Below are 72,089 nucleotides of genomic sequence, written 5' to 3' on the forward strand. Positions count from 1 at the left end.
AGAAAAGCTGCTGCTCTCAAGTGGATTCTTCTCTTGCTCACTGTGCAAAGCAGCCACCCCAGAGTTGGAGCTGTCTCCCAGCCAAAGAAACAAGAAGCAGCTGAGCCTTTCAAGAGTGACCAAAGGAAAAAAGAATAGAGAAGATAAGACAGCACAGAGAGTTGGTTTTAAAAAGATAAAAAGCTTTATAGAACCAGAGAAGATAATCTGCAGGCCCTGAACGCCAGTGAAGTCCAAGAAAGCACTGAGGTTTTCGGGGCCAAGAGTTCCAGTCCCCAGGCTGGGGGCTCTCACAGCGGCCTCTGTATGGGATTGCTGATAGGGTTAAGAGTGCTGCACCTGAGGCTTGTAACACAGGCGGAGGCGGAAGAGCCTATGGCTGCTTCCTGCTGCTCCTCGATGCAGCCAAACGCTGGGGAAAATTAGAAGTGAGGTGCTAGCTAGCATCCCTTGCCGAGCTCCCCTTGTGTAGCCACAAGCTCTCCACAGACAGAGACGAGCTCTCAGCCTCTAGAGACAAAGGAAGCGAAGGGAGGTGAGTTGCACGGCAGAGATCAGGAGGCAGTCCCCAGTGAGGGACCATAGGAAGGCTCACAAGTGCGGCCAGAGGATCACTGCATATCCACACTCACACGCAGGCAAGCACTCAAACATCCAAAAAAAAAAAAAAAAAAGTAAAATATTAGAAAGAAAAAAAAGAAATAGCTAAGGAACCTTTACAAATCCACGGAACGTGTGATTACTATCTTAATATCGTAGAAATGGTTACATGTCTTCAGTAAAACTTACGTAGAAAAAATAGATACCACAGGAAAATCAAAACTGATCTTAGAGAACTTGTAATTGTGTTAAAGACACGGAATTAGGGTTTCATTGCTGTGGAGAGACCCCGTGACCGCAGCAATTCTTATATATAAAGGAAACCGTTTAATTGGAGCTGGCTTACCGTTCAGCGGGTTAGTCCATTCTTGACATGGTGGGAAGCATGGCGGCATGCAGGTAGACATGGTGTTTAAGAGGGAGCTGAGAGTTCTACATTTTTGATCTGCAGGCAGCAGGGAGAGACTGTGTGTCACCCTGGGCATAGCTTGAGCATAGGAGACCTGAAGGCCTGCTCCCACAGGGACATACTTCCTCCAACAAGGCCACGCCCACTCCAACAAGGCCACACCTCCTAATAGTAGCACTTCCTTTGGACCAAGCATCCAAACACATGAGTCTATGGGGCCTTTCCTAGTCAACCCCCTCACTTTTGCCTTGTTCTATGGAAATAAAGAGTGACTCTAGGTTTCCATCTTTGTAATGTTTCTCCTATTCTTGTAGTCTGCATTTAAAAACAAAATCACATTGCATATTTTTAAAAGGTTCTAAATATGTGTTAGTGAATTAAACGAATAAAGAAAATGGATGTGCTTAATGGTTTTAACATGGAAATGCAATGTAATAAATGTAACCTAGCCTTCAACCCGAACCTCTTGTGCCTTAACTCGTAATGAAAAAAGGCTAAATGTAAGGTTTTTGAGAGCTTAATAACACACTGGAATGTTCTCTTTCAGACTCTCTCTCCACAGTCCTTATTTCATGTTTCAGACATAATAACAAATATAATGAAAATTATGTGGCAATGAAAAAAAAAACCTGATGTGGGTCTTTGGATGAAAAGATGAACAGGAGGAAACTGACAAATGTCATAAATAATGACCATGGCAATGTGTATCTCCTGGGACACAAGATACCAGAAGGTACACTTGGGGTCTCAAATCTCAGCGGGACCAGTTGGGATGCAGATGGGTTGGGTCTGTCAGGCCCACCAGTTCATCACAAGATCTCTGAAGCGATCTTGATGCCCAAGAAAGGTCTGGGCATCATCAAGACATCCATAACGGTCTTAAGGGGCTGAAGCTTGTCTCTGACATCAACCCATAAAAGGCAGAACTATCGTGAGGTGTCCGTGGAGTTCTGTGGCAAAGAGTCTCAGAAGAGCAGCTGTAGAACCCCAAATTCCAAATCACTGTGGTAGACCACACAGGGCTCTATGGAGCTCTTAAGACATCACTCATGGGGGCTGGAGCGATGGCTCGGCGGTCAAGAGCACTGGTCGCTCTTCCATGAAGATACAGGTTTGAAACCCAGGGCCCACATGGAGCTCACAACTCTCTGTAACCCCAGTTCTAGGGGCTCCAACACCCTCCTCTTGGCCTCCACAATACTGCACACAAGCGACACACAGACATACATGCAGGCAAAACACTCTCATACATAAAATAAATAACAAAAAAAAGAACTCCTGTATTAGGAGGTGAGAATACTTCCTGCTCTTTGGATCCAGGTTTGGTTCCCAGCACCCACATCAGATGGCTCACAAGCACCTAAAACTCTAGTTTCGGGGAATCCTATACGACTGTGATTTTTTTCTTCTCCCTTCTATAATTGAAATAATTCTAAAATAGATATTTTTGGTAGGGATTTTTAAAAAACATGCCAAGACTTCTGGAGCATTTCCACGCCTTCACAGAAGCACGCGAAGGCACAGCAGACCACACAATTCAGCAGTTATACCAACACCATTAGTCACGTTTCACTTCTGGTGTTTTTTTTTTTTTTCCTTCAAAATTTTGCCAAGCACAGGTTTTTGTTAAGAGGAAGAGAGGGCCATATGGGAACGTGGCGTCTACGGAGTAGGACAAGAAACTAGGATTCAGTATTTTACATTCTCTTTTGCATTTAAGGTCCTCTCTGGATTTTGAACTTCAGGATCGTTCCATTGTAAATGTCTCTGAGGTTGGCTACAATCCCTGTTGAACAAACGCACAGCTGTGCATGATGGGAATGATGGGGGAAAGGTGCACTCCACGAGCTTGTGCCAGAGACGTGAATTACTGAGGTATCTTTGTAACCACTCATTGACTCTTGTTTCTTGTGCCAATAGGAACAGCACGTGGAGTCAGGAATGGAAAAGCTGCACTCTGGGTTTGCCGCTATCCTTCCCATTAAATACAGTTTGGGAGAAATCCCTGTCCAGAAACTCACCCCAAGGATACTGCTGTACCAGCTTCTGCATTTTAACTTTGAGATGCAGCCCACCGCTGGCCTAAGGAGGGCGCTGTAGTAGGTACCAATGTCCAAATGGTATGTGTTCCTCGGAGGGTTCTGATTGGCTGCCTTGCATTTGCTTACAGACTGCAAGAGGATGTACCAAGGCTTGACTTAAGAAACAACCCAAAACGTGAAGACAGCAGTCACTATCAAAGGACGAATCCCACACAATTGGCTTCATCAAGGGAAAGGACCAGACACTCAGCCGTGTAGTCTATCTTTGAAGGTTTTCCCTTTGAGTACAAGTCAATAGCGAGTCCTGTTGGAGTTGCATAAAAATCTTCCGCTGTGTACTCTCAGCACATTTCGTCCCTTCCAGTAGTCATCAATTCCTCTTTTCGGATCCTGCTCCCACCCTTCACTCGCTCTTACCTTCCGGTTTCTGTGTCTTTATGAGCTGGGTGTTCCCAATACAATTACTCAACATGCTGTCTTCTGCGAGTGGCTTCTTCCACACAGTGTTTTCAAGGCTAACTATAGCATGCACCAAAATGTCATTCTTTTAAGGCTGAAAAATTCCATTAGATGGACATACGTATACTTTATTACTGACTAACATTTGGGTTATTCTTTGTCTAGTCTGAGTAACTGTACCACCAACGTTAATCGGTAATGTGAACAAATTTTCGATCCTACTGGGTTTATCCTTGGAAGAAATAATGGCAGGGGCATGTGCTAACTCTATTTAAACTTTCTGAGGAACTGCCCAACTCTTTTTCCCAACATGCTTTTGCATTGTTACATTCCACTGGCAACATAGTAAGGGTTTCAATTACTCCACATGCAGGTCAACACGTGTTAATGTCCTTAAACTGATGGGTTTGGGGGCAGTTTTTGTAAACCCAGAGTGAAGGAAGTAACGTGTGCTTCAAGGACCAGCTCAGATACCCCGCAAGTTCACCCTCCAGTCAGCCACGGGGTACAGAAGGTGAGACAATGCCAACACTACCTATTTCTGTTGTCTGTTGTACCTCCACCTCAAGGAGGCAATTTATCTCAGAGGGTGGTCCCCAGAGGAGGAGGAAGAGGAGGAGGAAGAAGAGGGGGGAGGGAGAAGGAAGAGGAGAGGAAGGAAGAGGAGGAAGGGAAGGAGAAGAGGGAGAGAAGGAGGAAGAGGAGGCAGAGGAAGAGGAGGAGGGGGACGAGAGGGAGGAGGAAGAACAGCAGCAGCACAGGAAACCAGTTACAAATTCTTGAACTTCATTCTAGATCCGTGAAGCTAGAGACTCTGAGGTGGGCCCCAATCTGTGATTCAAGAAGACAAGAGGCATCTTATGAGTGACCATTAACACATGTCAAATTTCTCATATCTTCCAAATAAGGATGCCAGCACCACAGGAGACCTTTTTGTTTTTTTGTTTTTTATTGGGGAGTTGGGGGTAGACAGGGTCACAGTATATAGCCCAGGATAACCCTGAACTCCTGTCTCCCAGGTACTGGAATAACAGGTGGGCACCATCAGTCCTGGCTCCACAATGTTTTAAAGTGTTCAGTCATGCAAGGCCTGAGCAGGCTTAGAACTTTCTAGTACAAAGGGACACTGGATAGAAATATTCACACAGAAACTCCAGGTCAGCAGGAATTTTTTTTTTTTTTTGGTTTTTCAAGACAGGGTTTCTCTGTGTAGCCCTGGCTGTCCTGGAACTCACTCGGTAGACCAGGCTGGCCTTGAACTCAGAAATCCGCCTGCCTGGCTCTGCCTCCCGAGTGCTGGGATTAAAGGCATGCGCCACCACCACCCGGCTTTTTTTTTTTTTTTTTTCAGCAGGAATTTCAAAGCACCATCCAAGGCAGGTAAGAAAGTTCCTTCAACTTGCTGTTACAAACATTTCTAGACATTCACAATCTCAAGAGCATGCTATCTCACGGTGCACTGGTTTTGTTTTTTTAAACACACACACACACAGATGTTTTTGTTTTAATCCTAGGTGTGGGATGCTTCAGGTTATTCACAGCAGCTGATTATGATTTGTCTCATGCTCTACATGGGTGTAGTTTTGCCAGCTGCAGATAATTTCTGTGATTGTGTGGTTTGGCATTCTGGGGACTTTTCATAAGTATATAAATGCTAGGGCTCCCGAGAGATGGAGTGGGTTGTTTGTTGTTTGTCTCTGTTTGTGAAGCAGGCATGCGCAAAGAAGAAACAAGAAGAAATTAGATATCCTGACAGCAAGGATCACTGCTCCAAGAAACTTGACGGCCCCTAATCAGTAGGAAGTAGTCTTAACAATAACGTCGCCCACTTTCCTTTCTCTCTTTTCTCTCCTATCAAGTATTAGGGGGTGGAAAGGGAAGAAAGTAGAACCCACAGAGCAGCTAAAGACCGTCACACTTGGCTCAGTGACAGGAGTCACCATAAACGCTTCATAGAAAATCATCCCCAACACTGACAATGACCTCATTGACAAGAAAGGGGGCACACTTTTGGCATCCAGGATTTTCTTCGTTTGAGCATGAGTATGTATGTACATGCTATGGGTCAGACCCAAGGCTTTGTACAGAACCAGGCAAGTGCCCTGACACTGAGTTAAAAACATCCCCAGCTTCAAACAGGACTCTTTGAATTAGGATAAATTGTCTGAGGAAATAGTGGGTTGGTTTTTTTGTTTTGTTTTTTTCCCACAAACGGTCACTGAAAGACGTCTGTTTCTTACTAGTCTGTAAAAACGGTTACCAGGGCAGGCAACATGTCTTCAAGGTTACCATTTGCTCACACCCCTTAACTCTGTGCCGACCCACAAATCCCTTGCGTCTACACCAGAAAGCACAGTAAAGCAAGGCGTTCTCGTCCGGCAGCTTCTATCCAGGTTGCCAGGAGAGCAGAACACTCAAATGGGTAGGCAGATGTAGAGAAGGGGCTACGTGGCTGAAGAGCCAGAGTCAACATCCATCCACCCACCCAAAGCTCCTCCATCACCAAGAACAGCTGGGATGCCACTCAGCCGTAAAGCACATCACTCAACAGCTCATTTTTACAGCAGCCGTAAAGCACATCACTCACGGCTCATTTTTACAGCATTTCTTTTGTCTGCGACATCACCGTGTCTCGGAGTAAATGGAAAACCTTCTGGTAAGCGTCTAGAACATTCTGAGCAGTGGGTCTCTCTGCAGGGATCTGGCTCTTACACGCCTTATGGATATCAAACAAATGGAATCTAACCATATCACTCCCTTCCACGTGCCCCAAAAGGAAACTGGAGACATCCGGAATCTTCCAGATGTCAATCTTCTCATCGTAGGAGGGCATGAGATCATCTTGGAAGGCTGTGTCTTCTCCATAGGGCCACAGCTGCTCCGGAGCCACGAATTCCCCGTGGAGCTCCCTGTGGCCACACTTTACAAGTACCCTAGAGTCGTGGTCCACCAGGGGCAGCGCGTCCAGGTCATTTGCCACAATGCTGAAGTTACTCGTTAGCAGATACTGGGATAATGTTTTGGGCAGGTCGTTAGAGTCACACATGACCCTCGTGCCCACGGGGCTGTGGTGCAGGTAGTTAATGATGCTGATGTACTCCATGGCCAGCTGCAGCCTATGCTGCCAAGTGTTCACGTCTTGGTACTTTGAAAGGTTTAGTGTTTCTTCCAGGTTGCTCAAGGAACCTAAGGGGTGATACTCGGTGAGAATAGTCCCGTCTTCCTCACAGTAGCCCACCAGCGTGACCACGTGCTCACTCTGTAGAGACTTCAGCATTTGCAGTCCATGCAAGAAGTCATCCTTCATCTCCAGCCTGGCGAGCCGGGAGAGAGCCACTTTGTGTTCCTTCCATTCTGACAGAAAGACCTGAAACAGGGCCACAGAGAACATCATTCCTGGACTCTCTTCAAGGCAAGCTGAGAAACAAACACTTCCTAGGAGGCAGGCGTGGTGCCGAGGATATGGGAATGACCCAGACCAGGCCGGTCCTTGCCATCCCAGAGCTATAGACAAACACAGCACCAGGCAAGGTGAACAGCTAACAGATGGGAGAGGAAGGGAAAGCTGAGTCAAGGGGGGGGGGGGATATCAGACTCTTCTAAAGGCTGGAAGAACCCGAGAGCTGTCGTGTACCATGGTGTAAAGGAGCACAGCCTGCTCTGGGGTGACAGGAGAAGAGGACTCAGGACAATCCCCAGGTGTATGGCTGGAGAGTGACGTCATACACTAAGAGGGAGAAGCAGGCCTCACAGAGGAGATTACCAAGAGTTCCAAACCGAGTCAGCTGTAGTGACACATACTTGTAATCCCCAAACTCAAGAAGCAGAGGCAGGAGGATGATGAATTGGAACAGTCTGGGTTATATAGTGAAACTCGACTTCGAAAGGACAACAAAAAGGGTTCCACACAGGACACACGGACATGTTCAGAGAACTCCAAATAGAGACGTCAAACAGTTGACTGTGTGGATCTTGGACTCAGGGACAGAGGCTAGAGGGAGTTTGCTGAATAAATAAAAGCAATGGAGGCAGGTGATGGTGGTGGCCGCACACACTTTTAATCCCAACAGTCGGGAGGGAGAAGCAGGTGGATCTTTGAATCCAAGGCCAGCCTGGTCTCCAGAGCAAGTTTCAGGACAGCCAGGGGTACACAGAGAAACCCTGTCCTGAAAAAAACCCAAAAAAACAAATAAACAGACTCAGTAAAATTCAACTAGGTCTAGATGCTAGATTATATCTGGAGACACAGAAAGATGCTTCCTCAACCTCAGCATGGCTGTGTTCAGTCCAGACAGCTATGTATTGAGGGACAGGCTTGTCCTGTGTGGTACAGGGTGTCTGGTAACACCCGCAGCCTCCACCCGCAAAATGCCAGTAACAGCTCCTCCATCCAGAAGTGACAACCACAAGTGTCTGCACACATTGCTAGCTCCCTCCAAACTGCTGCTGGTTGAGAAGCAGTTGTCTATGGTTGGGACGAGGGAAGAGAAGACAGTAAAGGACTGCCAACAGGGGTGAGGGCTGAAGATGAAGAGCCAGTGGACACTCCCAGAAAACCAGAGTCCAGGGGCAAGAAGCAACTGAGTCCAAGCTTGCTGCAAGGACTATGGAAGAGGAAGGCAGTCTTCAACTCGCACTTAGCTGGTGACATCAATAGAAGCAGCTTCCTGACTTCTAGCAGAAATCGGCTATCATCTTTGCAGCCATCTCAGGCCATATACCCTGACAAGAGACTTGTTTTTCTCATGTATCTTGTTTTGCTGTTTAGCGCCCCCAGCTGCAAGGCGCATGTGGTATCCACGCTGCAAGGCACGTGGCAAAGCGCCTTCAGCTGTGTTCCCCTGCTTGTCCATGAGGGCAAGGCACGTGGAAAAGCATATAAATACCCAGGATTTCCTTTCAATAAAGGAGAGACTTGATCAGACCCTCTGTCTTGTCGCCATTCTTCGTGTCTCTCGCCCCTCCATCCCCACTCTCTCTCTTGCTAGACCCTGACTCTCAGACTGGAGCAGCAGCTCAGGCCGGCATGTAGTAGCCCCCAAATGTGGGGCAGAACGGGCTGTTACAGTGGAGGGGGTTAGCAGAGTTTTCCAGGGACAGAGACAGAGAGTGGCAGCTTTGGTGGACTGGACAGTCAAGACAATGGATTTCTATGATGTGTGCTTCTTTGTGCCCCGACAGGAATGAAGGGTGAGGTGAGAGCCACTCTATAAGCCAAGATGTGGGAGTTGTCAGGACGATGTGTGCAGGGAGGTGTACAGACCGACCGCGCAGGGAGAGGATGAAGATGCTTTCTGCAGAGCCTGCTGTCCTCTTAACTCATAACCTATGACCATTAGCTAAGGGAAAACGGGAGTGCCTGAAAAGGTGTCTGTCTTGGAGCAGGAGTACATCACTGAGGCCTGTTGTACTGCACCGAAGGAGCCCTCAATTCTACAGACGCTGTCTACCCTGCTTGCGTTTTCTCCCAGAAGTGGGTAACTTTGCAACGGAAGACAGTGTACTCTACCACCAGGTACATTTTCTTTCTTTCTTTCTTTCTTTCTTTCTTTCTTTCTTTCTTTCTTTCTTTCTTTCTTTCTTTCTTTCTTTTTTAAGCTTACTACCCTAGGACTTTCTTCCTGAAATCATAGGGAGTTGGTCTACACCTAATGACCACACAAAAAGACCCGTGCTTCTGAAAATATGTATTTTTAGACAAGATCTCATATAGGCCAGGCTAGCCTTAAACTCCCTACATAGCCACAAATGGCTTTGAAGCAAGCGATCTTCTAACTGAACTACATTCCCGGCCCCTCTCCTAAAAGTACCATTTCTAGTCTCTCATATGATAGTGCACTTTTACACACCTGCCACCCTTCCTCCAGAGTTCCAGATCTGAGCACTGGGCTCGACAACAGACACACAGGGCCTTTCCCTCTCTTTCCTGTATGCTTTGAAGCCAGTGTTTCTCTGCTGCCCAGGTTGGCCTCAGAGTCCTGACACCAGCCATCTTGCCTGACACGCCCAGGTACAGCAACAGGTGGCACATGGCTCTTCCAGCACACAGCAATACTCACTCTCTTGACGGCTCCCTCCCCGACGCGCCTCAGCTGCCTGACTTCAGTCCTCAGCTCCTCACAGGACAACCAGCGCGAGCAGTTTCTCATCCGTCCCATTCTGAAGTAACCTGGAGGACAGTGCCCAGAGTCCTCGGAGGATCGTCCAGGGGAGATGAAAAGGTGATCGAGGCACAGGTAGAGGAGCACGTTCATAAGGGCCATGGCGAGCAGCAGCCCCACGCCCCGGGGGACTTCTCTGTGGGTGAGACCATTCCTGGTTCCATGTTGCTGTCCCATGTCAGTCCCTACAACAGAACGGGAGAACGAGTAGCAAGCACCATTGTCTACTTTGATTTCCATGGGGGTGCTCTGATGCCCCGGCAGGCTGGACGTGGCCACGCCCACTCATGGGGGCGTTCTGATGCCCCTGGCGGGCTGGACGTGGCCACACCCACTCACTGGGCTCTGTTAGCTTCAGTGTCACGTGCAAGCTCATGTGATGAACTGCAAACGTGAGTGACTCTAATAAACGTTATTCTTCATTACAAGCTAAAATATAAGTTCATCCAGACCAGATCTGGTCTTTCTCTGGCACACTAAGTTGATGGCCTGAACGTTTAATAAAACGTAAGCAAAATATGTATTTGTGGGACCGAGATAGAAGATAGACAAGGGTATAGTACAGTTAAGCAGACGAGGGCCTCCTGAAGCTAGCTGAGAAGTTAGGGTGCTCCCTGGAATTTACCCAAAAGCCCCTGAACAAGCTGATTATACAGCTTAGGGAGCTTCCAGTATGTGCAAGACACTGGTCTCGAACCCCAGCCCAGCAACAAGAAGATATTGAGGTTCTCTTTTTCTTGTGGCTCAGGGGATCAAACGCAGGGCCTCACTTATGCTAGCTGAGCACCCCAGCCCTGAGAGACAGAAGCAAGGGTAGCCCTTCTGCAGGTGCTCATGGTGGCTTTGGGGTGGGAAAGATCTCTATCTGCAGAGGCTAACAGTTCACAAACTTGTGGGTGACAATAACCGTGACAAGGTTTTCTGGAGACGATTCAGGAGACACTGGAAGTAGGGACCTAAAGAATCCAGAGCAGGGCTACTCGGGCCATGATGAAGGAGCCATGATGGAAGGGCCTGGATGGGGTTAGGCCTGGGATGGACCTGCAAGCAAAGGATGCTTGTCCCTGGAGGTGCTGGACAGAGAGGCTCCAAGCTGACTTTCAGGCTGGGGAGCCTGGGACCCGGCATCAATAGTGACAAAAAAGGTTACCTTCAACCGTTTCTTTTTTCTCCCAGCAGGGTCTCCATCCACATGCCTGCGTCCCTCAGAGACCTGCTTGGGTCCACCTGGCAGGTCACAACCTCTAGAACTCCAGTCTCGGGAGATCTGATGGTGTCTTCTGGCCTCTGGAGATACTGCATTCACATAGCACACTGACCCACATGCAAGCAAAATACCCATAGATGAAAAATTAGGAAGGAGGGGAGTTGGGTGGTAGTTAATGGTGGCACACACTTTAAACCTCAGCACTTGGGAGGCAGAGGCTGGTAGATCTCTGAGTTTGAGGCCAGCCTGGTCTACAGAGTGAATTCCAAGACAGCCAGAGCTACACAGAGAAGCGATGTCTTAAAAAAGACTATCTCCCAAACTCAACTTCAAGACTTCTCTCCCAAATCTACTCCTTTACACAATTCACATCCGTAAATAAGGAATCTCTCCTCCTTTCTAAGCCCGAGAGGACACAGGTGGTGTCAGCACAGCAGCATGAGGAAACGCTAGAACTGACAGTTCCCTGGCTTTCGCTTAGACCACAGAATAAAAAGCTGGTCCTCATTCCCGCTGTCTTCAGGGCGCGCTCAGGAGACCCTGACTGCGATCATTTTGGTTTCAGTCAGAGAGGCCACCTGGAGGCCATCTTGGCAGTTCACCCCAGAGGCTTGGGTCTACCCAGCTAGCTCTAGCAGGTTACTCAGGCCATTTCCTCATCTTTCCACAGGGACCCGACTCATCTTGATCTCCAGGCCTCTCCCTCAGGGCACCTTCAGAGAACTAATAAGAGAGAACTCTGTGCACTCATGTACTTGCCATTTCTCTTTCAGAATATATGTTTTAAATATAGTTACATATTTATTTATAAGTGTATTTATACCTATATTTAAATATACTTCATATATTTAAAATTTTATGTTGATGATGATGATGAAGAAGATGATGAAGATGAAGAAGATGAGTATGATGTATATGGTGTGTAGGTACGGGTGAGCATATGCCACAATGTGTGTGTAGAGGTCAGAGGAGTGCTTTGTGGAGCGGATTCTCTCTCCCATCTTTAAGTGGGTTCTGAAGATGTGACAGACTCACACAACAGGCACCTTTATCCACTGAGCCGTTGCTCCAGCTCACCCTCATACTCCTCAGAGGGACCAGGTGTGTCTCAACTTAGACCTTAGGTCAAGGGGTTGTCACATTTTCTCTACAAAGTGTCGAATGTTAAGTAGGCTTAGGAGTCAATGTCAAGACCAAGTGACAACCACATCGCTGCTGTGAGGTGCAGAAAGGGGACAGGATGCCATGGACCACCTGACTGCCACTCAGCTCCGTGGCCAGGGTGTCAGAGCAGCCGCTGCAGAGAACAAAACCAAGCCTTCACGGCTGTATTCTAACACCATGTACTCACGGACACAAGATTCTGAACTTCGTACGGTTTTTATGCAATCGCAATGTGTCTCTTACCCATCATTTACTAAAAGTGGCTGGGCTACAGCTCACTGGTGAATGCTGGCTTAGCTCAGGGCTATAAAAAATGGGCGGTAGATTGTAGCTGGCCAAACCTGGCATCAGATGGTAGGATTCCTTCAAGGGTGTTGCAGACCAAAGCCATCTCACCTCAGGCCAGGTCTCTGGGAGCTGTGTAAATGCTCACAATCCCTAAATCTACACTGCAGCCCAGATCTTTCTCCCAACACTCAGTGGGTTCCATGTCTGGGATGCCCCCTCCCCACCCCCAGCGCACCCCTTCTCTGGGGCCCTCCCCACCCCCAGCGCACCCCTTCTCTGGGGCCCTCCCCCCTCTCCAGCACATCCCTTCTCTGGGGCCCTCCCCCCTCTCCAGCACACCCCTTCTCTGGGGCCCTCCCCCGTCTCCAGCACACCCCTTCTCTGGGGCTCTCACTCTATCATGCGGACAGAACCTACCCGTCATTCACAGCACAAATCAGAGTGACTCCATTCTTCCTCCTTTGAGCTCAGAATCAGCTAAGCCTTACATATGGTGTCACCTGACTCTAACCTGCTCACAGCGCCCTTCCCTCCCCCGACCCTGACACGTGCCACCAGCATGTCTTACCTGGCCTTCTATAGCTGATTCCTGCATGGTCTTTCTGTGTTCCAATCCATTCCCCACGCAGCAGACAGGGTCTTCCTTTAACAAAACGCCTCAGGAGGAAAATATAAATAAAATTATGACCATCTTTTCAGTTTTTGTTAATCTACACCTGTCCTGACTGTGTGTGTGTTTGTCTGTATTTGAAGGGGGTACACTGGGGATCCAACCCAGAATCTTGCACAGCATGTGAACTTGACCTCTGAGAGATAACTGGAATGTTACATCCCTGAAGCACCTCTGGTGCCCTCCTCATCCCCAGCTGTCAGCCTCATGGTGGTTCTTTGGTATTCTCCAGTTGTGGATCTGGGAACTTGTAAGGAAGAACAGTCTGCTTTGAAAGTTCTCAATGCAATCCGCATGAACGCTAAAATGAGGCCCTCTAGTGGACACTGCTGAACTCGAGTTTCCCTGTGGTCACAAGTCTGTGGCCATTTCCTCAGGCGCGGTGTTACTTTCTGGTATACTGGAATTCTGCTGGGGGAGAACAGTCCAAGAATGGAGTTGTGCGAGGGGAATTCTGGGAGCTTGTGAGAAAACTCAAGAAAACAAGACAAGAGTCTTGTGACCTCTTGTTTCTTAGAAACACGGAATCGGTCTTGGAACGTGTTCTCATGCTCCCCACAGATGTAGAGGACAGGAGTGGATTTACTCCAGCTTGTTATTCATGCACCGTTGTGGAGCAACGTTTTCTGCCACATGCAGCCTGCCCTTGTGGTTGGACACTTGACCCAGCTGACTCTTAACCCTCAGGGTATAAACTGTCTGATGCTCTGAATAAAGTTGGCTAAGTGAGAATTTCGTCTGTCTTATTTTTTAGGCCCTGCTCTCACAGGTTCACACCACCAACCAGAGCAGTAAACAGTCTACAACTCATTTTTTTAAAAACAGTATTGTTGTTATAATTGCTTAAATTTTATTTATTTGAATACGGGAAGATGACACCTCTAAGGCACACATGTGGAGGTCAGAAAACAACTTGTAGGAATCAGTTCTCTCCTGTGTGGGGCCTGAGGGTCAAACTCAGGTTATTGGGTTTGGCAGCAAGCCCCTATCCCCACTGAGCCATGTTGCCAGCCCACCCACCACAATATATTTTAGAGATGCATCTATTGTACTTCCTTAGTTGCAACTGACTCTAGGACCATTAGTGAAATAATCCCCCTGCCCCAGTCTCATTGTATAGACAGACCAACCATACAATCATCTTGTATCCCACGTCTCCCACGTGCTGGGATTATAAGCATTCACAACCATCCTGGTGTGAAACATAATTTGTACATATTTCTTTATATGTATGTGTCAGAGCCACAGTCTCGGACACAGAGGCTGATCCTTCCAAACCACAGATTTAATCCCATCCTCAAACTTTCCTTCCCCAGGGAATGCAAGCATTCAGTAGTCCCACTGTGCCCTGAGGAACAAGTCTAACTCACCAATGAGTCCTGAGTGGGTAGAGATGTGGATAGTTGTATAGTCTATGCTTGGCACATGCCAAGATGCAGTGCCCTGGAGAACACCAAGGGGGAAGTAAACTCCTGGGATCCAGTCTTGGTTCACCTCCTCTACACACACACACACACACACACACACACACACACGCACACATGTGCACACACATACCTGCGCACACATGCGTGCGCGGACATGCATGCACACACACTCGCACACGTGCACGCACACATGCACACACATGCACACACACGCACACACACATGCACACACATGCACACACACGCACACACGCACACACACATGCACACAATGCACACACATGCGCGCGCGCGCACACACACATACATTCGTGCCTGCTATGTGCCACACTCCAGTCTCTAACACTCCTAGGTGCTCAGAGAAACCCATTAGGGGATGTGTAGGTCCTCTCCCCTCTAGGTTACCTGCTCCCTGATGTTGTCTCCTGTTCTGTTTGGTTTGCCACTGTCTGCGGTGCCTTGTACAGCAGAGACTTGAGACCAATGCACCGACTGGCTGGTCACGCCACACTTTTCTGTGTTTATGGTCTCTGGCATGCACACCCCTGTCTTCCTTGGGCTTACTCATGCCCACGGCGACTCTTCTTCAGTTCTTTGTGGGACCTGCCCTGTAACACCTCTCATCCAGCCATTTCTTCCCGTAACTGGCATCACCACACCAACACCATAATTACATCTTCCCAGTGTCAACTCTCTTTCGCCCCAACCTCTCCCTCATCTTCCCTTGCCACTGGATGAATGCAAGCTACATGAAGTCCCAGAGTTCATACAGTTTTAGGAAGGAAAGGATGCCCCCTCCCCCCCAAGAAAACGCAAGGCAGACTGGAGAGACGGCTCAGTGGGTAGGGTGAGGACCTCAGAACCCAAGAGAAGCGGATGTACCTGTAATCCCACCGGCGGTAGAGACAGAATAGCCAAGAAGCTGCTGGGCCAGCTAGCCGGACACATGGTGGGACACTACAAAGTGACCCCGTCCCAAACAAGGCAAGAGGCCAAGAACAACACCCATGTTGTACTCTGACCTCCACATGTACACATGTGAAACACGCACATGGTGCACACACACTTTTGAATGTAAAATGTCAGCCCCTTTTCAGGGTTTTGCAAGGGATTTGTGGCAGCGCAGAGAAGCTGTCATTATAAATCCACACCCACTACTCACTCTGAGGCCCCATATATGCACCTTCAGTCCTCTATGGTCTGGGTGAGTATCCTCCAAAGGCCCATTCATTAAAGACTTGGTCTCTAGCTGCTGGCACTACTGGACGGCAGCAGAACCTTGAGGAGGCAGAGTCAGTTACAAGGAAGCCTCCATCAGTAACAGCGTGACCCAGAAGGAGATACTGGGAACCTCAGCCTGTGTCTCCGTGCTTCCAGGATGCCAGGAAGTAACTTTCCCCTTCCACCACTCTCTCCTGCCATGACATGCATAATGACCACAGGTCATAAGCAAAGAATCCCATGCATGATTGAGCCCAGGTAAACCCTTCCCCTTTGCTAGCTGATTATAGCACGAGATGCCAACACACTCAAATGCTACCAGCATCACGGACAAAACGCTGCAGGAACTCATTTTTAAATTTACTTATTTTCTACGCATGAGTGTCTGCTTGCATGCACACTGTACAATATGTGCTGGGTGTGCCTGGTGCCAAGGGAGGGAGGTCAGAATAACGTGCTGGATTCCCTGGAACTGAAATTACGGACAGTGGTGAGCCATTAGGGAATTGAACCCAGGTCCTCTGCAACAAGTGCTCTTAGCCACTCGCCATCTCTCCAGCCTTAAAATCCGTATTAGCAGATCTATGCTGAAGCCTCAGTACTTGGCACTCGATTAACACACCTGTTTCTTGTGGACTGCCCAGAGCTTAATGGAGTATATATGGCCGGCTGAGTAGGAACTTCCGGCACTGTTTAAACACCAAGGCTATTCGATAACGGTGAAAAGGGACCAGTTGCTGTATGGTCACGGCTTGGGTTAGACAAGGAAAATAAGGCAGCTAAATAACCTGCCAATTTGCAGAATATTTTACACAATTCAAGAAGGCGCCGGTGTCACCAATACAATTCAGATTAAATCTCACTTCCCGATAACTATTTAAATAGTCCGGATGTTATTTAGTTTGGACAGGCGAAAGGATGGGGGGGCATCAAGTCTAAATTTTGGTTTCTAACAAAGACGGGTTGGGGGGAGAGAAGTGGGAGGGAGGGGGAGAGAAAGCGAGAGCATGGCGGACAGTCTCCGCTCACACAGTTCAGCAGCAGCGCCCGGTGCATGGTAAGTCCCGAGAGGAGAGGGGTGCACAGTATGCACCCGGAGAAGGGCTGCTCGGTGAGCACCCGAGGGGAGTTGCATGGTGAACACTGGAGGAGGGGTGAACAGTAAGCACCCGAGGGGTCGCTGTCAACATCAGTTCCAAGCCTAGTTCTCATGAACCCTATGAGAGTCTACTCTGGGGTTGGGCCGGGTGGTGTCTTGGGGGTCAGGCTCGCAAAGGTGCCGCAGAACCCTGTCCCACTTCACTACGCCCCGGAGCCTACCTGGCGACCACCAAATCCGGCTCGCATCCCAGGACGCCTGCGCGGCCGGAAGCGGTCGGAGGCGAGCGTGAGGCTGCCCCCTGGTGGCCGCCTCCTGCCTCACACTGGACACCCGCGGCAGCGTAGGCACCCTCACCCCAGACCCTGGTTCTGGTTTCCTCTAGCCAAACTGGTGCATGCCAGGAAGCAGCAGCAGGGGTGAGCCTGGGGCTGGGGACCTCGGAAGGTTGCTTCATTATCTACAGCTCGACACTCTCTGCAAAGCGGTGGCTGCCCAAGAGTGATCCTCAGAAAAGCAGCACGAGCAAATCGCAGACGGGGCCTCAGTGGACTTACTGATGATGCCTCTGGATTTGAAAACTATATGTAAGGGTGACTTTGGAGCTTCGACCTGAGATGCAAAGTTTCACCTCACAGATTTAGGGTCCAAACCTCAAGTGATGTGAAGGGTGGAAGGTCCCAACGTGTCACACTAGTATTAGTACTTGTAAGTGGGCTAAGGTTGGGAAATGGAAAATCAGACGTAACCCCACCTAATTTGTTGTTTAAGCCTATGTTTATCATCTAAACAATGAGTGTTAACTCTAAGCATGCTAAAGGACCTGGGAACTTGATCTAGAAAGCATCAGAAGAGTGGGGGCCAAAACAACAAAACTCCCCCAAAAGAATTCCTATAAGCAATCTTTCCTTCTCAGACTGACAAATGCGTATGTGCGTGCGTGTGTGCGTGTGTGCGTGTGTGCGTGTGTGCGTGTGTGGGGTGCCAGAGAACTCAACGGTCAGGAGTGATAGATAGACTTGCTGGTAATTGTGACCCCCCACCCCCCGATATCGATGCTATGAACTAAACTCAGGTACTGTGGAGCCATCTCTCCAGCACCAGGGATATTTATAGTAGAAAATATACCTGGATGTATAGCAGCCAGAATTTCAGAAATAAATTATACGCATTATATGTGAAAGCCGTTAAGAACACTGTTTAATGGATAGTTTCATTTTGAGAAGCTTTAAAGCTACTGGTGATGATGGATGTAATGGTTGTAAAATAATGTGAATATATTGGATGCCGCTGAAATACACACTTAAAAATGACTAAAATCTGGAGAGCCGGCTCAGTGGGTAAGAGAGGACCTGGGTTCCAATCACCCACTTGGCAGCTAACAGCCACATGTAACTCAGTTCCAGAGGGTTAGACCTCCTCTCCTTCTGCCCTCTGAGGTCACTGTACACACCAGTGCTCAGACAAAATAAGCTCACAAAACACCCATACACATAAGATAAATTCCAAAACAACCTTTTACAAAGTGACTAAAATCAGGAAGTGTGTTATAGTTTACTATAGTAAGAAATGATGCTGTAGGGACGCCTGAGAGATGGCCGGCAGGTGAGGATGCTCGCCACCAAGTCTGATGATTTAAGATCAATCCCTAGGACCCACATGGGGAGGTGAGCAAGGATTCTCACCATGTTGTTCTTTTGATCTCCAAAGGCATGGACACCCCCCACCCCCAGACTGTGACAGTAACTTACGCCGTAATGGTACGTACGGACATGAGGAGATATTCATAACATGTGGATGTCGTGCTTTTACTGATAAACATCCCCCATCGGCTCACATGCTTCAGCGGTCCTCTGTGTGGGAGGATGTTTTGGAGTGGAAGTGGAGCCCTGTTAGAGGATGTGACTCTTTAACAGGCCTCACTTCCCGTTCACCCTCTGCTTCCTGAGTATGGGTGTATGCCAGACTCCTATCCGGGAAGCCATTGTATCCCTGCCTGCTGCTGAATTTCCCTTGAAATGATAGCTTGTATGCCATTGGAATAGTGAACCAAAATAATAAATATTTCCCCCTCTTATGTTGCTTTTGTCAGAGTACTATTTCATTACAATACTAAGACAATGGCTAAGGATGGGAAACAATCCCATGCTTTAAAAACATTTCTAACGCTGTGGTCTTGGGGCCCGACTCCAGGAGTTCATGCTGTTCTCACACAGTGGAAGCCAATAAAACAGTGATTTCAACAAAACATGGGGAGGGGACTTCCCAGAAAGATGGGCGCTGACACTCAAAACTTCTGTAAAGCACGGCTTCAAAATCCAAGCAGAATTAATGGCAGAGTTATTTGTGGTGTATCAAGGAAGACCAGCATTTGGAGCAGCATGGATCTGGTCGGGGATGGATGTCTGCTGTTTTACCCTGACCTGAATTCAATATGGTTCAAAACCTAGAAATCCCCTGCTTAGTCCTGAAGCAGCAGAGAAGACTCCTCAGTCAGGAATGGAGGAAATCCTTATCTTTGTGTTGTTCTGTGTCCTTTCCCACTTCAGTCTTTTCTTTATCCGTCCCTAGTCACCTGCACCACAGTAGTAAATATGACTGTTGGACAGAACACAGCAGAGCCTTCCTTTCTACCCAGTGGGAATAGACTGTGAAGAAGCCCAATCCAGCCCCTCTAGCACCCCTCCCCAGGCCCACCCGTCTCCATTGCCGTAGCACAATTGTGGACATAGGCAGATTCGTGTTTGCTTTTAAATTACATTTTTTCCTTATTCTTAGGGAACTAAGATCAGATCCTCTCCCATTTCCCTTCTCCACCCTCTTCCCAACATGTCCCCTTCCCAGCTCCATGTCTCCCCCTTCCCCAAACACACTCTGCCAATAGGGCTGCCCCTATATGCGTGGGTATGGGTCCAGCCATCTGAGCACAGGAAACCTACCAATGGCTTCCCCCTCAGAAAGGATTCTCCCTCCAAAACAGTGATCAACTGGCAATCTTTCCTCAGAAAGGGGAGGGAGAAAGCATTTCCCCAGACTACGCTGGAGTTTCAGCTGGCCCCATGTTGTGCAGGTAATCAGTCGCTGAGTTTCTGAGTGCAGTAGCCCGTAGCAGGTCCACATCCGTCCACATCCGGCACCCCACAGCACTCGCTCCTCCCATCAGTCCTCTGGCTCTCATCCATCCTGCTTCCTCTACCTCAGGCAGGGTGCTTATGTGTACCACAGACCGTAGGGCTGAGGACTCTATCCCTTCTTCTCGGCACTGTGCATGTCTACAGACTGCTGGGCACTTTCTTGATGGTCAAACTAGAATCTGGGTCTCTGGCCAGAGGGTTGACACGGGTTCTCCATGAAACCCAAATGTTCGGTGTGCAGGGTGTGGTGGTACTTGCCTTTGATCTCAGCACTCGGAGGCTGGCTGACTTGATCGTCACACATAATAATAATGAATGACGTACACATCAAACTCTTGAAACAAACGTTAAAATACAAATTACCTCAAAGGGGCCGAAATGGCTCAGCTCTTGTGAGCACACACTTGTTCTCAGGGGGATCTGAGAGACAGACAGAGTGATGGCAGAGCAGAGGCTGTGAGAACAGACTAATGGACACATCTCTGAGCCAGGGTCTGGCTATCCTGTGGCTTCTGGAGCACAGGAATTACAGTACATATGCCCATGCCTGCTTGTGGTTGCCTAGGCTGCCGCTGAACTTGTGGTAAACCTCTGCCTGCAGGGATCATGGCTCTGTGCTCTATGCTGGCCCGCATGCTTTGTCCCTAACAGCTTTGCTGAGTCGGCAGCCCTAAAAACAACGTCAAGTTACTGACAGTAATTTCTGAGGATAAATGTTCTTAGACTGGATTGTTGTTGGGTTCTTTTTCTTTTCTTTTTCTTTTTGAGACAAAGTCTTCCTATGTGGCCTGGCTGCCCTGGACCCCAAAATGTAAACCAGGCTGGTCTTGAACTTAGAAGGATATGCCTGTCTCTGCCTCCTGAATTCTGGCATTAGAGGTGTGCACCACAACTAACCACTAGGTTGTTTTGTTGTTTCTACTATAATGCTGCTAAAAAAACAGACGGTATTTTAAGCTGTTTTCAAATATAGAACTAGGGATTTGGGAGAGCAGCAAGTGACAAATACTAACATACAATGTAAAAACAAAACTAAAACGTTAAAAATGACTTAAATATATTATCTCTACTAAAAGTTATTTCCCAAGTTCACGTGGAGAAGAGGCTTATTCAAGTCTTCCCAGTGACTTCCTTAGCTGTGGTCTGCTGTTCTGACACTGAGACGTCCTTTATGGATTGCTGCTGAGGCTAACACACTGGTCTGAGGCATGCAAACTCCTTTCCCTATTTTTTTTTTTTTTTTTTGGTTTTTCGAGACAGGGTTTCTCTGTGTAGTCCTGGCTGTCCTGGAACTCACTCTGTAGACCAGGCTGGCCTCGAACTCAGAAATCCGCCTGCCTCTGCCTCCCAAGTGCTGGGATTAAAGGCGTGCGCCACCACCGCCTGGCCGCAAACTCCTTTCTAACTCCAGTCTTGACTGGCAGAGGCCAGAAATCAAGGGACTACATTTCAGAGCCTCTGGCTGGGCAGCGCATCGCAGGTGCCTCTGTAGAAGGTGGTGGCCTGGAGCTGGCAGCGGAACTGTGCGTTCTAACTCCTCACACTGCAGCTCTGGTTCAGGCAGCAGCGACTTGCTGCTACTGCACAGTGTGGATGTGCGGCAGACTTCAGAAGATGAGGCAGTGACTAAGCTATCTATGTTGATTAAATCTAGTTTGAATTATCTTGAGTGCATTTTGTTGCTGGCAGGAAAAACAGGAACAATTTCCAATTTTAATAAATTCATATTTCTCCCCCATAATCAAAAATTGTATAGTAATATTTTCTTTCTTCTCAGTTTTTTACTTTATTCTGAACTGGCCTGAACTATGTAGTCCAGACTGGCCTCAAACTTGCAGCAATCCTCCTGTCTCAGCCTCCCAAGCACTGGGCTCCTTGTTTGTCTCTTATATACTGTTAAACAGCAAACACTATGGTATTGTTTATAGATAATGTGACTTTATTATAAAATCTTTCTTTTGGCATTAGTTGGTTACAGTGATAGCAAGATCCCGTGAGCGTGGCCCAGCAGCTCTAATCAACAGGTGTAGCACACCGAGACTCAGGTCACTGCAATCACTAACAGTTCCCTGTAGGCACTGCCAGCACACAGCCTTCCACACACCTTTCAGGAGGAGCCGACTCTACAGGACTGGATTAAATGTTGGGAAGACTACAAAAACAGTAGTTCCTTTATGGGAAATTCTTCGCCCTCCCCTCCAATGACTTTGCTTTAGAAAATCGATTCTCAGAGCTAGTCTGCACAGCGTCAGCACACAGGAGTCACACTTAGTTCTTGTTAAAAGCAGCACCTGGACAACTTTAGCGCACAGGCAAGAGATGACCGCTCTCCACTCCTGCGTAACAGGCCTTAGAAAGCATCGTCCACTTCTTCTGGACGCTCTCGCTGCTATACACTAGCTGGTATGTCATTTTCTCTGCTGTGTTTACTCTGAAGGGACCGTCCAATGTATCTCCAATATTCCTTCCTTATAGTGTCCTTTTCTTTAGCTAGGATCTCACATAACTGAAATGGAAAAAAAAATGTATTAATGTTTAATCCAATCTCAAGGGCACATGTCAATTTAACGTGGGTCATGCACAAATGAGAGTAGGTATAGCAGTTACCTACTGACAATGTTGTCCCAAACTGGAAAGAGCCCTGAGAAACCCCGTGAGATGTGGCGCAACGGCAGTGGGCAAGGCAGTGAGAGGAGACTGCCGCCCACAAACTCACCTCTAGTGCTTTATTAAGAATGTCCTCCTTGTTGTCACACTGGTTTTCTAGCATGTCTTCATAGATATCCACAAGAAAGGCAATCAGGTAGGGGGAGCTGTGACTTGGTTGTAAATCGAGCAACTGATTTAATAGATTAGGGTATCTGGAAAGACCACGATCCTGCAAAATCCTAAAAACAAAACAAAACAAAACTCCATTCTGAGAGAGCACACACAATCGGAGGAAGATCAGGAGAAAGCCAGCCTGAGGCACAAGCAAGGAAAGACTTGTTAGGAATAAGTGAGGTGGGAGAAGAAAAAAGAACTTATTTTAAAATGTGTGGGCCTTATTGATGCATGTTTAAAGTTGAGTAAAAAGTTAACTTAAAATACAATGAAGTTGGACTGGGGATGTGGCTCAGCTGGCAGAGTGCCTGCCTAGTATGCACACGGCCATGGGTTCAATGCCCAGCAGTGCACAACCCAGGTACGGGATACACATCTGAGATCTCAGCATCTGGACAGTGGAGGGAGAGAGTAAGAAGTTCAAGTCACCGTCAGCATCACAGTCTGAGTGCAACCTGATAGAAATGAGATCCACCTAAGAAAGTCGTAGAACAATCATTTATAACTCAGGCTACATGACATGACTACTGAAGCAGAAAAGAACTCTTCCTAAAGATACAAAGAAGAGCAAGAGAGACGTCCCTACTGAGGTGTTCCTCACACCTCAGCTATTTAGGGGATTATAGGTCATTGCACATCTCCAAGTGTGACTGGGCCTCAGGGTATGTTCTGTGGGCCGAGGAGCTAGGCTGTCAAGGGCCAGACCCTGGAAGCCTTAAGAGGAAGACTTGTCACTGGAAGTAACCCTGACAGTCATGCTGCACTTTTCTGTGTTTATGGTCTCTGGTGTGCACATCCCCACCCATCTGAGTGAATGTTTGCCTAGTTCATGCTGCCCTGCTATACTGAGTCCACATGAATGGTGTGTCCCATTCTTTGAAACAAAGTCTAGAGGCTTCAGCATTTAGAAAGCAAATCCCTATGCGAGTTATAAACACTAGTAACATGCATTATTCTTCCTCTGTACTGTTCTCAAAACTGGACTCATGTGTTCCTGGGGGTGAAAGGGAAAGACCAAGAGCACGAGGCCTGGGGATTACCGTAACCACACTCTGGTTTACTCTCAGCTCTACCAACACAGAAAAGCCCCTCGAATTCTCTAGAACCTGGCTATGGAGCACACTCTGAGGTGTTGTGAGCGAGCAGCAGGCTGCTGGCTCTCATGACAAACGAGTGGAAGCAGTATCTTACCCTTTCAGGTAGTTCCACGCACTCTCATTATGTGGCACTAATTTGATCATTTCCAGAGTATACCTATAAGAAAATACATATGATTTTAAATGAATAGATCAAGTTGACACAGTTTGAGCAACACTGGGATGGAACCTGATGTGTGCTTTCTCCTTTCCCTGTCAGCATTCACTTCTGCCAGCCAATGGATCCTGGTACCACGGGAGCACCACCTAAAAAGTCCTTAATTGTACAGTTGTCAACTTGTCTCAACACCCTGCTTCCTGCTAAGAAACAGCGCTGTTGAGATGGCTCAGCAGCCGAGAGCACTGGCTCTTCCAAGTTCCCTAAATGCACATGGCAGATCACAACCATCTGTAACTCCAGTTGCAGGGGATCCAACAACCTCTTCCATCCACTTCAAGCACTGCATGCAAATGAAACACAGGCATACTTGCAGACAGAACACTCACACACGCAGAATAATGTTTGGTTTTTTCTTTCAAGGTCTATAGAAGGGCTGGAGACAGCCTGGTGGTTACGAGTGCTTCCTGCTCTTCCTGAGGATGTGGGGCTGCTGCCCAGCACCCATGTCTGCAGCTTACAACCATCTGCTATCCCTGTCTTCCCAGCTTCAGGGGATCTGAAGTCGTTGGTCTCTGCAGACCCCTGTACACAGGAGCATGTACGTGCACATGTAGCATGTGCACACACGAAGTCAGTCTTAAAGACTTTACTTTGGAGTGGATCCTCAAAACTACTACATAAATATTTTTTTTTAAAAAAAAATAGAATATTGAGTATTTTTCCTTCTGAAGAGGTTAGTGAAAAGCAAGGAGACCTGTTCTGAATTCACACAGCACCCTGGGGTAGTGAGTCAAAGGTCAACTTATACCTAAGAAAGTCTCAGTAACTGATGTCACTTTAAGAGCTAAAGGACATGGCATGGAACTGGGTGATGGTGCACAACTTTAATCCCAGCACTGGGGAGGCAGAGGCAGGCAAGTCTCTGTGAGTTCAAGGCCAGCCTGATCTACAAAGCATGTTCCAGGCTAGCCATTCCTACACAATAAGTTCCTGGCTCAAAAAAAAAAAAAAAAAGAAAGAAAAAGAAAAGAAAAAAAAAGAGAAAGAGAAGAGAAATGTTATGGAAATTACATAAAGAATAAAAAATAAAAATGGTCATGAGTATATACTATAAGACTATTATAAGATTAATAATCAGTTATAATGCCAATATTCCAAAATCTCAACCAAGTAACTTAGGAAAAGAATACTTAAGAGGTTCAAAAATGGTACCAATCCATGTATTGCATTCTAAGCCAGTATGTGACACATGAAACTGTCTCATAAACAAACCCTCCTGCATATATATAAAAACAAAAGAAAATATGTATAAATGTCTGCAAATATACTTACAAAGCTGGAAAGGCTATACATAATTGTAGCTTATTCTAGAGAGAATTAGAAAACGTTTGACAATTGTTTCCCTTCCTCCCTTCCTCCCTCCCTCCCTCCCTCCCTCCCTCCCTCCCTCCCTCCCTCTTTTCCCTTCCCTTTAGAGTAAGGATCCCAAATAGCGCAGGCTAGCCTGGGACTTGTTATATAGCAAAGGATGACCCTGACATTCTGATGTTCCTGCCTAGATCAGCTAAGTGTCACGGACACAGGTGTACAGCACCCCACACTCGGCTTCACGATGTGCTGGGGATCAAATCCACAGCTCTGTACATGCTAGGAAAGCCCTTTACCAACTAAACCATATCTCTAGCTCAAGAAAAGGGCAATCTTGTCTTAGGACAGTAAATTTTCTCCCATAAACATACTACATTACTTTTATAATGAAAAGGGGAAAAGTATAAAAAAACTATAATCATATCTATATATTTACCTATATTCTTAAGATTTAAAATTCTAATTAATATACCATGAATTCTGGATAAATACATCTACTATTATTTTAAATATTATTTTTGCCATCTTTAGGAAATATGCCTTAATTCTGACAAACTTAGAATCTTGCTTCTTTCTCTTTAGCAGCAGCAGGCTGCTGATTTCCCCCTAAAGGGAGACCAATGTGCACTTTGTAAATGCTTTATGTTCAATATTTTAGTTCTTTTAAGAACTAACCCAATGAAGAGACAGTAAATGAGAAATATTAAATATTAAAATCCACTCATTACAAGTTGGGTCAATCCATGGTACAATAACCCTAAAGGATTCTACTGATTGGTAAGAAAACAACTCCAAAGAGAAAAAAAGCAATGGTGCTCTCTAAAGCTGTCTGAACTTTCTCTTCTGAAGTCCACTGTTTATGTTGGGTCATAAATAGCCCCTTGTGTGTGGTGCTGCTTGCCCAGAATCCTAGCACTCAAGTAGAAAGCTCTCAAGTTCTGGCCCAGCCTGGGCTACAGAGCAAGAACCTATATTAAAAAGGGCTTGAGGAGACTTGGCTCTGAGTTCTTACACTTTTACATAAAGCAGCACCTGTCAGTGTGTGTGAGTGTGTGTCTGTGTGTATACACATGCATGCATGTGTGTGATTTGTCACTACAGATGCATCTGGCAATGTCTAGAGTCATCTGTTTAGAGCTAGTAGTGTTACTCAGTACCTACAGTCAGTCACTTGTTCAGTCAAAATCCTCACAAGAATAACTCGGCATTTGAGAACTACTATCTAAAATGCAACAGAATTTAGTGAGAATAGATCCAAAGTAAAACTTCCTGGCGCTATGAAATTAATTTCTTCACAATCTCTAGAATCAACAATATGTTAAGAAGCTTAAGAGCCTGCAACACATAGATGTAGTATATGTATTACATGAAAATTCATCCTTGATGTATTTTCCCAATTTGCCCCATTTGAGTTTGTAGGGTCTGGGAAAGTATTGATTTTGCAGCATCTGAGTGCCCGAAACATGAATGGCATGCAATTTTTTAATAAAGGAATGAGCGATGCAGGATACTAACTGAACTTCTCTCTCTAACACAGCACGATCACTGTAGCCAGTAGTATTAGAAATGACGAAGTGTCTTTGGTTCCACACAGAGTTATTTCTCACATCCTCTTTGAGAAGCTGGTCTACATACTGCAGTTCATTATCCCAAAGTCGAAACTCCTAAAAAAAAAAAATTCAGTCAGAAATGCTCTATTGTTTATAAAACAAACATAAACAAACAAGCAAAATTTCAGCAAACTTAGAAGGTAGAACTGAAGAGAAGGGGGCTATCATGGTGATAAGCAGCCAGATCCCAGCATCCAGGAGTAGATGCAGAAGGATTAGAAATTTAAGGTCATCCTCGGCTATATATTTTCAAAGCCAAACTGGGTTACATAAGACATTGTCAGAAAGGAGAGAGAGAAAGAGAGAGAGAGAGAGAGAGACTGAATAACTTTACAAGCACACACATTAATGTAAGTTGCTATTATTAATATGTAACATTAAATACAGAGCAACATCATAAGTGTAAATATAGGCAGGAGTGGTAGCACATATCAGGTATGCCAGCATCCAGAAGGCTGAGGCAGGAGGATCAAGAGTTCAGAGATACCCTGGAGTACAGATCGAAACCCTGCCTCAAAAATAAAACAAAATTAAGTAAATTTTAAAAAGCAAATGCATAATAGAATTACTTTAAAACAAACATAGAAAAATACAAACATTTGTATTTAAATGTCAAGTTTTACTTTACAGTTAAGGCATTTTGAAACAGTGAATGTATTTTTATTACTTATTTGACACTAGCAAGACTAAAACTTTCTAAGCTGGTCCCTGATGTTACAAGTCATGGTGAAGAAAACAAACTAAGAGACCATTTTGGTGAAAGGTTCTGTGCTGATGAACAATGGAGGGTGAGTGCGGTTGGTGTGCCCACACCAGCAAGCACTCTCACATACTGCCAACCAGCTCCAACACTGCTTGAGAAACACTGATTTACGTAATTTTTAGGTATTTTCCCTTCAGTTTTAACCTCATGTGTATGAATGATTTGCCTGCATGCATGTCTGTATACCCTGTGCATGTAGACCAGAAGAGGGTATAAGATCCCCTGAGACTGGAGTTACAGTTATGAGCTGCCACATAGGAGCTGGGAATCAAACTCAGGTCCTCTGCAAGAGTAAGTGCTCTTAACTACTGAGCCATCTCTCCAGGCTGTCTTATATAATTTTAAGGATATGTATGTGTCACTTTCAAACTGAAGGCATTCTTTCTTTTCCTTCCCATTTCTTGTTGGAGACAGGGTCTTGTGTAACCAGTCTGGCCTTGAATCCTTACCTCCCTGCTCCTACACCGTGTGCTGGGAGTGTAGGCATGCGCCACAACACCCGAGGGATATAGTACTGCTTTGGTTTTTATCGAGCATATAAAATGTACAGAGTTACCTCAGTTTTCAGAAATCACTTGTCTCTTATTATATTGAAAATAATCTTACCTTCTAAAGACTGGGTTGAAAACACGAAACCATGCACATCGAATGTAAACATAGAAACTTTAGTACTTTAGTTATAGGAACTTAAAAGCTACACTATAACTGAAGACTCTCTTGGAATCCTTTGTCATTTAGAACCTCTGACAATTCAGTAAAATCATACTGCGTGAGGTAGCTTTGCAAAGACATTGGTAATAATGTACTGCAGTTGCTGTGTGAGTAGACAGACATAGGTGACACATAGTTTTATGTCATTACAATTTTCTGTTTGCTTTTGTTGTTGACAGTCATACTATATCACCCTGTCTGGCCTGGAATTTGCTATGTAGACCAGCCTGGCCTCAAACTCAGATCTGCCTTCCTCTGCGACATCGAGTGTTAGGATTAGAAGTAAAAAACTACAATGCCCAGCTGATTACAGTGTCCAATAAAAATAAAAATAGTAGGGTCTGGGGTATAGCTCAGCAGGTAGACTGCCTCATATGCACAGAGCACTGGGTATAACACCCACTTCACAGACAAACTGAGAGTAATGGTGCAAACCTGGTATCCCAGCACTTGGGAAGCAAAGGCCGGAAGGTCAGAAAGTCAACATCACATTGAGCTATACAGAAGGCAAATTTGGTCAACATGAAATTCTGTTTATCCAAAATGACTTTTTAAAATAAAAAAATACAACTACTGAACAACATCAGAAAATATATTTTCCTTAATATGAAGATGTTTAAATTTTTGAATAATATTTTTTAACTGTGATGGTATGGGGCACACGCTTCCAATCCCAGGACTCAGAAGGCAGAGGCAGGCAGACATCTGAGGTGAAAGCCAGCCTGCCCTATATAGTGAGTTCCAGGCCAGCCAAGGCTACATAGTGAGAACCTGTCTCAAAAAAGAGATACAATGTAAATTTAATCTAAAAGTTCTTAAAAATGTACTACTACTTTTCTTTAATATAAAACTATTCACGAACATATCCAAAGAGATTGTAAAAGGTATATCCTCATGAAGAATGTCAGGTTTCAAGGATCTTCACAGGTTTAATCATGTGTGCATATCTGTACGTTCAGACTCAGACTTTAAGAAAGGCGATACCTGAATGACCCACTGTCGATGCTGCCAGGCATGATAATTCTTCGCATCCTGATTAAGAATATCGGCAATGAACTCAAGCTCCTGAGAAGGATCTCTCAGCCACTCTACTAATACTCTCCTATGGTGCCTGCCCAAAGAAGAAAGGGAAAGCCTGGGTTAATTCAGAGCTAACATCAGCTGCACTAGGTGAGGTGAAAGGGAATTCAGAACACACAAGCTCACCCCCATTCCCAAAGCTACCAGAGAGGTAGGTTATCAGTGCAGAGTCCCAGCACTGAGCACTGAGGTGAGAGGCTCAGTGACAGACTGTGTACAACAGGTATCTAGGGCACAGGTCTCTCAAGCAGACCTGCAACTACAGTAATCTCTCCATAGCCTGGGGTTTTGTTCAGCAATTCTGCAGCACTGTAAATGGATGGATGAGACAGATGTGATGCCAGTCCACCCATTATAATGAGTCTCTAGTTAAAACTGGTCAGCCATCATCACTATGTTCAGAATGTCACCAGACAAGCAACTCTTCATTTTACCAATTTGTAAGCAGAACTTATTTACTCTGCCCTAGAAAACGTGTAACTAGGACAAGTTACAACTCTGTCACAAGACAATTTCTGTGTTAGAAATATACTTTTTTATACTGTGTTCCATCTTCACGATTTTCCTTATACACACTGGAAATTAAACATCGCACCATGAGGCTTGGGAGTTAGTCAATGATGGAGCATTAGCCTAGTCTGTGTGAGACCCTGAGTTCCATCCCCATATGACCAGGAAACAAACACATTCACTGGGGTACCACAGTGTTAACAGTGTGACTCGTCCAGTAAGGACTCTGTACTGTGAGCTGCATGGTGTGTCAACGGTGCTCACAAGTGTGCCCCCATCAGGAGACTCTAATGCTCAGGTAAAACCAACACCACGGGATGAAAATTGTAAAGATTCGTTTCACATAATATGGAGAAGGCAAGATGCTATCAGTGAGAAAATCCTAGAAAGGAGGATTTCTAAATGTACTGATAAAACTTCCCAAGTCATTAACTACGACTAACATTTCCCTTTTCCAGGTTTCGGGGTAAATTTTACCAAACTGACTTCTCATAACACAATAATACAATATTCTCCTGATATTCTACAATTTAAAGGCTTTTCAGAGAGAGGAATAGCTTACAGCATAGTTTCACAGTGGGAATTTAATAAAGATCAACTAGTTAGATCCAGGGTTTGCTCTAATATAAGATGTTATATTAGAATGAAAGTCAAGGATGTGGGGAAATCCCAAGAAAACCCTGCTGAGTGCTCTGCTCAGCAGCTGCCATTGCTGGCTTGGGGCTGCTTCTCCCTCCTAACACTGGGGACAGGTGTTAATGAAGGTGTCTACAGCAGTGGTTCTCAACCTTCCTAACACTGCCACCCTTTAAGAGTTCCTCATGTTGTGGTGACCCCTAACCATAAAGTAATTTTTTATTGCTATTTCATAACGAATTTTGCTATTGTTATAAATCGTAAGGCAAATGTCTGATATTTCTGATTGTTTTAGATGACCCCTGTAAAAGCGTTGTTTGACTCCCAAAGGGTCATGACCCACAGGATGAGATAGATGCATTGCACTATGGTCAGCCCAGATCTATACCAATGCTCATAAGGCCATACCCAGGTTTGTGTCATCCCCGCCTGAATCTCAAAGACTCCTGGAATGTGCTGCAGTCAGACAGAATGACATGCATGTCTCTGAGTGCAAGGCTCCATTGCATCCTTCTGCTCAGGACATTTCTTGTGCTTCAGAAGCCTTCCCACAGGCTGTTCTCAGTTCCTGCGCCCACCGCTTCCTTACCACAGCACATGGGAGGACTGCCAGGGGTCTGCTACTCAGGACTCTAGACCTTTCTTTCCCTCATTTCTCCTTTTCTGCTTCTGTTCCATGCTCTCCCAACACAAAAACCTCTACATTATAACCCACACTCCCGGCTACAGAATGAAACCCTGCTGCTGCCATGCCTTCACAACAATCCATAAAATAGTCAGTTTTTAATTCTCTCTCATCTTTAGATTGTTACTACTTTCCCTGTATCTACAAGACTAATAAACACTTTAGTTACAGGAATATAAAGTATCAAATATAGGAAATTTATTTTATACTGACTAGAAAGCCATTTTCAGATTTTCCCCAATCTAGTACTGCTGCTCCAAAAATCAAAACTTACAACCCTAAGAGGCAGGTAACAGTCTGAATATAAAGTACTCAAGCGATAAAGAAATCTCAGCTCCTAGTGCCAAGCACTATAGTGGAGTGACATTTCCTTCCTGCTTTCCTCTTACCAAACTTGATAGTTTTTGGGCTGTTCCTCAATTATTGCAGTGATGTAGTTCATTTCCTCCTGAAGATCCTTCTGAAGCGACCTTAAGAGAACTCTCCGAAAATGCCTATAGCAAAACACCAAACACCCAACATCTCATTACTTCACACAAGTTGCCTAGCAAGACTGTCAAGTAAAGCTGCAAGACAGGAATACAATATAGAGACAACAGTCTGGGACTTACTGTACATGGCCAATACGCTAGCAATCTAAGGGCTTATCACTGCCCACATTCATACATCTAGAACTGGAAGAATGTTCATGTGTAAACAGAGAGGTCCACAACAAATGCAAAACAGAAGTAGTAAAGTGTTGACCTTTAAGGAATGGGAAGATGAGTAACTAAAATGTTATTTTCAGATATTATTCTGGATTCTACAATACAAAACAAAACTCTTCCTTTTCTATAGAATAGAGTTTACATACATACACTATATAATAATTATATTACAAACATCAAAATATTGTAGTCAGAACCACAGTCAAAATGTTACTTACAAATAGAATACGGCTCCCTAGAGGGTGTGCTGGCAATCCCTTTAACCCCCACCTCAGAGCAGAGGCAGGTAAAATGCTGGAGTTTGCACTAGCCTATATAGAGTTCCAGGGCAGCCAGGGCTACACAGTGAGATTATGTCTCCAAGAACAAAATAAAATAAGACAAACTGAACAAAAGAAACAACGACAACAACAAAAACAAGAGAACAACAAAACCCAAGAAAAGATAACCCAGGAGGTCAATCCAGAGGACAGGAGAGAAGAACACATAAACTACAGCTTAAAAGAGCTCAAGACAAAGCTTATGGCTAGCAGATGGCTGTGGTTAAGGAGGTTAATTTTCAAACCCAGGACAAGCAGTTGAGGTGCCTATTTAATATATCAAAACAGACTTGCCCTCCAGGGTCTCCCAGCAGGTCTCCCTCAGTCCCTACCTATTACAGGGAATGGCCAGTTTAGGGGCTGGGCTTCCCTTCCCCCAGAGGCTATTTCCTATGTAATCGAGACATTTTGGTTACTAGCTCTCTCTGCCTATCACTGTTTCTGCCTCTGTCTTTCTGCCAGAGCTCTCTCTTGAGTTCTCTTTGTCTCTCTGCCTGCCTCCCTGTCTGCATGGCGACTTCTTCAGCCTGGCCCTGAGACTGGTCAATTCACCAGGGAGCCATTTCCAAATAAGCCTGCTTTTATACTTTTAATCCAGCTTGAACTGCCTTGCTATGTCAGCAGAGAAACTAATAGCTATTAAAGGACACTTGTTCTTGCCTGGGTTAAGTTCCACATGGTGGCTTACAGCTATCCTGGGAATAACTCAAGTTCCAGGGGATCCCACTCTCTCCTCTGACCTTTGAAGGCACCAGGCATGCATGAGGTACACAGACATATATGCAAGCAAAACATTCAAATGCATTTTTTAAAAAAAGGGTTTAAAAAAGGAACAGGAATTTTGTCCACAACTGAGGTTTAAAAAAAAAAAAAACCCAAATAGGAAACTGCAAAGTTTTGAAGGATTTTGGCTTCCATTGTAGAAGTCTGTTAGTAAAGTTAAAGGATTTAAGACAAAAAACTTTAAGACAAAGAATTTTTGCTGGGCAGTGGTGGCGCATGCCTTTAATCCCAGCACTTGGGAGGCAGAGGCAGGCGGATTTCTGAGTTCGAGGCCAGCCTGGTCTACAGAGTGAGTTCCAGGACAGCAAGGGCTACACAGAGAAACCCTGTCTCAAAAAAAAAAAAAACAAAACAAAACAAAAAACCAACAACAACAAAAAAAGCCAAAAAACTTTTAAATAAAAGTTTTTTGACATGCAGGCAAAGCATCTAAATACATTTTAAAAAACAAACAGTTTTAAGAGTGAATTTAGATGTTTTGCCTGTGTGTTCATCTATGCACCACATGCATACACTGGCATGCACAGGCCAGAAGAGGACATGGAATTACAGATGGCTGTGAGCTACCATGGGTGCTGGGAACTAAATCTACGTCCTATTTAAGAGCAACAAGCAAGCCTTTAATCCTAGTAGAGGCCAACAGAGCTATGAGTTTGAGGCCAGTCTGGACTACAGAGAGTTCCAGGACAGCCAAGCTACACAGAGAAAACCTGTCTTAAAAAACCAAACCAAATAACAAACAAACAAAAGCAACAAGTGCTCTTAACCACTGATCCATCTCTCTACTCCATCTTAAATACTTCTATCCACACAATCTTCTCTAAGTTTTCTTCTACTCAAGGATGTGCTCTATAAAAGTAAGAAAGTAAACAAGAAAAGAGCTAGGTGTGGTGGTTTATGCTTTTAAACCCAACACAAGGGACAGGGGTGTGTCCATGTTTGTGTGTGTGTGTGCATGTGTTTGTGTGCGAATGCACACAGGAGCAGGAGCAGGCAGATCTTTGTGAGTTTGTGGGCAGCATGGTCTGGACAATGAGACTTGGAGGTTTTGTTTGTTTTTTTTGCCTTTGTTTTTTTATTTAAAAACAAACAAAATAGTAAATGACAAAGGATTTATATAGTCTGAAGAGATACCAGAATATGACACATTTACATGTCAGAGTTTGGGAGCAAACTACTTACTGTTATATAGGAAAGTAAACCAAACAAAACCAGCAATCTCAGTTGGATATGCAGCTCAATGGACAGAATGCTTGCCAGCATGGATGCTGCTGGGCATGGGGCACAAGCCTGTGACTTCAGCTCCCAAGAGGTAGATACAGAAGTATCACAAGTCTCCCTCAACTACCTAGTAAGTTTAAGGTCAACCTGGGCTACAGTAGAGTCTGCTTTAAAAATCAAAAACAGAGCTGGTGAGGTGGCTTAGAGGGTAAAGGGCATGACATCAACCAAGTCTGAAGACTGAGTTCAATTCCTGACACCCACACTGTTGAAAGAACTGACTGCCAAAGGGTGCTGTGATATGTATGTGCACTGTACACAAAGACACAAATAAACATAAGTTAAAAAATTAAAAGAGAATACCCTCTATTAAAGGACATGTCATTATCCTGTGAGACACGGACAGCAGGAAGCATAACTCACTTGTGCTATAAAGAAGTACAGCTGACTCTGCATCTTTCATAGAAAGAATTATGTCAACAATGCAAAAATAAACAGTAACACAGTGTTATCTGGTACACAGAAGTCAATTCAAGAAAACGGGAATGGGTTCTGGTAACACAAAGGACTGGTGCAGAGACTGTTATTCTCATTCAACAGACTCTAGGGCAAATATGTGAATTATTATTTTGATGAAAATTAAGAGTACAGTTAAGAAAGGAGTCACTTGGACTCAAACACAAGACCTGCTAGCAGTAGCTATTCCTGGATCCTATTCCTTACCACACTGTATAGTTGGCTGCGTTTAACTCGATAGCATCACGGGTGAGCTTGAAGGCTCGTTCGCTTCTTTCATCGCGCTGCAGAACAGCTCGGAAGTAATCATAAACATCTCTAACTGGAGACAGAACACACAGATGTGAGGCTCACTTGCTGTTTAACACTGGAAGCACAGTAGGAACCCCATTACACACTATGTGGTCTGTGCATGTGTATCATTTATATACCAAATGTACAGTCAAACACCTGGGTGGTTGGGCTGCTTTAATACTGTATGAATTTTGTGGAGATAGTGTCTCATGTGTACTTGGCTAGACCCAAACTTACTATATAACTGAGGCTAGCTTTGAACTCCTAATCTTGACTCCCAAGTGCTAGGGAGCTAGAGTTACAGGGAGTTAGGAGCTGCCTCACTCATGTGGGCACTGAGGAAGGACTCAGGTCCTCTGCCCTTGGCCAGCCAGCCATCTCTTTGGCACCTACCTGATGCCATCTGCTAGAGTGTGTCCAGACCAGGGAGCATGGAAATATTTCAGAAAACATTTTCATGCAGTTACATACTCTGAAATTTTCTTCAATAGAGTTATTTTATATCTAATCTCATAATGCCTTATCACAGTAAGAACTAAATATTATTTCCTTTGCTTGTCATTTTCCCCCTTGAGAGATGGATGATGATGTCTCTTGACCAGAGACAATCTGCTTGTTGTTTTGCTGGGGATCAAATCCAGGGGCATTGCATGTACCAGTCAAGGGCTCTACCAGAGCGACATCCCTACCCAAAGATAATTCTCTTACATTTGCATATGGCTTATTTATTTTTGTTTCAGAACATCAATTCACCTTTAATTTATTTTTATGTTCATTAAGATACCAGGAATATCATTAAGATATAAGTATGCTTTTATCTAAACCCATAGCCACCAGAACCTTTGAAGGAAGTATGGAGTCACATGCCTCATCAGGCCTCATATAACTGAGGCCTGCACTCAGTGCCTTCAGCCCTTCTTATTTCATATAACTGAGGCCTTATTTCATATAACTGAGGCCTGCTCTCAGTGCCCGTGGCCCTTCTTATTTCGTATAACTGAGGTCTTATTTCATATAACTGAGGCCTGCTCTCAGTGCCCACGGCCCTTCTTACGTCTGCACTAGTAGGACAGATTGACTGTTTAGTACTACATTTTCATACTTGATATATGGCAACCCCCAGACCACTGTTCTTCCTTTTCAAACATTTGTTACCATTACTTCATAATCAGTAAATGACTCTAAATGATTTTTGCAAATAGAAATGATCTTAGAAAACAAAGCATTAACTGAGAGTGAAAAATTTACACATGCAAACATACAAACATAAAATTTCAACAATAGTGCTTCATCTATTTACCCTTTCCTAGAAGAACAATCAACATCTGTATGACCTCCTAGTTTCAGAACAGTTCACACTCATGGTAAGAAAAGGCAACTTTGTTAAAGAAAACATCAATACACACATTTCAACTGAGGCTAACACTACATAGCTAAAATATATTTTAAAATGCTGGTACTTGAACAACTAAAACTTATTCTAAATAAAACAGTAACTCAGCTGTTATACTTTAAATGCAAATTAAAAGCACAACCATACAATGCCTATTATGTATTATAATGTAACATTCATTGCTGTGAATATCTCCATTGCCTGAATAAAATATGGAGACAAATACAAAGAAAACATTAACTCACCAAAGTCTTTCAGGTTCTTATTGAACAAGAATCTCTCACTTTTCTTGCTATATGGTTGTAAATGTCAACTTTGTTAAAAGCTCAACTTACAGAGTTTCCTAATAGACAGAAACTTACACTTCTCACTGTAGATGATCTGGACCACTGGGTTGGGGCCGTCATTCTGGGGCACTGGGTCTATATCAGCCCACTCTGCCCTGTCCCTGAAAACAGACATGTTCCCCAGGATTATATTCAAGCATGTTAGAAGAAAAACAATTCTGGTGCTTTTTTGTTTTTGTTTGTTTTTAATTGGCAACAATCATTCATTCAAATGGAGACCTTAATGTAGTGATTGGATTCTTCCATGAAAACCTCTGCCACTTTGTTTCACGTATTAAAAATTTAAAAATAAAACAGAAGCCATCTTTGGATTAAGAACAATGAATAAGGGACTGGAGACATGGCTCAGCACTTAAAAGCACTTGTTGCTCTTACAGAGGGCCAGAGTCAGTTCAAAGCACCCACGTGGAGATTTGAAAGTATAATTCCAGTTCCAGGGAATCTGGTGCCCTTTTCTGAACTCCACAGGCAGTGGAGCACGAGCACAGACATACACCCAGGCACACGGCCATACACACAAAGTAATTTTTTTTTTCTTTTCGAAAACAAGGTTTTCTCTGGGTAGCCTTGGAACTTGCTCTGTAGACCAGACTGGCTTTGAACTCACAAGAGATCCACCTGCCTCTGTCTCCTCAGTTCTGGGACCAAAGGTGTGTGCCACCATCAACTGGCTTAAAACAGCTATTTTTAAAAAATAAAAATGAATAAATCAACAATTTCAAATTTATGGTGTGGCAAAATGTGGTCTTCTACAAAGTATCCAAGTTTTAACTTAAAAATTACCCTCACTCATTCATTTAGTAAGATTCTGCAATGAGTATTATCTAAAAACATTTTAGTAGGAACTAACCTTTTAAACTCAAACTAGGCCTGGGGATATATCTCAAGAGGTAGAATACAGGCACAAAGTCCTAGGTGAGATGCCTCAATACTGCCCCCCTAAAAAAAAAATCTAAGTTATTGTTACTCCAGAAGTGGCCTGTTAGGGTCACTAAAAGGCAGAGTGAGGGCCTGGGAAGTGGGACGAAGCCTGCCTAGCATGAGTGAGAGAAGGTTCTGGAATCTGACAATTGCTTAAGTCGGAATATTAGCTTTACAACTTCCTGTGTGACATTAAGGAAGTCATTAATCTGCCCGAATGTCGGTTTCTTCATTTATAAGGTGAAGGTAACATTGCCAGTCAACTTTGGAAGGCTACTTTGAGAAGACATAACAGATCATGAGTACTTGGGTACTTAAAACCTGCACGGCATATTGTAAGCACTTTAACAATCCAGGGAACAGTCTCAAAACAACAGGATAATTGAAACAACAGACGCTTATGGAGATTTCCATGAACTGCTCAGCGTGACCAGCCTTTACTCATATTCTTTTTTGTCTTCTCTATACCAATCAGCAGACATTTGTGGTACACAGCTAACCTTGAAATTGCATCCCTTATGTAAGAATATAAGGAAAAGAATGACCTGCTAATATATATAAAACCTGTAGTCTGGAGAGAGGCATGGCAAACACTGCTATTTAGTCCTTCGGAAATCAGACAGCCATCCGAAGAACATAATTCACAAATCAGAGAAAAGTTCTGGGAGATATGGGACCCCACATCCAATCTCAAGTCATCCATCTGCAGACACCTCTGCATACTGCCTTTCACTCATTCATGAAAACTCGGTCAGTGAGTCATCTAAGGGTTTAGGTAGAGCTACAGAAAACAGTAAGTACTTTCTGACAAGGAACTAGGGAACATGGAAAGGACAGAAGGGATGAGCACAGTGGCAAAGATGAAGAAAAGGCAAGAAAGTTCTCTGCAGTCAGCAGAAGGCATGCAAAGCTCGGACAGCGTTTGTAAAAAGCACATCTAGCCGCTGAAATTAAACTATTCCGTAGCAAGCTGTCAAAAGGGCACCTTTCTGATGAGGTACGGCTATCACTGCGGGACCACGGAAGTGTCACCGCACCCTAGCTTCAGAAGAGCGCCGCCGCAGCCTGCCGGCACCCGGGGCTGGGCGCACTCGGAGGGCGCCCCCGTCCGCCCGGCTGCGGCGTCGCTCGCACCTCAGCCCCGGCCTCCAGCGCAGCGGCCCGCGGGAGGGCGTTACCTGTACAAGACATAGGTGGGCGAGTCCAGGCTCAGAAACCCGTCGTCCATAGGGGACGCCGCCGCTTCCCCGGCCTCGGCCGCCATCTCTTCTTCCTGCGGCTGCTGTGCTGGCGGCGGGGGAGGCGGGGGCGGCGGCTGCTCTGGCTGTCCCGGCTCACCGCCCGGCGCAGATTCCACGACCCCCTCAGTAGCCGCCATCTCGCCTCCGTCCGCAGCAGAGGTGGTGGTGGAGGCCCCGCCCCCTCCGCGGCCCGCCCCGCCCCCGGCGTGGCCCACTTCCGGTTCCTCGGGTTCTACCATAGAGGCGTGGGGTAGAGGGCCCGGCCCGGAGGCCTGGCCAGGCAGGGCTACTTACTGTATTTGCTGCTGTGGTTCCAGGGGCCCTTCCCGACTGCAGGTTTTCAGAGGCCTTTAGGTGCTTCTTGACAATCAGTGGTATTAGTTGCTGTTTCCTTTTTTGGGTAGTTTTTCTGTTTCTTTGCTTTTGTTTCTTTTTCAACGCTCAGGATGGAACCCGAAGACTTGCACATGCTAGACATGTGCTCTACCTCGGAGCTACGTCTCCAGTCCCCAGCTGCCCCTTTCTTTTGGACTATCTTAGGAGTGTTAAGAATTGCAAAAGGTGCACAGCCATCCATCGCTTTTCCCCCTTAGAATTCCACTTTAACCTTGAAAGAACTTTTACATTCTTTCACACTTTACATGCTTAACGCTAGGAGTTTATATAAAGCAGCATTTTATTAATGGGGGTGTTATTTTTGGAATTAAATTTGGATTCTGTGTGAGTAATACACATGTATGTTATACACAATGAGAACTCCTTTCTAAATATTATAGGGAATAGATACAATTAACAAATATTTTACTCTCAAATAGGCACAGGGTTCACCTACAGCAGTGCAAAAACCAAAGTGTCATCTGGTCACAGAGTGTATCCTAGAGAGGGTTCTTAAATCGGGACTGATTGAAGCAAAGTGGGAATAAAAGAGACCGATGTCTTTTGAAGCATATTTTCCTTTAATTACAAAAAAAAAAAACAAGGATTGTTATGGGGCCTTAGAGGTTTTATAGGGTAGAAAAGGAACTTTTGGGAACCCGTGATCTATAGCAGAAGTTTCGCCGAATCCTAACAGCCCACAGGTGTTATCAGTCAAAGCAACTTTTCTGTCCTGAGTTTCTCAGCACATCTGTGCTAGGGAATCAAATCCAGGACTTAGAAATGCTAGTATCGATCCCACCGGTCTATTACTAATCTACACACACCCCACCCTGCCAAGATAAACAAAAAGTGGAAAACCCACACTATATAATTCTAAACATTAAAAAAAATATTATTTGCTCGTTACTTTATGTGTTATGTGTGTGTGTGTGTGTTGAGTTACATGCCACAAGGGAGCACCCACCCTTGGGGGAACTTGTAGGAAATTCCCTTTGTTCCCTGGATTATCCCTCAAGACTCTCCATAGGTTGGGAATTGAGTGGGTTTGTGTTTTCCAGTGTAGATAAAAATTCTGTTTATCTGAAATGTATTCAGTACATGTCTATAACAGAGGAGTTCTCAATCACTCACATCCCTAGCTCACAGTATCCAGGAGGCAGATAGGATTCCAAGGGAGAGCTGTCTCAGCAGTGGTGACTTTGAAATGACTAGGGTGAGGCTATCCTGTTCTGATTGCACTTCAGTTTGCTTAGACAGTTCTCAGCTCACTATCTTCCTCCCCATAATGGTCACATCTGCCTTGACGATATGTTTGAAATGACTATGGCCTACATGTATCCATCACAATAATTAGTAAACTGAAATAACTAGAAAAGATATGTCAAAAATAAATACCATGCTTTGCCAGGAATAAATGTTTTAAGGTTTCTCTAACTATCATCTAACGCTGATATAAATTTTATGGTCTTTGTGGCTTTTGTCTTTAAGAAATCTACATCCCCTAGCATAGGCACCAAGAGACTTTTCAAAGGCATAAGCCTGCTCTTGGTCTGACATCAATTTAAAAAGGACTTAAAACTTTTAATTGGCTCAATCAGCATGGTTGTTAATAATTATTTTTCATAGATCATTACAGTTTGGATGAGAATGACCTCCATAGTCTTATGTTTCAATGCTTCGTCCTCAGTTAGTGGAGCTGTTTGTGAAGGATTAGGAGGTCTGGCCTTGTTGGAGGTATGTCACTGGTGATGGGCTTTGAAATTTCAAAAATCCCACACCAGGCTCAATGTGATGGTCTGAATAAAAATGTACCCTGATAATCTCATAGGGAAGTGTGCCCTTGTTGGAAGAAGTATGTCAGTTGAGGGTGGGCTTTGAGGTTTCAAGTGCTCAAGCCAAATCCAGTGTCTTCTCTTCCTGTTGCCTTCTTGAACTCTCAGCTACTCTCCAGAACCATGTTTGCCTGCAGGCTGCCATGACGATAATGGACTAAACTTCTGAACTATAAACCAGCCCCAGTTAACTGTATTCCTTTTTAAAGAGTTGTCCTGGTCATGGTGTACCTTCACAGCAACAGGACGTTGACTAAGACACCTAATCTTGAGTGTTCTCTCACTACTTTGAACTTGAAGATAGATGTGAGCTTTAAGTTACTGGTTCAACACCACTCCTGCCTGCCACCACACTTTCTGCCATGATGTTCATGGACTGAAACTAAGCAAGTCCTCAGTTAAATGCTTCTTATTTTTATAAGTTGCCTAAGTCTTGGTGTTTCATTACAGTATTGTTGTTGCAAGACAACATATTTACTATTTGACAACATATTTACTATTTTGGTGACTTTCAAGGAATATCTCAGAGAGTTGCTAAGAAGGACAATTTTTTCATTTTTTGTTAAGTGAAACTAGAGAGTGGCTCCAAAGGTGACTTTGAAGGGACTACTACATACTAAAATCAGGAAATAAGGGAGATAAGACATGTCTTTATACAGTAAGTGGGGTTTCTGGAAGTCCTAAAAAATTACAGTTTACAGCTGGAAAGGAGAAAAGCACTGTATATTTAGGTTTTAAGCACGCCTGTGGCCATTTCAACATTCTTAGTGGGACTGTCTCCATATAAAATGTTTTCTTTTTGTCAGCAACTTTTTACCACAAATGTTGTGTTGGATTTTTTTGTTTTGTTTTATACCTGTGAGTATTTTGTCTGCGTGTATGTCTATGTACATCATACATGCCATGAAACTTGAGTTACAGATGGTTGTGAGCTGCCATGTTGGTGCTGGGAATCAATCCCCGGCTCTGTAACTGTGGACTGTTCTCTTCAGCCCCCCTTGATTTGCAGCTGTCAAAGACTTCAGCATGAGTTGCTACTTACTACGCATGCCCCCGTAATTTTTTTTTCTACCTTTCAATTCCACCTCAATGTTAACATAACTCTATAAGGGAAGAAGCCATGTTTAAATTTTGCTTTTTAGGAACTCTAGCTAGAGGCTGGATATCTACCTCTGTAGTTAAAATTATGTACTTGCCTTTCCAGAGGACCAGCGTGTGACTCCTAGTGCTTATAAGGCAGCTCATAAATCTTTCTAACTCCAGCTCTGTGGGATCCTATGCCCTTCTTCTGGACTCCACAGATATTTTCACTCTCAAATACACATATCCACATATATAATAAAAATTAAAAACTAATGAGTCTTTTAAGATCACATGCATAAACACACTGTTAACAAGGATAAAGAGAGGACAGGACTCACTAGAGACACTCAGGTCATCCTTCAGGTGAGTGCTTTATTAAGGGGGTTATTAACTGCAAACAGTATGACACTGTTCAAAGTTAAGAGAGGCTCACACACATAGAAGCAGTTTAACACAAACTATCACAGTGGGAAAACTCAACAGATATCAACATAAACAAACTATGGAGCTACTTTGACATTAATTAGTAGGCTTGAAGTTTATTGAAGATAGACCCCAAATCAGGTTCTTTACTACCTCCAGTGCCCCCATAACATCTAAATTTCAAGTAAGGGCAAGATATCATAATTCCACCATCCTTAGGATTGGAAATACCATGTGACACAGATGCCTCTCCTTGATTTAAGATGCCATAATAAAGGGAGAAAGGCTGCCTTTCTTGAGGCCTGTAAGAAGGTTGCTTTCCTGATAAATTATGCCTGCTTTTACAGATTTTTTAACATTTAATCTACAAGCTACATGACTTCTGTGCATATGTGAGCATGTGTGTGTGTGTGTGTGTGTGTGTGTGTGTGTGTGTGTGTGTGTAAGACCAAGGACAACTTTGGTTGTTGTTTCTCAGGGGCCATTCACTTTGTTTTTTGAAAATGTCTCTCACTGGCCTGGAACCCATGGATTAGGCTGAAGTGAGCTGTCTCTACCTCTCTGGGACTGAGATTATAAGTATGTCACTACACTGGGCTTTCAAATTCAAGACTTCTTATTTGTGTGGCAAGCATTTTATTGATGGAGATACCACCCCAGAACTGTTGTTTTTGGCCAAACGAACAAAATCGGAATTCTGTTTCCTGTCCTGGGCTGAGACACAGTAATCTAACATGCTTAAATGATTAGATATCCTCCTTCTCTTATGAGCTAATCCACATGAAAAGCTGTTAGAGAGACTTCAGAAACAATCACTAGCCCACTTAACTGTAGGTTTGCACAATTATCTACATTCTTCGTCACCATCTGCTTTCTCTCTAAGGTTTTCTTTGTAGTAGTGCCTTTGGCTATTGATTGCTTCGATCCCCCTGTAATAAGCCCTGTCTCATCTGCAGTTTTGAAAAAGAACATTCTTGTTACTTTTAATTCCACATTTATGTGTGGCATGTGCATGTGAGTGCAGGTGCCAGCAGACCCCTAGGCAGAGGATTCCCCTGGAGCTGGAGTTAGAAGTGGTTATTACCTGTTTGACATGGGTACTGGGAAGCAAACTCAGGTCCTCCGCAAGAGCTCTTAGCCACCAGGCCAGTTCTCCAGCTCCCTCATCTGCATTCTTCTGACAGACGGAGCACAAGTAAGTTTGACTAGGGACTATGTGTTTCCTTTTGAGTGTTTTTAGTTTTGTTGCTAAAAGAATTTTAAGGGTGCAAAGGTTGAGGACCATTTTGTTAACTCTGAGAGAGAAGCAACAGGGCAGGCAAGCTGTAAATTTTAGCAGCTACTGTAAGGAAGGTGGGGTTAAGACGAAGAAAGTCATGTCTCTTGGACTAGGTCTGAAAAAGTAAGCAGGCTCAGCAGTGGATGTCTGCAGAAGTGTTTAGAGGGTCAGGGCAAGGATACTTCGGGCGTTGGCCAGTGTCTGGAGAGAGACCAGAGGAAAAGGAAAACGTCTGAGTTAGAACACAGGCAGTGAAGATTTGTGAGCAACTGTTCTGAGGGACAGACTTCAGGGGGAAACTCTTAAGTGTACTATTTCATTAAGGGAATGCTATACTTTATATCAATCTAATATGTTTCCAGGTGTATCAGCATACCTAGGCAGGGTGGCCGTGTGGCCCAAGTGATTGATGAGCTGCTTGGATTAACTCTTCTGTTTGTCTGTTGAGAAAGGACCTCACTATACAGCCCTGGTTGTCCTGGAACTATGTATTCCAGGCTGGCCTTAAACTTACAGAGATCCACCTGCCTCTGCCTCCAGAGTGCTGGGACTGAAGGCATGCAGCACCTCATCCAGTTTGTATTAGCTCTTAAGGGAGGGGAAATTATCACAATTTTAGGGGTAGATTAGAATGTCATGCTTCCACTTAGGGTCAGAACTCAGATCTCATTCTTCTTCTGAGGAGGAAATAGTTTTCCCTTAAGCCTCTTCCTTCTTACTTTCATTTTAAAATTGTAAGAAAGGTGTTACTTGTGAAGATTCCCTTTCTTGAGTGTTGCCTGGAAATGGGAGGCTGATTATGAGGGAGGGTCCATCATCAGTGGCTTTCAAGACTGTCTACCTAACAGCAGCAAGTGCAAAATCAAGTGTAAAAATCAGATAATTGTTAAATGTCAGTCATAGAAAAGAGTAGAAAAACACAAGGTCTATGCTGGATTTTTATACAAGTCTTTATTTACAACTTGTTTAACAACTGTACACTTTTTGCAGCCTTGAAAACATTTTTTGTACTTGAATGGGAAAATATAGTTTGACCAAATCTTAACTTTTTCATATACATATATTATATGCATATATAAACACTCATATATAACAAGTTGGCAGTCATAAAATCAAAATAAACCAAAAGGAAACGTAGGATTCAAACAAACAAACAAACAAACAAAAAACCCTACCTTCTGATGGTTTCTCACAAGTTTGCTTTTGTGACTTTACTTACATTTTTAACTGAAGTCTCTATCAAGTCATTTTCCTCAGCAAAACAGTAGGAAAACTCACCAGACTCAAGACTGGCAAACTTGGTAAACAGGAGGGAAATGCTTGAACACCATTATGTATAGTTTTGTTACATATGAGTTGAGGTGAAGAATACAGAGCCTGAAGTGGACATCGTTTCTAGATTACGATGACAAGGAATAAAACCTCAAAGCTATCAATTCAATCGTCAACCAGAGTGGGAATATCTTACATAACAAAAGAAGAATGTTATAAATGGTTGGCAATCTAACAATGAGAGAACTGCAACAAACCTGGAAGTTATTCTTCACAGTGCAAATTATTATGAATTATAGAATCCATAAATGCCAAAATTAGGGATGACAATGATATTTTAGTCCATCTGAATTGTTATGAAAGTTAAGTACCAGGTCACTGATTGGCATCTGTGTACAGTCATTTCCTACATTTATAATAAAATGTTACTTACTTAGAACATACTGAAATTATCCTTAACCAATGAGTCTTTGTAGAATACATATTCAATTAGGCTCCCAAGAAAACAATAAAATGAACTCATACGTATCATTTGCTCATCTGTACTTGAATTACAGTAATAATCTCATAACTTGTTTGGAAACTGACAATACTGTTCTGATTCTGCTACCTGATCATGAACGCTGAGAAGAGAGAGAAAGCACTGTCACTTCTGGGCAGCAAAGGCTTCACTAAGCTCAGTCTAACTCAAAAGAATTACAGCCGAAGCCGAGAGTGGTGGAGCACACCTGTAACCCTGGCACTCAGGGGGCAGAGGTAGGAGGGTCTCAGTAAATTCTAGGCCAGCCGAGGCTACAAATTGAGATTGTCTCAAAAGAAAAAAAAGATTATTAAAGTATTCTAGTATGCAAGGCCTTAGGTTGGATCTCCAATACTGCAAAACTCCAGAAAAGCAAAAACCAAAGCAAAAAATCACAACCAGACACATTTAAAAGATGTCCCTAGTTTGATTTGAAAAATTCAGCATAATCCTTTAAGTTAAATAAAGTTGTTTAGTATAGTAGTATAGTGAAGGAAACCCAGTTCATATTTCCAATGTTTTCATCAGTTAATCATATCTGTAACAGCAAATGTCTGCTTTGTACAGAAAAAAAATGACTGAACTCATCATTCAAGCAAGTAAGAGCTGGGGACCAAATAACCTAACTGTACTTTTCCAGTAGAAGACAGCCAAATATGAATTTAAAGCTTATAGGGAAGAAACAGTGACTTTCATAAGATATAAATAGATTTAAATAACATAGGGCTATAATGCTTACTATTTTTATTTGAGAATAAGTTAAATATTTATTAGCAGTTTCTCCTGGATGACAACTAATATAATCAATTTAAAAAATATGAAAGTGAGAAATGACTGAAAATATTACAAAATGATTTATAAAATGATTTAATTATATCCATTGATAAAGCACTGACAATTTATGTTGGGAAGAGTATATTAAAAAACTCAGACTATGAGGCTTTGATTTTTTCAAGGCCAAAATATTGGTACAAAATTTTTATAAGCAACAAATACTTTTCACCCTTTAGCCACTGCTAGGTAGCTGACTTGTATTTCCTTTCCCTTTCTGGCATAGTTTTCTGCACTGAAGGAATGGCTTACGTCCATGCTGTCCACTGCACACTCCTGAGTACTGAACAACTGAGACGTGAGTAGAGTACTAAGTGGAGCCCTGAATGGCCTGGCCTTGTGGGAGTCCTCTTAGCCCAGCCTTTAAGTGCTGGAATTACAGGCATAAGCTACCTTTGAATTAAAACTGCCACACACGGCAGGCAGGAGGTACTGACTTGGCCTATAACCCACTCTAAGTAGATTTACAAGAAGCTAGAAGTTAGGACACTTAGAAACTTATTCATTGAACATTTATATTGAATATGTCTAGACCACTGTATATTGTTTTGTACTCCTGCAATTTTTGTTTCAGTTTTGAGACAGACTGGATTTGCATTTTCTGTTGCCTCATCTGACTTCAAACTGGTGATCCTGGTGCCTGAGCCTGGTGCTGGGATTATGAGTGTGTGCCGCCATCCTGGCTTGCTAAGTTTTAACTTTGGAAAGGAGAACAAGGTCTCTATTCCAGTGCTGCTTCCTTGCATGTGACTGACTTAAGTGAACTTCATCAGCAAGTGTGTACACTCCAGACTCTGGTTGACTCTGGACTGGAGCCAGGTAGAGTCTTGGGCAACTTAGTCATGTGTTCTGCAACTGGAGCTGGGCTCCTTGGCCCAAACACACAAACCTTTTACATGATTAAAACACCTATTGTTTAAAAACAAAGCAAAATCAAAAGTGTTTCTATGAGCCGATTTCCCCATTCTCTGGCAGTAATCCTGAGTTAACTCTCCTTAAACAAGCACCAGTGGGTGTGGTCTCTAACATGACTGGTATTTTCATGTTGCAAATGGGAAAATTCTGAGTCTAAAAAACTCACTACCAGCACAAGATGAAACCTTTGCAAGATAAATTTAAGAAAAAAGTCAAGGTTAAAAAACAAAAAACAAAACCAAAAAACCTATCACAGTATAACTACTATTTCTGAAACAACTGGCCTCTCCACCGCTTTCCTTTCTAAGTCACCTTTCCTCCATTTTTAGATGATCTGATTGCTTAATTACTGGAATGTCTTGTTTCCTTCTCTCTTTTGGGACTTGCAATAGTGGGGAAAAAAACAAGCTAGGGACAGTCAATAAGTTTTTATTTTAGGAGACAACACCTCAAAGGGTAAGAAAAATCTCATTAAGTAGAAAAATGTTTAGTATTTTTTTTCTTTTTTCATGAGAATGCAGTTTTCAAATGTGTTTTCACTTGGTGTGCTGGGCATGGAGCTCAGTGGTAGAGCACTTGCCCTGGAGTACACAAGGCCCTAGGCTCAATTCCAAGCACAAAACCCAAAAGCTGCTTCACAACATTGTTATAAAGTAGACTTCCTAGTATGACCAGCAGTAAGCCCAGTTATAAGCGCATTTCCAGACTTTGACTCAAGACACTGAAGTGCCAACTGGAAACAACAAAGCAGAAGAGGAAAAGAGGCATTGTGCAGTATTAGTAAAGTGCTGGAGATTTTGTAGAGCAGTATAAACAACCTATACTGATGATAGCAGATGACATGAAGACGCCTGTCTCTAATAAAACAGACTATAGAAAGGACATACAGTGATCCCTGTCCACAGGTTCACAAGCACAAGACAGTTTGCTGTCAGTTCCGAGCTCTCTCAAGGAGTCTGAGCAGACATCTTGTGAGTGTGTTCAGTGCTCTCAGCATGCCGTGGGATTTGTCTTTTACTCACTCGCTTGTTCTTCTCATGGTATTTAATTCCTTTAAGTTTGAAATAGATATAATTTGGGTTTTAATAATTCCTACTTTATGGGAGGGGAATTTTGAGATAACGGGTAACTCCAATTTGAGACATAAATACCTGCTTGTAAGCTTGTAATAATGGAAGGAATTAAATACATAAAGGCTTACTTTTGAAAGTCTATTTTTGTTATTATTTATAGATATTTTGTGGGGGTACAACATATTATTAGGAGGAAGTAATATTAAAACAACAGTTTGTAAACTATAAAAAGTATGATACAGATACCTGTTGGGAAGTTGGTGATAATTTCAGTCATCATAAATTTCTTCTCATCTCATCAAGTCAAAGTTTCTTTAACATTCTAAATTCCTCAACTATTAGACTAAGTAGTAACTGCTTAATGGTTATAAAAAGAAAAGAAATGTTTTCCCTTCTACTAACATATAGATTGTATGCTTAGTTAATACTCACCTAAAGACAATTAGAAATTAGTTTTGGTCTTTTCTATTTTATCAGATAAATATGTATAATAACAATAGAATATTTTGTTGACTAAAATTTAAGGGACATCTACTAAGATACTGTTCGAGTACTTCTCTTGTTAATTAGGCTACTTTTTATTCCAATATCCACTGTAGTCTTTAACATGAATGTCCTAATAGCGATCTCTTACTTTGTTTTATTCCTACCCTCACTTACACACTACATTCAGAGTAAACCTTACAGTACATTACTAAATCTGTAAGAAAACAGAAAAACACTGGAATGAGACACGTAAAGCAATCTTGGGATGTCTAGTTTTAAATATGCATGTATATGTATATATACATGTACACATAAAGATACATACATACATACACAAATGTATATAAGTTATATATATTTATGGACCCCCACATGATTTCCAAAGTTCATATACAATCCATAATTAGGTTCAGGCCTCTCATTTCTCAAATCAATGTCTCTCTATTACTTTAGTGTAACTGAAAGAATCCACATAGATTCATATTTAGAAACCATTAAATATAAAATTTACGGTTTCCCATTCATAATAATATAAATTAGACTGATAAAAAGGTGTTTTGAAACCATCAGAAGATACATCCAATGACATGATTAGTGACTTACAAGCAAGAAATGTCATTACATTTGTGTTGTCTTTCATTTTATACACACGACACTAACCACAAGACTGACAATGTGAAGTGACTGAGAGGGTTGGAAATTGGCTGTTATTAGTAAGCAAGTTAGTTACTGGAAAATTATCATATAGGCTTTTGGGAGCTGTAGCGTATGCATTAAATAAAACTTAAAACATTATTGTGTTAAAATTAAACAAATATTCAATGAAAAACATCAATCACTTAAATATTCATTATAAAAAAGTAAAATATTGTGTAAGATACATTGAATGCATGAGAATAGCCTTCCTCTTGTCAAAAAAAAAAAGGATATTCAAATCAGTTTAAAAGAGTAAGTTCTGAAACCTCTTTCTAAATGTAATAAAACTGGGTTGACAACAAACAAACAAACAAACAAAAGGGTTGAGTCACTTTTAACTGTGACACGACTGTAGTTAATGGGGATACTTTTATTAGATTAAAATAAAAGCCCTTTAAGTCACCAAAAGGAGAACATGATTAAATAATTGTTGTAGATTCAGATATCTCACTTATTTTATCCATCCATCCTCCATCAGTTCATTCATCAGTACTAGGGACTGGACTGACGTAGGGTCTTGAGTATTCTAGATAATAGGCCTTCCCATTCTATTTTGTTTGGCACACTCTTTTTTGTTGTTGTTTTGTTTTGTTGAGCCAGGGTCTTCCTGTGCAGACCAGGCTGGCCTTGAACTTGGAGAGGACTCCTGCCTCTGTCTCCTGAGTGCTGAAACAAGATCTCACTGTATAGCCCAGGCTAGTTTCCAACTTGCATTTTTCCAGCCTCAGGCTCCCAAGTTCTGGGATGACCCTAGATATCACATAGGTTTCACTGTTAAATAAAGCTGAATCAGGTTGATGTATATCTATAGAGGAAAAAAAATCTATTTATTATATGAGGATAAAAATTGCCAATACTTGGATCTGGAAAGATGGCTTAGCTGGCTGCTCTTGTAAGAGGACACAAGTTCCACATAGGGTAGCTATGTGATTCCACTTAGGAGAAAAGATGCTAAATATTTCCCTCTCACTGTGTGGTCAAATTATGTTTTTAAATCAAGTGAATACAGACTAGTTTGGTTTTTATGAGGTATGGATTGTAGATGTTCAGGCAGGTGCCACATTTCCAAGTTGGGCATAATTACAACATTCATAAACTATAAGATCTGAAAAAGATGAATGTTAAATGTGGACAATAAAGAAGATATTTTAAGATTTATGTTTTGGCCGGGCAGTGGTGGCGCATGCCTTTAATCCCAGCACTTGGGAGGCAGAGGCAGGCAGATTTCTGAGTTTGAGGCCAGCCTGGTCTACGGAGTGACTTTCAGGACACAGAGAAACCCTGTCTCGAAAAACCAAGAAGATTTATGTTTTGATTAAATAACTCATGCTGAAATAAAAAATTTTAAGGCTTAAATGTGGTTATTGGTAGAACAATAGATCAATGCTTATGTGAAAGCAAGAGATTCTACAAAAGAATTTTATACACACACACACACACACACACACATATTTATTTTTGAAGACAGAATCTCATATAGTCAAATTGACCCCAAACTTTCTACAGGCATACACACCTAGTTTATAGGATGCTAGGGGTTGAATCCAGTACTTCATGTATATTAGGCAAATATTATTATGCCAACTGAGCTCCATCCTAGCCCTCACAAATATCTGACCTTTACTTAGCAAGACTAACTGAACTGCTGTTGAAAAGATAAATAAGTTGCTCACAGAGGGCACCTGACTTGTTTCAGCTGTAATCCCTCACTGGCTTGTACTTGTACAGCATGGATCTGTGACAACTGTGACATCAGGACTGGTGGCTCTAACTGACAAGCTAGCTTGACTCTGCAGCTCAGTTCTAATTACATTAACCAAGCAACTTCATGAGAATTGGACAATGTTATACTCATTATAATTTAATCACTGCATTAAGCTGATTTTACAAGATAACAGAAATAATTCAATCTTGATTAAATTTGGAATATGGACCATTTATTTAGGGACTCAAAATTCATTTTTATTACTGTTAAGTAATTAGCCAAAGTAAAACTATGGCCCAGTTTACAGTTTCTTTTTATAGATTCGTCTTCTATGTATGAATGTTTTGCCTGCATGCATGTATGTATGTATGCTACATGTGTGCCTGGTACCTGTGGAGGTCAGAAGAGAGTATCAGATTCCCTGGAACTGGAGTTATAGATGGTTGGTTATGAGCGCCCATGTCAGGAACTGCACCTGGGTTCCTTGGAAGTACAATAAATGCTCTTAAATGCTGAGCCAACTCTTCTGGCACAGTTTTTAAAAAAATATTTTAAAATATGTACAAGTGTATTAGTTATTTTCATTTCAGATCCAAGAAACGATTACATTTACTGGATTGTTTTCTTATTAACCTTAGGTGTATACTGTGGAACATAAATGGTCATTTTTTTTTTTTTTAGTAGTTTGCTTTTTCTTTTTTTTTCTTGGTAAACACTGGTTGGAAGGTTCAGAAAATACTCAGACACTGATGACGGCCCCTGCCTGACACGACGACAGCGTCCTCATGCCCTTGCTCATGCCAGGACAAGACACAGGAACAAGCATAGAAGGCTTTAGGAAAGTAAAGAAGCCTGTGAAGGTACAGCCCACCACCACCAACCTCTTAACCTTTAGAGAGACCACATATAATCAGATCTCTGTCAGAGAAACTGCAGTCCCCTAAACCCTGACCTAAGCCACACAGTGGGAAAGGTGCCCCTGCCATAACTAAGTTTTTTTTCTTGGCTTTATAATGCCTAAAGTATATTCGGATGCTCTTTCTTATGAAAGCATGTTTTATTTTATTCTGAAATATGAGTGATATTTCTCCCATTTACTGAGGAAATCCACCAAACATTAAAGACAGAGCAAACAACAGTGAAGGCTATAAACACTGAAATTAGCACACAACAGATGCTGGAAAGAAAAGCAGAAGCTAACCTTCCTTCTGAAAGCTTGAGGCATTTCTAAAACATCTACATAAAGTATCTGGGTAGGTGGGTATGCTCATAGAGGGCAGGTAAATAGAAAATAAAAATCAAAACAGTAAAATGTTTTTACCTCAGAGGTCAAATCTAGTTGAAGAGTAGCTTCAGGAGTCTCTTGTATTCAGATTCACTTTATTCTACAGGTATAATTTCTCGTCAACCAATAATCTTGGATTAGGGATCATAGACTAATTTGATTTAAAAATGGTTGAATCTCAGGTATTCTGTGAACTAAAGGTGGAGTGAGAACTATTTTAAACCTTTTAAAACATTATTAGGGATTTGCTTGTTCCCTCAGCACCTGAGCCCCAGGAATTGAGCTCAGGCAGTCTGGCCTGGCAGCAAGTACTACTCTTCCAGCTGAGCCATTGTGCTAGCCTCAATTTTTATTCTTTTATTTTTAAACTTGATCTACCGTGTGGACATGGTGGCACATACCATAATCTCAGCCTCTTGGGAGGCAGAGGCAAGAGGATGGTTTTTGAGTCAAAGGATTTGAGGCAGGTCTGGGTAGTAATAATATAGCTAGATTGTCTTGAAATAAAAAAAAGCAGCCCTCAGCTATCAGGTCTGTCTGGCTGACATCCCACAGTACATTGTGCTAACAGTGCTCTCCACCATCCCCAGTGCTTGCTGCTTTGGTCTTCCCAGGCAGATGCACTTGTACATTTGCCGTGAAGTTTTTTTTTTTTTTTTTTTTTTTTTTTTAAAGAACTGCTTCATGATTAGTGATTAGTAGTGTCCTTTCTCTAAGTCTGATACCTTTTTTGAAGAAAAAAAAATCCTAAGAACTTAGAATGTTGGTTCATGCCTATAACCCAAGAGGATCATGTGTCCATGGCAGCCTGGGTTACATAAAGACTGTCTACAAAAGTAAGACACAACATGCAGGATGAATTTCTAGGTCAATTTTCTTATAAAAGAGGAGGGAGTTAAAGTGAAGCACTTGAATATGGTTTCTGAAAATTCTTAATCACAATAAAGTTGAGTTAAACTATTTGTCTTTTATAGAGAACTAAATGACATCAGAACTTACAAACAGCAATTCCATAACTAACATCTTCCACTTAGATGATTTACCTAAAAACAAACAAAATAATCCTCTCTGGCCTAATTTCAGATTTTTTTTTCCTTTAAAAAATGTGGTATGGAACAAGAAAAAGGCTGGAGGAAACCTTCAATATAATTTGGGATCAAATTCACAAATCAATATAGAAAAAGACAAAAGGTAGATCATTTTCAAATAAATGATAGTTTAAAATTATATAATTCCTTATATAGATGAAGTACTTCACATCATTGCTTAACAGACATTCATCTATGTAAATAAATGTGGCATACAATGTACTCACTTTGAACAACCAAATACCCAAGAAAATCTGTCCTGTTACCAATTCTTGGACTTGTAGGTAGAGTTAGGAAAAACTATAAAGAGCTCTGTCATAACATTACGTACAGAGAGTCATATACTGATATTAATGAACCACATTAAGATGTTAGCTATCCAAGATTAATTAAGAAAAGGAAAGGCTCACAGAATATATAAAACATATGAGGCATAGTCAAAGAACTGCCCCAAAGATAAGGCTACCTATATGAAAATAAATCTTTTACATGTGGAGAGCAATTAAAAGTGCATGACTAGAATCTGATTCATAGCTACTAAGATATTCCAAAGGAAGGAAAAAAAATCCTGCCAAATTCTTATCCTCTGTAATTTCTAACCAAATATCTTGACCAATTTCACTTCTGCCAGCAAACAATATAGCAGGAAAGAATGAAATTTCACATAAGAACTTCAAACCTTAGACTAAGTTTAATTTCTCCCCTCTGAGGGGTCCTGCCAGGTGCCACAGGACTGACTAGCACCTCTGCCAATGTATTTGTCTTTGCAAAAAGTGCATTTGACACCACTTCATATAGTACAGTAAATATTTAAGTTATCTGAAGTGCATTTGGAAAACAATCGAAAACACAGATTAATACACCATAAAAAGATTAATTCCCTTTAAACAAAGACATTCTTATAAAGTATGGTAACACGGTAGGCACGATAAAGAATATAAATTGTGTATCAATTATTGGCAGAAAATCTGATTCTTTACAAAGCCCACACAAACGGGGAAGAAGACATTTTCATACAAAGAAAAAGTATTACACTATTATACAACACTTTTAATTGTACATTTACAAATTTTTGGCACATTAAAAGGAACTGAAAAGACCATAAAGTAAAGGACAAAGTAACTAAAAGATACAAGAGAGAGAGAAAAATCCTCATGTGAGAAACACTAAATATTAACACAGGAGAGAAATAAAACAAGCTGGCTGAATTTCCTGAAATGTTGTTATATGTAACAGAAGTATGCTTTTTAAAAATTCCTAGTGGCAAGACCTTTCTACCTTGCTGTGGCTGGCTGGACATGGCCTGGGTAGGATCTTCTTGTGCTGGTTGCTTGTCTTTGCCTAGCCAGAAATGACTGCCCTGAACCTGTGCTAGCTAGTCTGTCTTCAGCAGCCTTTTTATGTAGAGTCATTCCCTGAAACATTAGAAGAAAAACAAAAGTGATTGGTGAAAACATGGAAAATATCCTACAAAAATAACTGCCATCATGCAGAATTTTTACTACAACGAATAGCAAAGTATAATTTATCAGAAAAATTAATTATACTTATTATGGCTTAAAAATTTATGAAACCCTTTTCATTCCAATAATTAAGTACAAATCTTCCTTTGGAAAAATTAAGAATTAATTTTGTTAATTTAAAACAATCAAAACAACAGATAATGGAGAACGATTTTTAGAATATGTCACCAAACATTCTTTTCAATCAAATAGTGATTTTCCAAGAAAAGTGCAAGTGATTAGTAGCAGCTGATTCATTCAAACTGTGGCAATCACAGAACTCATCAGAAAGGAAAACCACAAATGCACTTGTTTCTTGCAATGGAAAGCCATACTAGGTAGGTACTATACATACCACAATGTCGTGTTTTCTTCACTTCAGGGCAGACTTGTAAGTATTCTCAAACAAACTAAGACAAGTTTCTGACAACCCACAATAGAGGGCACAGCAATAAGGGACTCCCCTTGAAAGCACAAAGATAATCTACTGCCTTTGAAGAGGGGCAAAGTCATTGGGCTACAGGAGATGGGAAGAAGGGACCTGTAGGACACTGTCGGGATTTAGAAAAATAGTGAGTGACTTACTAAAGTCAGAAGACTACAAGGAGACTGGGAATCAGCCAGTTGTAGGATTCTTTTAATAAGACAATAAACTAACCTAGCAAGAGAAACTGAGACTGCTGGTCAATCATACCAGAAACTTGATACAGGTAAGCAAGAAGAGTGGAGGCTAACCATGAATAAATAATGCATGGAAAACATGGGACGAGAAAATCCACCTTCCCATAACTCTCAGCTTCTGAATATAACTTCAGCCTTTCATATGTACCTAAGAAAACAACACATTTTCCTCAATGGGAAATTATAGAATCTGTTTCTTCTCTGGGTTTGTTTTGTTTTCTTTAAGGCAGTGGATTACTATGTAGTCCAGCTAGCCTGCGACTAGGTTGTCTTGCCAGCTCAGGCGGTATTATTGTCTTATGGTGCCATGTCTGGTCTCAGCTCTCCCCTTGCACCTTTTCCTAGGTTCTAAAGATTGAATTCAGGCCAGGCTTGTGTTGCAAGCACAATTACCTACTAAGTCATCTTGCCAACTCCTAGAATATATTTTTAAATTCAACTTTAAGTTAACAAAAACATTTGAAGGCTTGAGTAAAAGTGGCTGAAATCTTCTGAAATGATTTTACTACATATAATGAAATTACATTTCAATTAAAAAAATCTAATTTTTCAAGCAACTGACTGATTGGGGCACCTAGGCTTTTGTGCTCCATGTTCTAGGGTTCTGCCACTGAGTGACACTTTTTGCATACTGTTAACATGTCAGCAGCCAACACAAAGCTATCTGTTGAGAAACCTAATACCTTACCCCAGCACTCACTACCATCTTGATTCCTACTTAAGTTGTCTGAGATGCAAAGCTTTCTGCATATAAGCATGCTGCTCCTATTGGTTACCTTCTGTGAGTACAACTTGCATATGTCTACTTGGAATTATCCCTTCACTCCGAAAAGTTAAAAATTAGCACTATCTTTCAGTCCCATGTCACAGAATAAATGAATCTAGTTCCATAAGAGGCAATGTGTGAGCACTGTGTGAAGCCATAAAAGCAGCCAGGGATGTGAAACCACTGACAGGGCAGTGAGACTGGGAACACCAAGCTTCAAAGACACAATAGTGGGGGCAGGGTTAATGCCCAGAGAAATCTCTTAATGGGATTTATATTCTCTACTTTTATATTAATTTTTATGAAAACTATACTTGTTAATATTCTCATTCAAAGTTACTTCCTTCTTAGAAGAAAAATTGCAATAAAATCTTAAACTATGGTTAGCACACTGGTGTACTGTAGATACAACATGTCATGAAACATATATTTAGTAAAGAAAAAAACCACATTTTAAGATTGGAGAATTAACCTTTAAGAGATAGTAGTAACACTAAAATAAAAATAATACTTTAGACAAAAGGGGAAAACTGAAAGAACAGCCTAATTTCCTGTTTCAAAATTTGGGCTGTGGAGAAGGCCCTGTGGGTAAAGAAAGCCTAGAGCTTCAGTCCTGGTCTACCCAGCTTCCACAGGGTTCCATAGCACCCCCTACCCAACAGAGAGAGAAGCCGCCTCATCCTGTATAATTCACAGCTGTGCATCAGCTGACGAACAATTACTGCCTTCCCTTACATACACTTAGTTTCTTTGCTTGTGTACTAGAATATTCCATTTCAAAACCTTCAGAGGTCAAAGTCTGAAACTGGACATTTCCAAATCCCACGAGACAGCTAAACTATCTGTAAAGAAAGTGTCATGTTGCAAAGCAGGAACTACTGCATCTGTTTAGATGTTACCATGTCTGCTTTCCCTACAACAAATGGTTCCAAGGACTAAAGCTAACCTGGTGTCTTCTAGTCTCTGGGAATGATGCTTTCACAATGACCTAGTCTGCATATGCTGCTTTTCAGTTTTAAGGTCAACATAGAGGCTTTGTTAGTACACATTATGAGAGGAATTACTTTCAGATTCTGTTGGTAGAATTACTTCTACAGTACAAGCAATATCATGACACAGTCACCAAACATTGCATTGTATTTTGAAATACTTTCTCTTACCATATTGTACCAGGCACTAACAATGTATTTCTCCTCCATGTCTCTTTGACTCTTCGTTTTCTCATATTCTTTCTGAAGCACAACCACATGTAAAGATACAAATGAGTTCAATATAAAAAAATTTACAATTAATTGTCTAATCCAAAGAATACAATTATATACTATAGCAAGGCAGTATTTTACAGCACAGTGCAAACCGACCTCTAATGAGTGAAAGAGTCGGTCTCGTTCCTGCAGTTGGTTTTTAAGAGCTTGTATTTCTGGTGCTGCTCCTTGATTCTGTTTAGGGTCTAATGTACGGATAACCTGCAAAATAGAAGAAAAACGAAGCATACATATATGTTCACGCACAGAACCTACAAATTAAAACAGAAACAAACTTCCTCAAACTTTAAGAATCTAGCATCTAAGAAAGCAGCCTTAAAAGTGAAACTGAGGCAGAGGATACAGCCCAGTGCTATAGTGCATGCCTAATACACATGGGGCTCTAGGTCCAATCCCCAATACTGGGCTAGAGGTCAGGGAATCAAATGGTTAAAATGTGTAGATAGCTATAGATATCACTACCGTAGCATGCATGAAACTCTGTTATTAATTCCTAGCACCCCTACCTCAATCAAACAAAGCAGAAAAGAAAAATAATACTCAAAAGCTATCAAGGGCACCTAAGAATGTAAATGTATGAAATAAAATTGCTGCAAATTTCCAATGACACAGACAGAAGAGCCAATTCTGGATTACTGGGCATTGCTAAAGAGATCCTATTCACAGTTCTTTTCTGTTTTATTGCCGCTAGCTCTGGACACATAATCAGAAAGGCACACGAGGGTGAGTCTTACATAGGCCAGCATGAACATGGGATGCAATTCTACCTGACTCATTACAAATTTCTGGAAGAGAGGTCATTTTGTTCTTCACCAATAGTTTTATTATCAAAATGTTCAAACAGACCTTCAAATAGTTCAAATCCATTTATTTTTGACTTGGATTTACCAACTGGTACTCTGTCATATATGTTCTCCCCCAACACTCTCTTACGTGTTAGAAATAATTAACAGTCCCAACGACACATAACCTTGCGTACTTCAGTGTGCACATCCTTCAAGCTTTCTACTTCATTATCATAATAAGATTACGACTTGTAAGAAAATATCAATTCTGCAAAATGGTCAGTGTTTAGTCATAGGTGGAGGGATGGGGTCGTAACCTAGGGCCTTTCGAATGCTAGGAAAGGACTCGACCTATGAGGCACAGATCTCTACATCTCTTTAGACCTTTTATCTTGAGACACGGTATTAGTAAATTGTTCAGGCTGACTTTGAACTTTCAACCCTCCTGCTTTGGTTTTATGAAATAACTGGAATCACTTGGCCAAGGTGTCTCTTATAACTGGTTCTTTGTCCTCAATTTTGGACTCAAAGATTGATGCAGTCTACCTGGTAAGCAGGATCGCCTAATACCTCTCAGAGCTGAGTTACACTTGTGTGCCACAATGCCCAGTTCTTTGTAATTGCTGGGGATCAGAAATGAGGTCCTGATGCTTAAGCATAAAGCAATTCACTCACTGAGTCATCTCCCCAGCTCTCACAATACCATCCCCAATTCTGCATTATCTGATAGTGACTTATTTACTTTTAAAAAGAGTTATTTGGTTTATATGGATCTGGGTGTTTTGTTTACGTGTGCAGGCACATCAGAAGAGGGAATAGGATCCAATGGGACTACAGCTATCTCTACAGCTAACCACTGAGCCATCTCTCTAGCCCTCTCAAAAGCATTACTTCACTTGTTCTAACAGCTTCATGTTTTCCCCCTCTAAGTATAAGAGAGATCTAGAAGACATTTTGATACAGGTTAATCATTCATAAGAGTGACATTCATCAGGAAGCATCAAATCTTGGCTGTAGCATTCATTATACATTAATACCTCCTTTATTAAAGTTTTTAAAAAAGATTTATTTTGAGGGGTTCGATTCCCAGTATATATGACTATGGACCATGTGATTATATGCACCATGTGACCATGGATGTCAAAAGTCGATGCCTGGGAACCGGAGTTACCAGGTTGGTGACTGCAGTAACAAGTGCTCTAAATCACTGACCCATTTCTCCATCCCCTTACATTTTCGTAGAAATAAAGATCTGTTTACATGAGCATGGGTGTTTCTCTAGCATGTACGCATGTGCATCACCTGCATGCCTGGTGCCCATGGGAGCCAGAATGGCTCCTGGAGACTCTGGGACTGGAGTTACTGAAGGTTGTAATCTGCCATGTGGGTGCTTGGAGCTGAACCTGGTCCTCTGCACAAGCAGCAAGTTCTCTTAATTGCTGAGCCATCTCAACCTCTTAAAACCTTTTTAGGTCTGTATAATTGATAATGGTTTTTATAATGATTTTTTTTTTTACCATGGCATTTTCATGCATGTATGTCATTCATTATACTCTGTTCTTGGGCAAGTGAGATGGCTAGTTGGTAAAAGTGCTTGCTGCCAAGCCTGAGGCCTCTGGAACACACATGGTAGAACGAGGAAGCTGATTCTTGTATCTCATTCCTGTTTGTTCTTGTCTGTTTGTATGTATATGTCATTAAGCTTTGTTTTCTTCTTTCACGTGTTGTTAAGTCTAATTACTGTTCAGTGGTGCTGTTGCTTATTTTTATGTGAGGAACATTTTCTTCTTGCTTATCAATTTGTGGAGGGACCTGATTTGATCACTATTTCTTGCTCAGGATCTTTCTCTGCTTAGAAGACTTCTTTGATTATTTTCTCTGTAAGAACATAATGTTATATGGATACTATACTTCCAGGCTAGAGGACAACATCGCTGGAAAGAACAGTAAGCTAGTTACAAGTTCATACTCACACTTTTGGCTTTCTCTAAGTATTTTTTATAGCGTTCTTCCATTTGCTTCATTTCTTCTTCTTTCTTCCGTAAAGCTTCTTGCAATTCTTCAATTCTTAAAGCTGCCCATAAAAGATGACCATAAAAATTAAAATTTAATAACATTAAACTTAAAGTTATTTATTAACAAATAATAGTTCAGGGAGTGTTTGGTCTATTTTCATACATAATTTTCTCTTTAAAAAATAATCCATATTTTTATTTTACTAAAATCTTTAATAAGTAAGTAAAACAGTATTAAACAACATAAAGTAAAAAGTATCTATTGATGGATGAATGAATAAACAATATATTCACACAACAGAATCTTTTTAAGTCTAATTCTGATACATGCCATAGAGACTTAATGATAAGTGAAATAAGCCAGGCAGGAAAGTATAAGTCCAATTCTCCTTGAGTGAGTTTCCTAAATAGTTAAGCTCAGAGACAGAGGATAAAGTAGTGGGTGACAAAGGGTGAGCAGAGGCAGAAGCAGTTCCCAGTGAATGGATGCAATGATTTACAGGTGGGCAGTGGGGAGGCCGAATGACAATGTATTAATTCTACTGCACCATATTCTTAAAATGGCTACCTGCTCCTATATGAAATTTGCTGTATCTTAAAATGAAACCTGACATTTCACTTTCATAAAATGAAGTTAAGCTAATTACAGTTATAAATACCAAAAAAACTATGTGTCTAGGGCTAACTTATCACAATTACCTTGAAAGTATTTAGCTTCATATAATATCTATTACAATCCACAGGTAAAGGATTCGTAAACTTAGTACTTTAAGAAATAAGGCAAATTCTTAAATTTTTTAAATATTATTTTATATGAGTGTGTATCTATCTCCGTGGGGGTTGGGGGGCATGTGCACTTGAGTGCAGGTGTCCACAGGGCCAGAGGTATTGGATCCTCGGAAGCTAAAGTTATAGGTACTTGGTGAATCACCTGATATGGGTGCTGGGAACCAAACTTTGGTCTCCTACAAGGGTAGCAAGAGCTCTTAGCTCTGAGTCATCTTTCCAATACCTGACAACTTCTTTTTTAATAAACTAATTTTTTATATTTTTTTTCTTAAGCACATAAGTATGTGCCTGTGAGAGTATATGTCAAATGTGTGTGGTATCATGGAAGCCAGAAGAGGGTGTTGGATTCCCTGAGGTTTGAGTTACAGGGGTTGTAAGCCACCCAAAGTAGGATCTGGCAATCAAACTCTTATCTTCTGGAAGAGCAGCAAGAGCTCTTAACTACTAAGTCATCTTCTCTAGCTCCTTAAGGGAAATTCTAAGTGGCTGGAATAGCTAAAAGAAACAAGTTACATAGCTTCATTATCTCTACAACAGTGTATGGTCGATGATGGTTGGGAACACTCACAGCTGTTGTTAAATCTTGGCTCCAGGTCTTCAATAATGGCTCTCTTTTTCTGTAATTCATTGTTGGCTTCATGCAGCTTCTCTCTGCAACAAAACACGCGACTCATCAACACTCATGTTTTTGCATCTGACTCTCTTTCCAATTTAGTTCTCATACATGCTACACAAGTTCTCTGCCTTTGACTACATGCTTAGCCCTTGTTTCTGTATTCTTTTTTCATTTTGAACTAAAAATTTGTTATATTTAAAATAGACTTGCATTGCGCACAAGTTCTTTGAAAACAGATAAACAGACTAAAGCTTTTTTAAAAAGGCAAAATCCAGTTCTTTTGATTTGAAACAACAATTTCTTCTACATAAAACATGAGAATTTTCATGTTTTAAAAACAAGGATATTGCTGGACAGTGGTGGCGCACGCCTTTAATCCCAGCACTTGGGAGGCAGAGGCAGGCGGATTTCTGAGTTTGAGGCCAGCCTGGTCTACAGAGTGAGTTCCAGGACAGCCAGAGCTACACAGAGAAACCCTGTCTCGAAAAACAAAAACAAAAACAAAAACAAAAACAAAAACAAAACAACCAACCCCCCCCAAAAAAACCCAAGGATATTGTAAAAATTAAATTTCAACCTTTGAAAAGCTTTTCAATGCAAACTTTGTTGTCAAAGGTAAATTGCTAAAAACATAGATTTGACAGAAAGAACATTCCAGACACAGATATATACAACTAGAACAGACCTCACAAGATAATGCAGAACAAAAGAAGTCAGGCTCTGTTTATGACAAATCCAGATTCAAAAACTAACACAAAGCAATAAACATTAGCACTGTGGCTAATACAGATATGTAGTCAAATCAACTGTGAGGAAGAATGATGAATTCTGTTAAATGTTCACCTAAGTTATCTGTATATGAAGGTAAAGACTCATCAACCTATGTATTTAGGAACTTATGATATATAAATTACTGATAAACATTATGTTCCAATATAAAAAAGAATAAACAATAAGCTTTTCTCATGTTAAAGTTGAATAATAATGTGATATATAATCCATCCTCTAACTTATTCAGTATGGCACTATATAGTATAGTGCACTATATAGTAGGTATAAGATACAAAAATATAACAACTGAGCTTTTTGTTATATCTATTGCTAATGTTTTTCAAAGCATAATACTATAATAAATTCCTTCCTGCCTCCTTTTTTTTTTTAAGAGAAATGTCTCATTGTGTAACTCTGGTTGACCGTAACTCACTACATAGACCAAGCCAGCCTTGGAGTCTGCCTCCCAACTGCTGGGAAGAAAGGCATGCATTGCCATGCCTGGGTCTTTTTCTTTTTCAGTAAATTATTTTTCAATGCCTAATTATCTAGTATATATAATTAATTAATATATTATCTAATATATAACACATATATCTAATTATATACATACCTATGTATACACACATAAATAATCTTAAGAATAAAATAACTAAGCACAGTGAGCAGTCAATAGGTTAAAAATAAAAAATCTTCCTAAAGCCTTAGACATCACACATCTATCTTCTTGCTAAGGGATAATCAATGTCCCAATCAAATGTCCTCCTGATTTATAGATGGTTTACTGCCTTTATCTTACTAAGCAATGTTACTTCTGTCTAGCATTTTACTTACTGTATTAATTACTAACTACATGTCTTCTAAAGGTTTCCTAATATGTGGACAGTGTCATCTCTAGAAATCTCAGGTATACACAGTAAAACTGCTGTATTACGGAGTATGCACATTTTTCAAGTTGAAAAGGCTGCTGACTAATACTCAGCAGTCAACGAGAATTATTGTTACTTAACAACCTTAGCAATAATTCTCATTACTGACTGATTTTATTTCTAAAACTAATTTGATATGTTTAAAAATGGTCTCTAGTACAGTTTTAAATCCGTATGTGACTGACTACTGAGAGTTCCTGTGGTGAGTTGAATATTCTTCCAAAAGATAAGTTCTAATCTCTAATACTGTGACTGTGACACTACTGGATCTTTTTAGTTAACATTAAACAGGAGGTTGTACTGGGCCAGGGCACACTCTGAACTCAACTACTGTTGTCCTTATAGAAAGGTCCATGTTCTTCCTTAACTGTGGTTTTGCTTCCCATGGTTCCAGTTGCTTATGGCCAGTTGATGTGAAACCATTGGACAATCCCAGACAGGAATGTTTTAAGTTCCATGGTGTATGGAGTTGTATGGTAAACTTCCACCTGTTCTGCTGTGCTCTCCCTTACATGTCAACTGTTTTAGGACAGTGTTATAATTGTTCTACTGTATTAGTAAACTATTATCAGAGGTATTTATCTATAGGAAAGAACCCAAAAAATGTAGAGCTCAGAACTACCAGTGATTTCAGACATTCACCAAGTATCTCAGAAGAAATCTTGAAGATGATGGAAGCACTCTACAGAAAGGCTGTCAAGTGAAAATAGAGGCTACCAACAGAACACCAAGGCCTTCCCACAGCTACCGGAACTAGGAGGTGAACTGGGGCAGGCTCTGCTCTTCATTTGCTAGGAAACCAGTCTGTCAACATCTGGATTCGAATCTTGTTGGCTCTATAACTGTAAGAAAATAATTCTGTTCTCTTGGCCCCTTTATTTGTGGTAATGTTTTGCAACAGACACAAGAAACTAACGCAGGCTCTGTCTTCACTAAAATATCCTATCTAATGAAGATTCTTAGCATGTGCACAACTGAGCACCCAACAATGGTTAAAGAGTAGATTTCTGACTCCAAGTATTCTGCTTTTGTCAGAGAGGAATGGACAATTAAAAATTACAAGATTTGGTATGTTCTCATTCTAGGTAATCTTACAAAGGATGGAAAGGAGCATTGTTCTAGTACAGTAAGAATCTGCCTACATTCTAGATATCGCAGTAGCTAGGAAGCTATCTCATTCACTATATTAAAAAAAACTAGGTAACATACATCAAACTTTCAGAAACACAGCATCTTTCCAACTGTAGAAAAAAAGCCAAACATATCTCTTTGGTGTGGAGATTTTAACTTATTTTAACTTAATCAGCAGGCTACTAATTCATAGCCTTCCTACACCTTCCTATATTTAATGCTTGCAAGTAACTTTACAGGAAAATGATAGATTAAGATGTTCCTGGGCATGAGAAAAATTACTGAAGATTTCTTCAGGAGGGTCAAAAGTGATATTTAAATTTCTTATTTCATCTTTTAAGTTACAAAGTCCTACTTAAAATGACTGTAGTTCAGCCAGGCAGTGGTGGCCCATGCCTTTAATCCCAGCACTTGGGAGGCAGAGGCAGGCAGATTTCTGAGTTCGAGGCTGGCCTGGTCTACAGAGTGAGTTCCAGGACAGCCAGGGCTATACAGAGAAACCTTGTCTTAATTCAAATGCTTACTTGAAAAATATGGTACTGATAAACATTCTATTGTTAAAAAGTTTATTTGTTGATATATCTAACACCATCTATACATCTAAGGCTCTGGGGACATGGAGGAAGGGGAGAGTGGAAAGATTTGTAAGAGCCAGAGGCGTAGGACATTTGCTTCAATGTAGTCTTTTCTACAAAAAAAGACATGAAATAAAGTTGCGCAAGGAGAAGGTATTAGGGGAAGGAGTGTGGGAAAATGAATATGATCAAAATACATTGTAGGAAATTCTCAAATGACTAATAAAACTGTATTTAAAAAGTTTACTTAAAAATGAATGTATGACTGGCAAACTGTAGTCTGTGGGGGCAAGGAAGGAAGGAAGGAAGCAGGGCACCTGTTCTCGTATGTAAGGTTCTACTGGAGCACAAATCTATCTACTAGCTCTATTTCAGCTGTACTTACAGCTGAGCGGCTGCAACAGAGGCCAGAACTTATATAGCCTAAAATAATTACTATCTGGCCTGTCATAGAAAAGGGCAGTGAATAATATGAATATCCATAATATGAATATTATAACAAAGATAGGAAGTCCTAAAGTTTCAACTGAGAAAACAGCTCTAAAATCTTTTGTTCTGGAGTCTCACACTGTTGCCTAAGTTGGCCCGACACAGGAACAGTCCTCTTGCCTCAGACTCTTGATTGCATATGTGAGTCACCAGCCTCGATCACAATCACCGAATTGATGTATGGGGATTTGGGTAGAAATAATCCTGTAGTCATTACCAACAGGCTGTACCCTCCTGTATCTTCAAGGACACTTATGCCCTGTCTACATCCTCTGTACCCACAACAAGTGCTTTGGTTCTGTAATGTGAAGAGCCTCAACAAGTTGTCTACTTACAGATGTTCTTCAAGCTTCTTTTTTAGAAGGACTGACTGAAAATGGAAAATAAAAAGTTAGCTCATTATTTAGCATTTTAACAAACTAATTATTTTATAAAAATTAAAGACTATCTAGTAAATTACTTGGAGTAAGCTCTTAGTAATTTCTTTGGTCAAAGAGCTCAAAACCCAACGTACCTCATTTTTCTCCTCTTCAATAAAAAAACAGAATAGCCCAGCAGTGAGAGTAGTCAGTAAGAAATACACAGAAACTAGATAAATTCTCTATACAGAGGGGAATGAGTTTAAAAGCTACTTATCTAGAGACCCAAGTATTCCTGGACTCAGTACCCAAGTAGTACCCTAACATTTAGATTTTTTCCTATCCTCTTTCTTTGTACTATGATAGTCTCAGGTTTGGTGCCATATTTTAATTGATGACAAGCAATGTACTTGATAGTAGGGAGATATAAAGGGTATGATGGTAAGATGCTGAGAACAGAGTTTTGGTATTTTTTTAAAGGTCTCCTGAAAAGCAAGAAGTTAAAATTATATTAACAATAGGCTTTTAAATTATGTGATAAATGATACTCAAAACCAATTAATGTAGGCTTATAAAAAATAAATTGCTTAATTTCTTAATAACAGCAACAAGGAGAAGGAAAGCCTCTCATTTTTAGTTGCCCTGTTTAATGACGACCACCATGTATACTCACTCATGTCTGTCCACTCCCTGCCACTCAGGAGAGGCCTGAGCTCACCATGTATGCAGCCCAGCTCACCTTAACTCATGACTCTCCTCCTTTCAGGTGTGTGTTACCATGCTTGATTTTATTCACGTCAATTGTAACAGAGCTTCGTGATATTTCAAATTCACATCTTTCTCAGTATAACAATTATAATTAGACCAAATCCTCTACCACTATTTCCTCAAAGCCTACAGAAAGATAATAACCTTACTAGCTTTTAATATTTATTTATTTTTAAATAATTATTGTTTGTCCTCTCTTTGCTAAGAGGATGAAATGGAAATATTAAAAATTGTTGACATTAAGTCTTGATTAGATCCTAACACATTGTTTTGAATTATTACAATTTATATAATAAAGTAACTAATACAAGGCCAATATGGCAGACATGACACCACAGCCTGTTACACACATGCTATAGACTTCACAACAGTACTATGAGCACCGCTGTCCAACTGAGGAAGCTAGGCCGAAGCACATTTACTCATGTCTGTCTGGTATGGCAGACACCCAAGCCCTAGGCGCAGCCTCCCTTTCCATCACTCTGTGGTCAGTGTCTTTCCAAACTATCAAAATGTGTGACTGGAGCAGACTAGATTATAAAAGGAAGCTTGCATCAAAATGAATTATATAAATGAACTAATAGGGAGAACATTTCTACATTAAGATTTTGATATACTTTAAGAATTTTCATTGTAAAGAGCATATATTTATAAAGCAAGTAATCTTAGCATATTCATTTTTCATGAGTCATACTCTAAAATTCCAGTATTACTGTCTGTTATATCAGATAAAGTATACAATTTAAAAACTTCTAAGTATATGGAAATGAATAGGAAGCCATACTTACAATAGCCTTGAGCAGAAACCATGCCAAGAGACAGAGAGGACATATTAGTATGAAGCAAACACAGCAGCCAAGAGAAGGAACCATTTAGTAATTCATGAACAGAAGCAAAAGATATGCATTTTTCAGAACTGTACATTTCTCTTTCTTCTATGGTCTCCTCATCCTGTCTTGTTCTCTGAAGTTTTATATACTGTGGCTAGCTCAAATTATCCATATGACTGGATATAACAATGAGTTTCTGCTTCCATGCTAAAAACAAATGACATAAAAATAATAATAAAAATGTGCAGACCATCATGCTCTGACCTAAGGGTATAAGAAGAGGCCATTGTGATAACAGAAAAGGCAGCAAGTATGTCTTCTCCCGAGGGGAGGAATCAGGTCTAGAGGTTGCTCTGCATAGAGCAACTCCTGAGACTCGTGAGATGCAACACTTAGGCTATTGAGGAGAAAAGAAAAAATCTGATGGGGTAAAAGAACTACATATCCTGAACTAAACTAATTATTTCTCTAAAGAATCTGGAATCTTCAAAACAGAAAAAAGTCCACCTGATTCTTGTGTGCAGAGAACATGGCAGGAAACCTTGCTTAGATTTGAGGTAGACATCCCATTACTATGTAGGCAGTTAAAAGGTGACCAGTTTATGCAAGTATTTACCTCTGAAATATATAATCCCCTAAAGAATGGCACCATATCTAATTGGATTTATCACAGTGATACTATGCGAAGTACCTTTAAAGAACAATCCTTTCATGTTTAGTTTAAGCATGAGGCCCCACACATGGTTGCTTCTGCATTACTACATTTAGTTAGGTGACCCCTCAGCATGCTTGCCTCCTGTGTACACTCTTTTCCCCTTCTACAAAAACAAATCCCCAACAGTCCCTTCAAAGTTTTCAAGACCCAAATGAATTTTACATATTGGTTAACGGAATCTAGAGCTGTCAACAACGAAGAACTACCACTTCCTATGATTTATCTCTAAGACACTGCTAATTAAGCTCTGTTATTACAGTATGCTAATTTTACTTCTTTGAGATTTGCCTTTTATACATTTTTTTAAATCTTAACTTTCGGTATGGCTATTTGTAGTAGAACATTTGATCTGGATCCTAGAACCACAAAATTTTTTTTTAAAAAAAGAAAAAGAACAACAACAACAAAAAAGGCTTGGTACTTTCTACTAGTTCCATGTTAATAAAGGTTAAAAACAATGTTGAAAATGACAGTAGTTGTGAACTGATCTGGGAAACTAAACAATGACCAACTCATTAAGAAATACTAAATCATAAATGAAGCTGACACACTGATGACCTAAGTAAGATGTGTGTGTACAGAAACCAAACAAAGCTCGAGGCCTCGAGGCTTCTATAGTTAGTATTCCTGACTTTAAAAGTCATTTACTTAACTCTCTTCTGTTTTCAGCTGTCCTGTTAATTAGGCTGGAGAAGACTCCTCCATCAGACTCACCAATGGAAACAATCCAGGAAGTTTAAACTCAAATGTCTGAGCTACAGTCAAAGTATACTGGCAGCAGAAAACAGGACTGATTTATTAACATTTAAACCCCACACACACACACATTGTTCTTAAATATTTTTGTGCTTTAGTTTTATTTATTGCTGCCAGAGACAGTCTCCTAGGTGCTCCTGCGCACTGTGAACGGTGGCAGTGCAGGAGGCAATGTAAGCCACTGATGGTGAGCGAGTGCCCGCAGCAGAGGGAGCTATGACAGAGACATGCAGAGTGCTAAAGAAAGTAAAGAGGTCAGTGTGGATTCAGAAACTCAGAAATGACAGGATACTAGAGGTGGCATTATTTTCTTAAATATCAAGTTCATATTAAAACTTTCTTCTTGGGCATGCCTTTATTTTATTATTATTATTATTATTATTACTATTATTTTTGGCCTGAGGAAGACCTTTTACTTCACTATGCTTGAATATATATAAGATGTACAGCCTCAGCCGGGCGGTGGTGGCGCACGCCTTTAATCCCAGCACTTGGGAGGCAGAGGCAGGTGGATTTCTGAGTTTGAGAGTTCGAGGCTAACCTGGTCTACAGAGTGAGTTCCAGGACAGCCAGGGCTACACAGAGAAACCCTGTCTCGAAAAACCAAACCAAACCAAAAAAAAAAAAAAAAAAAAAAAGATGTACAGCCTCAATTTACTATATTGGCTGATAAATACAAGTGAACTTTCAGTTTCTTGCAGAGTCAATTAAAATAGGACTTTTAAATAAGGAATGCCAGTGAAAAGAAAAACAGTATTTCTTCTCTATATCCGGTATAACACTAAATTTGGCCTGAGAAATGGCTCAATGATAAAGGCATTCATCACCAATTCTAATGACACATGGAAAGAAACAACTTGCACAAGTTGTCCCCTGACCTCCACAAGTGAGCTATGGAATACATGTGCATACATATGATGAGCACATGCCTCCACAACTTACACACATTCTTTTTAAAAAAGAACTATAGGTTTTCTCAGTTTTGTGAAACTTTTGGAGCATGGCTGGAACATATCAAAACTTACATCTTCTGCTTTTGAGCCTTGATCCTGCAAAGATTTTTGCAGTTCTTCTACTTGTGACTGTACTTCTAGAAGTCTCTGATTCACAAGCCTGCAAAACAAACACATATTAATTCTCTAAGTATACCTCTTCCTCTTGGGTGGTTATACTGATTTCACCAAAAGCAAACTATGGACTCAGGTTGTGTAACTGCAATAGCACAGGCTCAGATGGTTGTAGTGGGATTGTGTAAATGCAATAACAAAGGCACAGTTGGTTGTAGTGGCACTATGTAACTGCAGTAACACAGGCACAGTTGGTTGTACTCACACTGTGTAACTGCAATAGCACAGGCACAGTTGGTTGTAGTGGCACCATGTAACTACAATAACACAGGCAGTTTCATATCATAAGTAAAGATTTTGTCCATATTATCTTTGTATTATTAATAATTTGACTCTGGGGCTGGAAATGCAGCTCAGCTGGTAGAGCACTTGCCTAGCAGGCATGGAGCCCTGGGTTCTATCTATGCATATACTAGGCATGGTAGAACACACCCGTGACTCCCAACACTTGGGGATAGAGGCAGGAAGGTCAGAAGCTGAAATCATCCTTACATACAAAGTAAACTTGAGGCCAGCCTTGTATACATGATGAGCCTGACAGAAACCAAACCAAACCAAACCAAACCAAACCAAACCACACCACACCACACCACACCACACCACACCACACCACACCAAACCAACCCAACCTCACTTTTGCTTTCCTTTTTCCTTCATTGGTTTTTAAATCTATAATGCCACTGTGGACTTTGGGATCTGGAAGACCTGAGCTTTCATTTTTAAATCTGCTAACTAAAAACTACTAAATATTCTTTAGCTTCAGCTTCCTCGATTTTAAGACGGAGCTAATACAATTGTAAGGATTATAAAAGGGAATTTTACGGCATTTCAATGATCATCTGGTATATTAACATATTTAATTGTTTGCTACATAATACTTCAGAGTTCCAAGTAACTTTGCTAGGAAAGGAGTAAAAGAAATTATCTCTGTAGATGACAAGATACCATACAAAGAAAATCCTAAAAAATTCTACCAAAAAACTTTTACAACTGACCAAAAAATTTCAGTTAGACAGCAAGATAGCAAATCAATATACAAAAATTGTGGCATTTCTTTTTAAGACAGGGTCTAGCTATGTAGTACTGGTGGGCCTGGGACTTGCCACAGACCAGGCTGGCTTAAATTCTGAGAGAGCCACCTGCCTCTGCCTCCTGTGGGCAGGAATTGAACAAATAAACCACCAAACACTGCCAATAGTAGTTAATTTCTACACCAAAAATGGACTTTCTCAGAAAGAACCCCTAAGTCGCTGAAGTCTCCAGAATACCCAGGAGACAACCCACAGA

At 41.7% G+C, this 72,089-nt stretch overlaps 3 protein-coding genes across 3 annotated transcripts in view; all 3 read right to left on the bottom strand.

The window, feature by feature from the left end:
• Window positions 1-4,840: 4,840 nt before the first annotated feature.
• Window positions 4,841-17,029, bottom strand: Pomk (protein-O-mannose kinase). Its single transcript, XM_028768314.1, has 5 exons — window positions 16,969-17,029; window positions 12,899-12,987; window positions 10,822-10,985; window positions 9,570-9,856; window positions 4,841-6,877 (listed from the first exon to the last, which is right to left on the bottom strand). Exons 4-5 carry the CDS (start codon window positions 9,846-9,848, stop codon window positions 6,107-6,109), a joined length of 1,050 nt encoding a protein of 349 aa, XP_028624147.1. The 5' UTR covers window positions 9,849-9,856; window positions 10,822-10,985; window positions 12,899-12,987; window positions 16,969-17,029; the 3' UTR covers window positions 4,841-6,106.
• A 4,768-nt stretch (window positions 17,030-21,797) lies between these two features.
• Fnta (farnesyltransferase, CAAX box, alpha) lies at window positions 21,798-39,255 on the bottom strand. Its single transcript, XM_028768263.1, has 9 exons — window positions 39,005-39,255; window positions 36,921-37,006; window positions 35,079-35,193; window positions 31,714-31,818; window positions 29,398-29,524; window positions 26,845-26,993; window positions 23,896-23,958; window positions 22,598-22,769; window positions 21,798-22,387 (listed from the first exon to the last, which is right to left on the bottom strand). The coding sequence occupies exons 1-9, from the start codon at window positions 39,202-39,204 to the stop codon at window positions 22,271-22,273; spliced, it is 1,134 nt and encodes a 377-aa protein (XP_028624096.1). The 5' UTR covers window positions 39,205-39,255; the 3' UTR covers window positions 21,798-22,270.
• Window positions 39,256-54,041: 14,786 nt separating this feature from the next.
• Window positions 54,042-72,089, bottom strand: part of Hook3 (hook microtubule tethering protein 3) — an 83,329-nt gene continuing 65,281 nt past the window's right edge. The window contains exons 16-22 of the mRNA XM_028768208.1: window positions 70,701-70,788; window positions 66,583-66,617; window positions 62,305-62,387; window positions 60,906-61,006; window positions 58,244-58,348; window positions 58,043-58,114; window positions 54,042-55,348 (exon numbers count right to left, since the gene is read on the bottom strand). Coding sequence (XP_028624041.1) covers window positions 55,208-55,348; window positions 58,043-58,114; window positions 58,244-58,348; window positions 60,906-61,006; window positions 62,305-62,387; window positions 66,583-66,617; window positions 70,701-70,788 — 625 coding nt within the window. The 3' untranslated portion in view covers window positions 54,042-55,207. The remainder of the gene's footprint in view (window positions 55,349-58,042; window positions 58,115-58,243; window positions 58,349-60,905; window positions 61,007-62,304; window positions 62,388-66,582; window positions 66,618-70,700; window positions 70,789-72,089) is intronic.

The sequence above is a fragment of the Grammomys surdaster genome, unplaced genomic scaffold, assembly GCF_004785775.1.
Source record: "Grammomys surdaster isolate TR1022 unplaced genomic scaffold, NIH_TR_1.0 185, whole genome shotgun sequence".
In the NCBI taxonomy this organism is placed as follows: domain Eukaryota; kingdom Metazoa; phylum Chordata; class Mammalia; order Rodentia; family Muridae; genus Grammomys; species Grammomys surdaster.

Coding starts and splice junctions, on each gene's coding strand:
- Pomk (XM_028768314.1), bottom strand. CDS start 9,848: ATGGGACAGCAACATGGAACCAGGAATGGTCTCACCCACAGAGAAGTC. Junction 6,878..9,569: donor GGGAGGGAGCCGTCAAGAGA/GTGAGTATTGCT, acceptor GCCCTGTTTCAG/GTCTTTCTGTCAGAATGGAA.
- Fnta (XM_028768263.1), bottom strand. CDS start 39,204: ATGGCGGCTACTGAGGGGGTCGTGGAATCTGCGCCGGGCGGTGAGCCG. Junction 26,994..29,397: donor ATCGACAGTGGGTCATTCAG/GTATCGCCTTTC, acceptor TTTTTTTTTTAG/GAGTTTCGACTTTGGGATAA. Junction 22,388..22,597: donor TTCTTAATAAAGCACTAGAG/GTGAGTTTGTGG, acceptor TTTCCATTTCAG/TTATGTGAGATCCTAGCTAA.